Raw genomic sequence first — 72,089 nt, 5'->3', positions numbered from 1 at the left:
CTTAGATTAAAGTGAAAATCCTCCTAGCATATCCAAAGGGTGGCAAACTGGGTGCAGATGGCACAAGGGAAGCTGAGGACAGTGACCTCCAGGGAAGTCTCTCTTTGTCTGTTCATCCATCTCTCTCTCTCTCTCTTTGTGTTGGTACAGAAATTTCCAACACAAAGGAAATTTGTGTTGGAGTACCGAGTATGCCAGGAGGTGGGCACACATACACACACACGCACTCACGCACAAACACACACAGAAACACACTTTGTAGAAAAGAAGCCACAAATAGACACTCTCATACTTTCTGAGAATGTCCCACATTCTTTTCAGATGAAATTAGTCATACAATATAAAAACCAGCACTATTCCTTTACTGTTGCAACTAAAGCTTCATTATTAATAAAAAACAAACAAACAAAAAAACAAAAAAAACAAATGTTCCTTTATTTCCTCTCAAAGCACATTCACGCAAAGTACTCTGTACCATGGAAAAATGTCATCATTTACAAAACGGCAAACTCATAATAAATATGTACAATACTTCATAAATTCATCTCAAATAATTTAGAAACCCAACTCTACATTAAAGTCCTAATGAACGCAGACAGGTACAGTGTGCGTTCATTCTGTGGTCTGTTACTCAGTCTGTGAGAGGGAACCATGTGTTCTGTTGTGGGGTTTGGCAGAGGTCTCTCTACACTGGACAATGGAGCACTGGGAGCTTCAACTATGCATTCCCTTGGCTGGGACTAGGGCGAGAGTTACTGCTCCCAGTGCCCCTTGCCGTCACTTAAAAAATGCATCGTCACTCCATTTGTGATACTTTCTCAAACTTGACATCCATGCATATTGGATTAACCCATTTTCCCGTTTTTTGTTTTTTTTTTGCTGTCTTGTTCTCATGTTCCCTAGGGCCCTCTCCATGGATATAGACACAGACTATGAGCGGCCCAATGTGGAAACCATTAAATGTGTGGTGGTGGGGGACAATGCAGTAGGCAAGACCAGGCTAATCTGTGCCCGGGCCTGCAATGCCACACTCACACAGTATCAGCTGCTTGCCACCCACGTGCCAACCGTCTGGGCCATCGACCAGTACCGAGTATGCCAGGAGGTAGGCACACATACACACACACGCACTCATGCACAAACACACACAGAAACACACTTTGTAGAAAAGAAGCCACAAATAGATAAACCCTTCTAGCATTTTCCTGCAACTAATTCTCTTTCTTTCTATTTTTTATTTATATTTTTTTTGCTACATAAAACATTTAACTTTAAATGCCACTGTACGTCATGTAGTTTAATCCTGGGGTTATTCCTTTTAAAGCCAGATAACTAATTGTTCCTTTAATCCCACGAAAACACAAATTTTGCAAATAAACGTGAAACGTTTGATCTGATGACAATGACATGTCTACATTGTAGGTGCTGGAGAGATCTCGGGACGTGGTGGATGAGGTCAGTGTGTCCCTGAGGCTTTGGGACACATTTGGGGATCATCACAAAGACAGGCGATTTGCCTACGGCAGGTGAGAGTGCACATGAACGCCAAGCCTTAAGCTGTCCACCAGCCTGAACGTACTGACCTAATAACACATCTGATGCTGGACAACAAGGTTAATTACCTGGAAATATTTTCATGTAGCCAAGAGATATATAAGATAGAAATGTCTCGTTTGTTTTTTTAAAATATTGTTTTATATATTTATACATTCACTGCCGGATGGATCTAATAAAACGTATTTGACTAGATCTGGAAGTTAGAAACTTCTGATTAGAATTGAACAGACTTTTCATAATCAAAAATTGATGTACAAGCATGCAAGTAAATCTCAAAACAGAACATCACCAAATAGCTGTTTTATTTTAGTATAGAAATTAACATTCTGTGTTCTCATATGCATCAAGAATGTGCATATTTCTATTTATTTGATTATGACATGCAATTTGTGTAGACAAAAAAATAGAACATAGCAGAGGTTCGGTCAGAAAAGGATGTTAAATGGAAAACACAATTGTGGTAATCTTGCATTTGAGTTCTGGGAATTTAATCATTTTTCATTTTCAGTAATATTCAAATTTATTGAAAAAACTGCTTACATATTTGTTGTGTAATCCGACAGTTTTTTCTCTTTTGCATTGGACATCCCTTTCAAGTTGTTACATCCTTCCTCCACAGGAAACGATCGGATGATCCCTGTATCCTCTTGTTAGTCGTTCTCTCGTCAAAGCTGCTTTATTGGCATGAAATGCAGAAGGATTTATTGCTAAAATACAATCAGGAAATGGCACATATCACAGCAAAGTCGCCATGTTTTAACCACAAAACCTCCAAACATTAAAAAAAACTTAATAATACACATTATATAACTATTAACTTTTTTTAGTGAGTACACTGTAGAGAAAAGATTTGACCTTTTTCCAGAAAGCAACTTGGTTTTATTTAAGATATTTGTTCTTGCAAACAGTTTCATATAATAGGTTCTTTCACCAATCAACACAAAGACCCCATCATTTTCCCATAAATTTAAGTAGGACGTGTCAAGGTTGTTTGGAGGGTCCTTGCATAAGGTGTCACCTTGTTTCCTTTTATATAAAGGGTTTGTACGTGACGCACTTCATTTATGCTTTTGTCAGCCGCATGGAGGTTAGTTTAAGGTTCAAATTTTTACCCCTTTGTTGTGTTTACCCACTGTTTAAATGTCTGTACATTCGCCTGGGGATCTGCTACTGTTTGTGTGTGTATGCTTGTTTGCGCGTGCTTGTGTGTGTGCACATCTATCCACACTGTGAGTCTGGAGTCAGCTGATTAGAAACACAGTGCCAGCTCAGCTGGTTTTACCCAGCATTAAAACAACATCAAGCATTCTTCCTTAACCATTGTCCTTTTTTGTTCCCAACTCTGTTTGTCCCCCTGTTTATCTGAGCCAACCTTGTAACTCCCTTTCCTGTGTGCTTACCACCCGTACTCCTTCATTAATAAGTCTAACCTCTCCATACGGTTGGCATGTAGCTGCTCTTTGACCCTCCTCACACCTGGCTAGGTTTTTGTTGACAGAAAACTTAGAACATCACACCGTCACATGTCTTGTTACAAGGAGTTCAGGAAAACGGGTAGCTACTGGAAAATAGATTAAGCCCAATGTAACTTGAGTCAGCCTTCCCCCTACCCCCTTTTTTTTTTTTTTTTGCAATTTATCATTACAACTAATTGTCTTACAATAAGGAGATCAATATAGATCATTTCAAGCAAACCTGTTATAAATTTCCGCATTTAATCTTCTTAAAAACACACCTGATTTAGGTTTTTCATTTACAGAGAAAGTGATGAACAATAAATAAAGTTCAGTTGTTCTCGTTTATTTTTGTGGCATTTTTTGACTTAAACAATTCACCTAAAGCTACAATTGGCAGGGAGGCCACAAAGAATCAAAGAAATCTTATCATATAAAGTTATTTGTCAATAAAAAGATGCAAAAACAAACAAAAGAACATAATAGAATTGGAAATATATCATGATAAAAAAAATATGAAACATGTGAAGCATTACTAAAACTGGATATTTCTCCATAATTGATAGAAAAATAAGACCTAAACTGGTCAGAGAGACAACAAAGAGCCTTGTTGCAACAATACAATCTGAAATCTACATTTTATAAGCTAAGACCTTGTGGAAGAATGTTTTATGGTCTGATGGAGCCACACTTAAATGTGGTGGTGGCAGGATCATGTCCTAGGCTTAGTTTTCATCCCACTGAGTTTACATGAAGCTGCATCAAATCATGAATAGTTACAAGTCTGTTTAGGCTGAAAACCCCCAGGTCTCTATAAAATGACAAATTTTAGTTTTCAGCATAATTTTCAGTCTAAGAATATGTCTTAAGACAAGAATAACTTGAGCATTGTTTCACCAGAGTTCAAGGGGCTGCGGATGAGGGAATTCCTTCAAGTCTTGAAGATGGAGCAGGCAAATATTATTAAGCCAGACAAAGTAGACTGTATTCTGAGACATAAATCTATACATGTACAATTGTGTGAGCTGCATCGTGTGCACCTGGCTAAGATGTAGTAATAATCCTTTGAAAAAGTGCTAATGGGAGCTTGCTTGACTGTGTGTGCGCGCATTGTGATTTAATTGCCTGCTGTGTTATATTATGTCCTTGGGAGCTTTTCCGAGATTATCTGACAAATAAAGAGGACTGTGGAATCAGAACAGCAAAAAATATCCCAGCTGATTACTTCCTAAGTCTACAGGGGCCATGTGAGCTTAGCAGTGGGACATCAGGTTCCTTTCATCTATGTGGTCAATCAGATTAATCTGTAAACGCTCTTCAAGAATTTTCCAAAATAGTTAAACAACAGTAAAACCACATTTCTTCAACAGCACATCCTTTGTTGTCTCATTAAACACTCCATAACTCCTGGCATGTAGGTATTTTGCCCAAGGAAATGAGGCATATTTTACTGTTTTATAATGTTGCTTTCAAGTTCAGTTGATGATTTACCTCACTTCCTCTGATAAGTACTGGATTCCTGGCAAATGTCAAAAACTGCAATATAGTCATATAATTTAATTGTCCCCGAGCCACAAATGATGATGAATGTAGCACAAGTTACATAAGTCTGAGTATTCTTTTGCTGCTGAGGCTAAGTCTTGTCCTATGCATTGTTGCAGAGGGTGAGGAGTTACAAATAGTTTTTTTTTTTTGTTTTTTTTTGCCTTTTCACCAAGAGTTAATGATCCACCCTTGACATTACCTGGAAGTAGGCAGACATGCACCATCTTGTGAGGATTAGCGATCTCCTGCTAAATGCGGTGATCTGCTTGCTCAGACAAATCTGGTGGATCTGTGAGAGTTTAAATCCAGAACTATTTTTAGACTCCTTTTTCTTGTTGCTTTCAAGGCCTTTTGGAGATTTACACAACAGAAAGAAAGAAAGAGGCTCAAGCCACACAAATAGTTGCGAGGTCTACACTCCTCTTGTGAACCTCTCCACCATCTGCCAGACACCACCTAGCTCTCGCATATGCTTCCTGCTCCCTTGATGCCTTGCAGAAGGAAGCTGAACAAGCTTCCTCCTTATGCACTTTGCATAAGTTTTAATGCAAGCTGACATCATGTTGCATGAGTCAGCAGTAGCTCTTTTTTTTATTTCTTCCTTTTCTGTTCCCATATATCCAAGACAGGGCCCAAATGCCCTGTCTTGACTGACATTCCCTGACAGAGCACCTCAGCCCACCTTTGCCTCTGACGTCTGTTATTTTGTTCGTACATAAAATGAAGTGTTTTCTCTCTCATCCTTTCCTGTAGGTCGGATGTAGTGGTACTCTGCTTCTCTCTGGCTAATCCCAACTCCCTGCGCCATGTTCGCACCATGTGGTTTCCGGAGATCAAGCACTTTTGTCCCCGAACACCCATCATCCTGGTCGGCTGCCAGCTGGATCTGCGCTACGCTGACCTGGATGCAGTTAACCGTGCGAGACGGCCGTTAGCAAAGTGAGATTCATTCCTCATTAAGCATTAACATTCTTTCTGAGACACAACCTGCAAGAATGTTGCTTTACTACCTTGCTCGCAAATTGCAAGGTATGTCTTATGGTGCAAAAAACTGGCTTGAGGGATTTAAGTGGGGCCTTTTTCAAGTAACAAACCTGTTGAAAATGATACTTCTCCTTAAGTTTGAGATAATATACATTTGATGTACCTTTGATGATGTATATTTTACAGGATAAATGTCACATTGTACGTTAAAATTCATTTATCGATGAATGCAATTGATAAATTATATTAATTCATCAATTGTATCACAAAAACATTTAAATCAGAATGTGAACACTTTTGAGACCCAGTGTAACACAAACACAACAGGCAAGAAGCCAAATCATATGCAAAGAATTGCCAGTTTAGGACCAATAGAGCTTAGTTGACATGATAAGAGAAGAATATCAACAGTCCAAAAGTTGTTGGAATACAGCCACCCATAAAAACTGCTGTTACATCACTGTATTGACGTCACTCAGTGGTTTTGTTTCAGAAGTGAGGCATACGCTCCATGTAGGTACATAAGCTTGCTTATCTTTGCATGAATGGTTGTTGTTGTTAATATATAATCTTGCCCTACCTGTTGATTGAACGTTTTCCTGTTTCACTCACAGACCCATCAAACCAACAGACATCCTCCCTCCAGAGAGAGGCCACGAGGTGGCAAAAGAACTTGGGGTTCCTTACTATGAGACGAGCATTGTTGCCCAGTTTGGAGTCAAAGATGTGTTTGACAACGCCATCCGTGCAGCCCTCATTTCCCGTCGGCACCTGCAGTTCTGGAAGTCCCACCTGAAAAAGGTCCAGAGACCGCTTCTCCAAGCACCCTTCCTACCTCCTCGACCACCACGCCCTATAGTGGGCATCCCCGACCCACCGGCCACAGACGGCGAAGGCCCTGACTCCCTTTTCTGTCATCCTCTTTGCGCAGATGTTCTTTTCCTTTTGCAAGGGGGCTCCACTCATGTCTTTGCGCACAAAGTTTACCTGGCTACGTCCTGCTCCAAGTTCTACGACCTTTTCACGCTTGATCTTGGTGGGTCGAGTTTTGGGGCAATGGGAGAGGAACAGGAGGGCAAGGAAAACACAGAGAGTGGGGAGGAAGATGAGCAGAGCAGGAGAGGAGCCAAAGAGCAAGCTGGGCGCACTAAGAGCCTGGACATTGATAAAGATGGAATAGATGGAGGAGTGCGGGGCCTGAACCGACCTCAGCTGCTCCAGCAGGGGTCTTTGAGGACTTCCCAGAGTGATAATGCACTCCCCTCTCGAGCCCAGTACTCAATGGGAGCAATGGGGACAGGTCGAGCCCTCTCTGGATGGGGAAGGGGGTTTCTCAGCGTGTGCCTGGAGCATGTTGATGATCCCATGACTGGACGACCTCGTCTGATGACTGTGGTTGCCATGGATGCACTTATTCAGGAGGAACCATTTAAGGTTATTCTAAATTGTTTACATTACTAGTGGTTAATAAAGGTTAATGCATGTTTTAGCTAAAAGAAGTACATTTTCACATAGGGTTAGTTTGATAGCTTTCCCCTCCCTTTGTCATGAAATGAAATGAAATGAAATCATTATTTGATTTAATTTCATCACAATTTTTTTTTTACTGGGAACACCTAGCGAGCACAAAACTAGCAAAAACAGAAGAAATGTATGTTTGTTTATTTTAAAACAAGACTTTCTCTGAATGCTCTGCACTGTGCATTAAATGCTCTTTAAGTTTTCGGTGTGTTTGACCTCTGGGTTTGCTGCATTTCCAGGCAGTTCTTCAGTACCTCTACACAGGCAGCCTGGACGAGAGTCGAGGCGATCTGATGCAGGTGGCCACCATTGCAGAGCTGCTTGAGGTGTTTGACCTTCGGATGATGGTGGCCAACGTTTTGAACAGAGAGAGTTTCATGAACCAGGAGATCACAAAGGCCTTCCACGTCCGCAGAGCCAATCGAATCAAAGAGTGCCTCAATAAAGGGACTTTTGCTGGTAAACCACGTCAGCCACTCAATGCTGCAATTTTTTTTTGTGTAGCATTTGTGATTCTAAATGTGATGCCCCCCATGTTGCATCTGTCTCTTTGACTGATTCCTTCATAGTCATCATTTGACTTGATGACTGAGTGTTGTGTCAGTCTGCCTCTCTTGTGTTCGCTCTACCCCATACACTGTCTTATTTGTTTTGCGTTGTGTCTCCTTTTAGTGTCGTCTTTGCCTTTTCTGAACAAAACTTGACTTTCGTCTCTCTGTGCTGTCATTGTTCCGTTTCTGATCATAGTGATGATTGTTCCCATAGAACTCATATGAATTTTGATTGATTAAATTAAGAAGAATGTAACTGATTTTTCGGGACAACACAGCCCTCTCTTTACCAGACTTCTTAATTGTTCTGCTTAACCCACCACCCTGCGTTTGCTTTCCTTCCCATACAATGAGTGGAGAGCTGCTGCGTCTCCCTGTCAATTTATCTTTCTGTCTGTCTACCTGTGTCCATGTCTCTCTCTGTGTCTGTCTGGTCCTCTTGCTGCCTGTGTGTGCGTGTCTGGACGTCCGCCTCGTCTGTCTTTTCCTTTCTGTAGTTTGGGCTTCTGTGGCATTCCACGAGATGAACGCTCTTTTCCCACCCCGGTTTCAGATGTTGTGTTCCGGCTGGATGATGGCTGCCTCCCGGCTCACAAGCCCCTGCTCATATCCAGCTGTGACTGGATGGCCGCCATGTTCCGTGGCTCCTTCATGGAAAGCTACATCGAGGAGGTGAGATTGCCCAGCCAATACAGACCTTGGAGATATGGGTACTTTCAGTTTTGGAATGGAATGTGACTATATGTCTCCAATCCTAAATCCTGAAAAATTGACAAAACAGGAATGGAAGAATGGCCTTTATAAAGAAAAGGTCCTATTGACATTATGTTACCCTGAAGAACCAATAAAAAATTGAAATCAATTAAACTTATCTAAAACATAAACCTTAGACCTATTCAGCCAATAGGGAATAATTAGCACCCTCTATGTAGCTTCAGTCAATAACAAGGTAAATCAAAATATAACTCCCTGTGAGGGCCTTTTAAAACCTATTCTGGTAATTTTTTTATTACCAGGTTATTGTTACAGATTGATAAAGAAGAGCCTCAGAAAACCTCTTTCACTCATGGAAAAGGTTGCTGCAGTTGAAACATGCCTTAGCTCACACAGAGGTATAGTACACAGCTTGTTACATCTGATAACATGTGGTAAAGGTTAAGGAGTTATTGGGGTTAGGTTAATATTTTTGATCACCTAAACCACACAGATGGTTCTCTATCAGATTGACCTACTAATCTTTGTTTCACTCCTGGGTGGTGTTAAAGGTCTGCAAATAACCATATCTCTCGATGACTTAGACAAGTAATGTCCAGAGATAAGAACTTATGAGTAAATGCATTTACACACAATTGACTGCTTTGGTTAGTCTTTATTTGACAAAAGACTTCAGATGCTGTTTTTTTTTCTACCTTAAATTAAACTGAGGCGCATGCCTCTGTGAAAATCTGTTTTACCAGGGTGAGAAAACATGCATAGCAGTATTTCCGACTTCCTGTTTCTATTCTCAGAAGATATCTTAACTCAATAAAAACCACAGACAAATTGAGGTCATGGGCTTTGTTTTTATGTAATGGTCTGAGAGCTTAATGTTGTTTATGTTTGCTGTTTTCTGTGTGAAGTGTCCATATTGTCGAGTTGTCATAGGTTAGCTGTATTTAGAAACATTGAGAAAATTACACAAAGGCTACAGAACAATGATAGCTTAAATAGGCTGTTTCTCTTAATACGTCTTCATTGAAGAAGAGTACCTTCACTGACACCAATATTTCTCAGGATTTGTTACCTTATGTGTAACATAAGATGCAGCTTCTGGTAAGGCATGTGTGCCTCACCTGACCTCAAAGGAAGTTGAGGTCTGTCTTTAAGTTGAACTTTCAACTGTGTTATGCAACAAGATCTCACAGTCTCTTTTCAAAGACTGCCAGTTCAGGTTACAAGGACTCATGTTCAGAATAACTGCAAATAAATGTCAAACACTTTTGAATAATTTTGTTAAAGTTTAAAATGATAATGGAAACTATATATACAATAAAAATCTGCTTAATAATAAGTAAATTGTATATTTTTAGTTATGTGTTTTACTTTCTGGAGTCATGGACTTTACTGTTAAGCAAATTATGATTTAATGTTAAAATGATTGTTAATAATAATATTAGTAATACTAATGTTTTAGAGGGGCCCTGTCAGAGTCTTGTCTTGAGTCTGATAGAGAATCTGCAGAGGAAGTTAAGCTTATTGTGATCGGAAGGAAGCCTTGAAACATCACAGACTTGCAGACCAAAGATAAATATGCAAAATATCAATGGAAACATGCAAACAGCTGGTCAGGAATTAAAACAAATGCCAGAATGCCATAAATCATTTTCCATTTGTAGAATATTTGTTGACATGCAAGCATGTAAACAAGTATGAAGACAAAAACAGACAATTTTTTTAGTGGACCTTCTTAGTAAAATTAAATTCCTTTTAAATGTAAACTTATCAGGAGCATAAATAATTACTTCAGAGCTTAATATTATAGACTATTTGCCGTAATGTATGTTGTGACGCTGAAAACATAATGTTTGAAATCAGAACGAGGCTGCCCACAAAACTTTATACATCAGTATCAGGCAAAAGTTAGCAATTAGAATGCATCCTGTTTGAGTCTGCTTTGTTGAAGCTTTAAACCACACACAAAAATAAATAAAATAAATAGAAGCAGAAGTTTAAGACATGGTTACACAGTGCAGTTTCTCAACCCAGACACTCAAAATAACTCTGTTTTCAGTGCTGAACTGAAAGGGGGTCAATGTGTTGCGAATATGTTATGTCATATGAGTAACTAGAAATGGTGAAAGCTTCATGAACTGAACCCTTCATAGTCATCCTCAAAACTCCAAATTAAAACAATCTTCTTTTAAATGACAAATCAGCTGTTCGTCTCTTTGCTTAAACTACGAACTAATAAATGTGCTTTTCATTGGAAAGTGCGTGCCGTTCATATTATTTGGTCGACACATTTAAACTTACAAATACGGATGTATGTCACAGTTTTAGCAAGTTAATTTAGGTCAGTAGCTGAAGCTGTAAAAACACTGCAGTCTTTACAGTCAAAACAAGCCTGTAACATCTACTTTGACTCATCAGTCCACTTCCTTAAAGTCTTAACAACATACTGAGGTTTTTCAGTTTTTGCCTGTAGATTACAATGAGATGAAGTAGATAGTGATCGGAGAATCCTAAAGCTGTGTGAGGAACTGCACAGTTTGCAGCTTTGAAGACTTTGTAGCAGTGGTTCAGTGTGTTTGTCTCTCTTGGGTAGTTCATTTGAGAGGTTTGTGCTATTAAAAAATCCCCAAGAACAATAATGAGAGTCAGCCAAGTACCAAGGCAGCCATCTGTAGAGTCATCGTGCCGGTTATTATCACATTTATTTCTTTGTTCGTTCGCATCATTTGACCTGAATTTTTTAGTTGTTGCTTTGTTACTTTGCATCTCTAGGTCTCTGCGTATTAACATGTAATACATCTGCGCGTTAGTCTTGCCATGAATAGTTTTAAATTTAGCATGCAGTAAACTAATAATGGTGGAATTCTGAGAACAAAACACCGTTTGTATAGATTACAGCTCGTATTCGTATATGTCACTACGTCTGAGTCCATTCATTAATGCCTCCGATTGCTTAGCTAGAGCTTTAAACTATAGACACTACCTTTCTCTGGGACGAGAGACCGCACCATGCTGGCATTTTCTTAATTGTTTATGAGAGTGGAGTCTGTAAAGTGACAGAGTGGTAGACTCAAAGACCTCTTGGGGAGGTCATTCTATCATATTGGTTCACTTTCCTTTCGTTTTCTGGGGCTATTGCTTCATTAGCTGCTGATGAATTGGTTACATGTAATGTAATGAAACTGTGACAATAGATCCTTTTCAGAGGAGCGTATAGCATATAATGAACAAACATGCACCACAAGGACTGAGAACCATTGTGACCTTCTTTTTGCAGCACTTCATTGCGTTGCATTTGCATTGCATGGAATTGCATTAATGTACAAAATTTTACAGCTGACCCCCATCTTCTCTTGCTGCTATTGCATTATAGGTATCGATTCCTAACACCAGTACAGCATGTATGCATGGAGTGCTTGAGTTCCTGTACTGTGGTCTCCTGACACCGTGTCCTGGATTGGAGCCCATGGAACTAATAGTTCTGGCCAACCGTCTGTGTTTGCCACGACTCGTTGCCCTCACTGGTAAGTATTACTGTGTGGGGTGCTGTAAACACAGCAGGGTCTAAACTTCACTCTCTTCTTTGTTCCCTACCAACTGCATGCAACTGAGCATTGTTTTATTGTTAAGATTCACATTTGTAGACCTTAATTTTCTAACTTTTAAGAATAATGAAAACCTTTACCTCTATGTAGTTTAAAACGGAGGATTACAGAATTACGTGTCAGTGGTGCATGCAACTAGAAAATACTTTATTCTCTTTAATTTTTTGCCTATTCAGAGCAGCATGCTGTGGATGAGCTACTGCAACTGGCAGTGAAAGGAGTGGACATTGATGGACAGGTGCTAGCTTACCTTGAAGTTTCACAGGTGAGTTTTGACATAAAATTGCATTTACGTAGACAATAGTTCGCGGTCCTGTATGGTGAACCAGTTTGTGTTCATTTCATACAGACATACATTAGTTTTTTATTTCTTTTGAGCAGTAATACTTTCTCTTTTTTTTTCTTCTCATAGTTCCACAATGCCAAACAGCTTTCTGCTTGGTGTCTTCATCACATCTGCACCAATTATAATAGCATCTGCCGCAAGTTTCCCAAAGACATGAAGGCTATGTCTCCAGGTACGCTGCAGTCAACTTGCCCTCCTGTGCCTTGTTGCCTTCCTCTCTAAAGTCCATTTCATTACTTTTCTGTCATTCTGCAATTTTAGTTTCAACCAAAATGTAGAATTCAATTTCTCTACATTCGGGAATTTTATTAGCCTGGTACCTTAAACCAGTCACAAATGATATTTGCACCAACGGCATTTTTTGAGGACAAATTTGCATTCTGTCTCGCAGAAAACCAGAGGCACTTTGAGAAACAGCGTTGGCCTCCCGTGTGGTTCTTGAAGGAGGAAGACCGCTACCTGCGTTCTCAAAAGGAGCGTGAACTCGAGGAAGAGATCCTGCGCAAGCAGCACACCAAACGGGGCTGGTGCTTCTGGAGACACCCGTCTTCCTCTCCACACGTCTCCTAAGGGGTTTTCTACGTCTAGCTCTTGGATCTTCCCCTCGGTGGACGCTAACCCGCGGATTAGCAAAGACAGAGGAGAATGGTTGTGATCCCTCTATCGGTGGAGAAATTACTCTCAGTGCTAATATTCCTGAATGTCTGCATGCTCGGGAGGAGTGTATGTGCCTCTTGGTGGGAGTGGGTCGCCACACGACTGTGTTTTGGTGGTGGGACGGATCGGGACTCAACAGAAAGGGGTATTTGCATGAATGTGTGAGTGTATGGAATATAGTGATGCTTACACGTTGAGATGCAGTGGTCTCTAAAAGGACAATGGCGGTGCAGAGCAACCCTTCCTCCTGTACGTAAATGCTTTTTCTCCCTCAACCAGCACCCGATTGCCTTGGAGTGTTGGGAACTGGAAGCAAGGGCTCTCTTTTCTCTCCGTTTTCTCAGTCTTCAACCTTCACATCGACCTTAATAACTTTTACACATTTGACACTGCAGCTCCCTTTGGCGAGTGGGGGAGTCTACGTTTGCCTTCACCTCTTATACAGACTGTTTGCTAGCACATGCAGATGCATCTCCACATTTCACCCTTGTGAAACCAGCAGTAGATACAGGAACTAACTCAGACAATTAGCTCATTATTACTTGTCTTTTAATCACTTAATGTGCATTTTGGGGCAATTTGGGAGGCTATTATTAGTAGGGTAAAAAAGCAAAAACCTCTGACAAAGTCAGAAATCACCACTGCAACCACAAATGCAATCGTTCTATTGTAATCTCAACTAGATAGAGAGTTGAGAAAATAGACATAAATTATCTACCAGTCAGTCCTCATATCTCTTTTGTCATGTAACTCTGCACACCATCTTTCTGCACTCAACACTTATTTTCAAAATGTTCATGGAGACTGACATGGAGCCACTCTATAGCACTGATATATTTTTTGTTTGTTTTTTTTAAAGGGCTAGCCTTACTTAATACCTCTGTCGTGAAGGGGAAATTTAATACAGCATTAAATGTCCTTGGCCACTAAGGTGCATTGAACCATTGGAGCAAGCCTTTACACCCGTACACCACCAGGGGTCGCACTGCTCAGGGTCCTATCACTTCCGTAGTAGGAGTTTTATTGTATTTATCAACTATATTAATTTTTCCTTGCAGAGTGTTACAAAAGTACACACACTAGTTTGCTAGTGGATTTAAAATAATGGATACTTAAAAGGGTTTTCAGCTGATTCTGAATACCAAAGGTGTAGTTCTTCCCTTTATTTTTGTTTATTTACATTTTCTAACTTGGGAGGGGCTGTATTAGAAACTAGAACAAGTTTTAGAAGCAGAAGGCAGTATTAGATGCTTGTTACAAGTAGAGCCGGCCCAAGGGGTAAGCAAACTAACCCGCTTAAAACTTCTTATTTATAATGACTTTTGAAATTGGGAGGTCAGATCTCAAAAAAAAACAAAAAAAGTTTAAATTACCCAGAAAAAAACTTGATATGTGCAACTCTAGTTATATTAACAATCCTAATTTAACTTCAGTATTCTCTACTTATTTACATTTAATATTTTTGCAGATAAATCTGGATAATTAACTGCCATTATTCAGCGACTACTTGTGAGAACAACCTTTAAAGGGTTATGCAGAAACACCCGCCCTACCCAATGGGCTGGCTCTGGTTGTAAGGACTAATGATGGTCCATTTAAAACATTGCCTTCCGTTCTCTGCTAGGATTAAACATTGGTGCTGAAAACAGTGTCCACATGAACACAGAGACACACATAGTTTAGGAGACTGTCTGATGGTTTATTTATTTGTGCAGAACTTACAGAAACTTTAGAATAATTTTTAAATTTTATGAACTTGATTTTGTTTTTTCTATTCACAGAGTCTGTAAAAAACTGATAAAAGATTTTAGAGGTTGAGGTTTTCTCTAAATCCTGGGATGTCTTTTGCTGCTTTTTTATTCTAAACCAATGTGACGTATTCCTTCTTTCTTCTTTCTTGCTAACACATTTCTTTAGATTCATTTTTGTTGTTGTTTCACCAGTTTGAGCAAATAGGGTTTTCTCATTTAGGGTGCTAATTCTTTGGGCTTTCATTTGAATGTGGAAAGACAAAAAAAAAAAAAAAAAAAAAAAAGTTGCAGCTGTGAGTTTTTATTAGCACGTTTTCTATTTGTGGGTTTGCGCCCCACAGCTTTAGCCAGGCAAACTCTCTGCCTGTGAGTTGTGTGAGGCATGTGGTACATTATGCTGTTGTTCCACAGGAGGTGTGCAAAGCAATTTTCAACTACCAGAATAGAAGTCGCATAGGTTCTCACTTGGCCCGAGTGAGAATTGAGCTGATTTAGTGTGAGAACGAGGAAACTGAGTAAAAGTGAGCAAGCCTCAGTCAGCGTCAGTCGCTTTCCACACGCCGTGGAATGATTCCGTCAACATTTGAAGTTGCACCACTGCAGTGCTGTAGGAAATTTAAAAAAAAGGAATTTGGCTTCCCCACAGATTCGCTAAACAGATCTTGTGTCCTTGTGCCTTATGATTCAATCTGCAGACTGGTTCTGCAGTAACCGGCATGGTAGTGGTAGGATTCAATGATAATGTCAGAAATGTAAAATGTTGTTTTTTTGTTGTTTTTTTTTTGGTGTTTTTATGGGCTCTCTGCCACTGTCTTTTTGAAATTTGAGGGAGAGAAATTTTAAGCCAGCCTGAGCCTTGCAAATCTGTGGGTATGATATTTATGCAGATAAATGATCCTTTTTATTTCTCCAAACAGCAATTTGAGACAAGGTTGTTCTAATGAAATGGCTTAACACTAGATATACAGCGTCCTCCACAATTATTGGCACCCCTGGTAAAGATCTGTTCAAGATCCTTTTACAGACCCTCAGAAAAACTTAGAAAGTAGGATTTACAAAAAAAAAAAAAAGATTGTTTTCAAATTTCTTATATATGTATTCACACTGTGGTATTTTTTTGTCCTTATTAATTCAGTTTACTTATATTCACTATTTTGTAGTGAGAGATTATGTTACATCAATTAATGAAAAGGCTTTTTGATGCAGAGGTACCAAAACTTGAGTAGGATGCTGTTCCATTACAGTTATTATGTTTCTTTATAAACCAAGTGATTAAAAGGTAGCCAGTTAACATGGATGCTTAACTCCTGCAGTATAACTTCTAAACCACTGACTGTGAGAAGCTAAAGCTTTGTGAAATGCACCGGCGGGCCTGTGCACTGGGTGGGTGCAACATCTTGTGGAGTGCAATGAACTTGCATGACGTCCAGACTTTGTTGCTGTGACTTTAAAATGCAATTTGTGTTCTATGTGTTTCTGTAGTTGGCATGAATTTCTCTCTTAAATAAGATAGTTTCTTAGCCATCTTATTTGACTGTAGCATGAAATTTCCACTTAAGTTATTAACATTTTATTTAAAGGTTGCGCTCCGAGAAGCTGAATAACATTTAGTGTCTTGAAGGTCTTTTTTGGCATTGGAACCTATCAAGGTTCTTGTCTTTGTAAGTGACTTTATTCACATGTCTTTGACAACTCAATGTAGCATTAAAGCATTTAGCATTTGCATTTTTAGGGTATAATGTGAGGAGATCAAAAGACATGAGCTTGAAATCTAATTTAGAAGATCTGTTTGATGCCACAGACGTCCCCTTGTTATGCTGTTACTATTAACATAATGAAATAAGGTTAATCTTGTGATTTAAATTTTTTTTTTTGATGGTTTGGGTATTAAAGTGAATAAGTATACGCAAAGCATTTCATGTTTCTAAACAGCTTGCATGTATAGGTGAATGAAATGTGCAAAGTAAAAGCTTCCTAGGTGACAGATATGTAGACGTTTGATTTTCTGGAACTTTTGTTATTGGGGCTTTAATTGCAGTTACTAAACACCTTGATGAAGATGTGGGAGTTTTTATTGTATACAAAAAAAGAAAAAAGCACGTGATGCCAACAAGCCAAAGTTACATGTTCTCACATTTTGATATTGGATGTATTTTCTTCATATTGTTTTTTTTTATTTTTTTATTATTATTCTCCCTCTGTGTCTCATCCTTGGGGCACTTCTTCCTACTTTTCTGGCTGGTATCCCTGCTTCATTGTGAGGCCTGGTGACGGAGAGAGCACCTCACAATAATTTGCTTGCTTTGGTGTCTCCTCTCTTGTGCCTTCAGTGAAACCTCACTTTCAGTTCTATACAGAATGACAGCAATGCACCGATGGCCATCTGAGCTCATGTGTTTGTCTGTGAAGCCAAGAAACATACAACACATTAACGTAAAAGAGAGTAGCTTTTTTTTAAGATTAAGCGTCTTGGATAATAAATGAGTTGGCTTCCTGTTATGTTAAGTAATTTAATAACTTTAATCAATAACCTGAAGAGCTTAACATGTTTAATGTGTATTGTCATCTATGCTAAAGCTGCACCACAGGTGACTTGAGTGCTGAAACAAGTAGGAAACTAGCAGTTTCTGCTGCACTCTTCCAGGTGCCTGCTCCTTCTCTTGTGTAGCCTAACAATAACTTTTGTATTCTCTCTATATACTCATCTCGATCAACGTTAAGATACCGTGTTCTGTTTTTCGCTCTCTCCAAGTCAAATCCAATTATTGCTTCCACTGTTTATCTGCCATTTTATATTGCAATCACACATAGTATCCTTTCAGTTGAAGCCTAACAATAGGCTGGATTAAAAGCAAAACTATTGGCTGTGATAGCTATATGTGTGCTTTTATGAAGATGGGGATTATCCAAAGTACAGCAAAACGTTGTAAATTTGATCAATTCCAGCTGCAAGTAACTTCTCACCTTTTTAAGTGCACAGCACATTGTATTAACTGAGTTAGACTGTAAGTAGGAATGTATGCAGTCAGTTATATTGACAGACTTGCTGTAATTTACTCCCGGTCGATACTGTAATTGTAAGTGGATTGTATCTATGGTATAGTATTGTTATGCACTTTTGTTTCCATGAACTCTTATGGGTGTTATTTACAGTCAGTGTTTATGTTATGTTATAAAAGTTAAAAAGAAAAGAGCACACCACACTCTCATGTTATTAAGGGCTTTGACATAAAAAAGAAAAAAAAAGAACTGAATGTTTTTGCTGCTGTTGCAAAAAAGTTTTGAGACTAAAAATTTTGTAACATTTTTAAACCACTGTGATTTGTACAAAATTTAAAAAAAAAAAGAAATACAGAAAAACATTTTTTTCTGCCATTTCAGTATTTTGATGTTTGACTTGAATTTTATTAAATCTGTTAATCTTTTAAAAAATGTCTTGAGTGTCGTAATTGTGTGATTTTCTTTTAATTTTTTATCAGCGTCCATTTTAGTTTTAAAAATGGAAATATATATATATATATAATATGTATAACAAGTTATACTTGAACCAGTTTTGAAATGGTTCACAATCTTCTGACAGAATGAGTTGAATTAATTTAAACTTGTTGGTTTACCGCAAACTTTCATTTGCAGTAAACTCTCAGAAGCTTAACAATGGGCTGTTTTAGCCATTCATAAACCTGTCTAAATGTGTATTTGAGGTTCTTAGGCTATTGGAAACATCAAATTTGTACTGGTTTTAACCACGAGATGCAAATTGCCACCATTTTAGCAGGACGACCACACAAAACATACAGCAAGAACTAGAATAAAATGGTTTGGATCAAATGTTGGAATGGTCTCAGTCCAAATTTAACTAAGAACCTGTGGCAGTATCCAACACTCGTTGGAGTAACTGCTTCTATCTCCAGCAAAGTACCTCCTGCTGTGAAGAGCACGTGGGAAGAGAAAGAGCTGAAGAAGTGTGAACCAAATTTTCAGCTGACTTTCTTTAAATCTAGTTAAGGTCTGTGTGTTGGTACGAGGGAACTAGAAAGGTTTAGCTATAATTGTGGTGGTTTCTCTGCTGAGGTATAAATGTGTGCGGTTCCACTAAAGCACATGGCATAAACTAGTGTTAATAAAAAGTCAAAATAAAAGGCAAACGAAATACTTTTTTTTAAAACCACAATTATTCTGTTTTTTGTTTTTTTTTCCCCTCCAGTTTATCACTACCCTAAAGCATTAAGCTTCACACTCAGGAACACTAAGGTTGATGCAGCTTTGCCACCTTGTGGCGAAAAAGGAGCCATGCAGCCGCCGTGTGCAACGTCGAAAGAAAAATAACAGAACTCGAACTACTAATTTAAAACGACATCTTGTCCTGTTACATATTATCAAAGGAAAAGAGAGAGAGAGTGAGAGAGAGAGAGAGAGAGAGACAGACGCGTGTATCCAAAAGATCAACACACTGGGAGCTGTAGGTTTTAATTACGCAGATAAAAGGATCACACACACACACACACACACACACACACCCACAGCAACATGGGGGATGAAGTTGCAATGACGACATTTAGTGATGTGGCTGATAATTGATACTTTCAAAGGGTCATTGGGGAAGGTAGCGCCACAGAGCAGAAGAATATTTGAGTGTAGGTGCTATTTTTACATGTGTCCGTTACAGCCACGCCAGTTTTCCTAGGAAAATGCACTGGTCCGAAGTTAACAAGCTGACTTTTACTAGACGGTGACGTGCATCAGTTTCCCTTTGATTCCCCTGTTAAATAGGCAATCAAATATCCCCGTTGTAGCCAGCGCCGTGGTCGCCGCCATCAGTTCAGCGCTGATTACAGACCTCTCGGCAGAGCAAGTCCGAGTCGCGGACTGTGTTCAAAATTCCCACAAAACCTTGCCCCTGCTCGCAGCGCGCAGCTTTGGGAGTCACCGAGAAGAGCTGACATCACCACATCTGGATGTCATTTCCTTTGCTTCTCCTTAGAAGCAGATAAAGTAGAGTCGACGTAAATGTACGAGCGCTCGTTCACTGTCGGGATTTGTCGATCAGCGGAAAAATTTGGCTCTGAAGGAGCTGACGGAGGATTCGTCGCAATCTTGACATCTTAGAGCGAGGATCTACATGAATCCATCACCGTTACATTTTTTAAATTTTTGTCCACATTAAGAAGCTAAAAATGTTCATGTCTTTGGAGGTTTACAGTCTAAAATGGTCAAACACACCAATATGGCAGCAGGCTACTAAATGAAAGAGCCACACTGCATAATGTGCAGCATGTTGAAGCAAACATCACTCCTCTAACCATACATAATGTCTTTTATTAAGATTTTACATTATATACCAACACAATCTGGCACATTTCGTGCAGTGGGAAGAAACTGATACATGCTTTTAAAGATTTTTTACAAATAACAAACTAGAAATTTATTCCTTTATATCCAGCCCAATTTCCTAAGTCACACCTAAATAAAAAATAGTGAAACCATCTTCCTTCAGAAGTCACCTTCCAAAATGTTATGCATGGCAAAAAGCAGTAGAAACACGGTGAAACACTTTGTGAAACACGGTGGTGGCAGCACCATGCTGTGAGGATTCTTTTCTTCAGTCGGGACGGTGGAGATAGTTGAAGGCGAAGGGAAGATGGATGAAGCTAAATATGGGACAATCCTGGAAGAAAAACACACAGACCTTAACAGTTGGGAGGGGGTGGGGGGTTCCGAAAGGTCAGTGGTTTACAGCTAGATGATGTTCATCTTCACTGGGTTTTTTTCTGAAAAACAGTCGTTAAATTTGTCAACCTCCAGCTGACCTGAGTGGCAAGGTTCAGATTTTTATTTGATTAAAAAAAAAAAAACACACACACACACACACACAATTTTCTTTCCACTTTCACCTAAAAGTCCTGTAAAAGACAATAAAGTGTGTAACTAAACGTGAAAAAGATCAAGAATTACATGCAAAAGACGCCACACGAGGGAGGGCAACAGATGCAGTAACAGCACATTCCTCCATGTTGTCAGGTCTCCTTATAATTAATTTGCTTGATGTTGATCCAGACCTCCCTTTGTTTTCCATAAACAAACCCTGGACACACGTCTTCAAATCTGAGCCTTTCAAATCTAAATATTTGTAGCTGTGACACCGCAGTATAAAGAAATTGTAAGTAAAGAACTGTTTTGTTTTAATAGTCTGAAAGTTGCATAGGCTTTTAGTTGTTTAGGCCTGTCATATTTCATGTAAAAGAAACTTTGTGGAAGCCAAATGGCTTTGTTCACAAAAGCTTCATTGATTCCCAAAAGAAAGTTAAAAATGGGGGCGGGGGGGATCCAATTTAGAAAATCCTATTTTGCTGAATGTACTTTTAAATGTAACATAGCACATTTACACTAACACTCGTGTGGCTGACTATAGTGCACATGCAGAGAGATATCTCAAAGTTGCTGTGAAGCTGCATAGCTGAGCACTGACCTCACCTGGAAGACTGATGAGAAGACTTCCAGATTCACAGAATGTGTGCAGATCAGAGCCAAAAGATAAGCGTGACGTCGCTTTACGTTTTTGTTTCTGGCCTGGCTGTGCGTTCGCCATGTTCCCTTCCTGTTATCAGCTCTGTCTGTCTGTCTCTGACTTGACCCTAATTGTCTTTCAAGGTGACATCCTTGTGGTATTTGCCTCTTTCTGACAGCTTTGTGATTTCCTGTGTAACAGATTAATATGTGTTATAGGTAATTCAACTCACTTCTTTTTAAGTCTTTCCCACATACTCCTCTTCTATATGTATGCCTAAAATTAAATGATGCAATGACAAATTGTGACCACAGATCTAAATGTAATTTGTCTACATGATTTACAGTGACCCAGTCACAGACCTAAAGCAACTTGTAAAAAAAACCAAATGTATATTAATAATCCGGATTCAATCTGATTTGTTTTTTGCTATTCAGCAAAAAAGCCTACAGATGTGGAAACCTGGTTGACTTGTGACTCAGAGGAGCAGACTAAAAAAAAAATAAAAAAAGTTTTTTTCAAACCATGTCTAATTTTTTGTTCCCCTTGAAGATTATATTGTACTTTGTGTTGGTTAATCATATGTTCTTTCAGTAAAATACACCAAAGTAAGTGATTTTAACAAGATTTCACTTGTGTATGAAAGCCTTTGCAAGGCACTGACACTGTCTGGTAAAATAAATTAAAACACCTGGAAAATACTGGGATATGTAATGAGATAGTACAAAGTTTGAGGTGGCCTTAAGTCAGGGTGGGGGTGGGGGGGGATAAAATCATTGTGTAGTTTAAAGTTAGTTCAAACGTCAGCTCTGCTAAAGTGTCTCCTGGAAAACAAGTGAGTTCACGAGATAATTTGGACACTGAGCTGCCTTACTTTTGATAAATGCCTAGTTTGAGGTCGATGTGCCAAACAACTACACAGTTTCCTTCTTCTGCTTCTGCTTCTGCTTCTGCTTCTGCTTCTGCTCACCCGTCAATGACCTGTGCAGAAACATTTATTCAGTTAGGTGTTGTTGTTTGAAAAGCAGCCACTTGGAACAATACCCAATATCGATGTTAAAACATGAGCTATAGTCAAACCCCGTCATGCTAGAATCCGAGGAATGTGTTGCAGTTACCAGTTTTGATAAGCGGAAGAATGTTCTCCAGCGTGATCTGGCACAAAGATTTATTTCAGTTGAACTGCATAGTTTCCCCGCTAATTACCTCTCTTGTCATTGCACAATAAATAAACGGGATCGAATCTAGACAAGTGGATAAAATCATGCATGTCGAGGTCAGACGGTGTGAAATTCATTGGCGCAAAAGTCAACATGTTTGAATATCTTGCAGTGAAGTGTGGTCCTAAGGACAACTTGAACACAAATACTCATGAAGGGTCAACAGTTTTTCTTGCCAATTGAAGGATCTCACACAGGCATTTTGGCAAACATATTGCCGGTGCGGCGCAACAAATCAGCAGTGCAGAGCTCAAGGTGTGACTCAGATACTCCAAACACATGCCTGACCTTTCAACACCACACTCTAGTCCTGAATTCATGAAAACCTTGTTATACCCCAATAAAGATCTGCAATTTGACAAACCTCCAAAGAAGGAGCTTAGTTGAAGACGAAGATGTTTCATGTAACACCTTAAGCTCATAGGTCACTCATATGAACTACAGTTGTTTTCCAAGACGTCTGTGTGAGGTAAAGAGCTTAGTGGGAACAAAAGGGACCCTTGGAGGACGTGTCTGACTGGACCACTCAGCACCCTGTCACCCACACTCAGACCACTGGTTTAGACTGTGCCAGGAAGACAGGAAACTGAACAATCAGACTCCCACCACTGGAAAAGAAAACTCACTAAATGGGGGGGTTGGGGAAAGAAATCCCCCATTAGCTCACATTAACACATATGTACAGACAGACACAGACACAGACACACACACAGACGCACGTACGCACACAAATCCCCACCGGACTTACAAAACTCCCACATTTATACCCCATCCTCAACAACAGCTGCCACCGCACCCCAGCAGAGGAAATGCCAAAGTCCTCTGAAGTGGAGCATAGCAGCACTGCAGTTCTCATCCACCATGAAGGGCTGGGAGGCTGGAAAGGCAGGAGAGCTCCTAATAGCAGGAAGTTGTAAGAATAATGCCGGCGCGAGGATGTCACGCTCCTTGTCCTGCCAACTCCAGCCAAATCAGCAGAGTCACAGAACTCTGAGAGGAAATGGATTAAAAGTGTGTGTGGGGTAAGAGCGCACTCAGCACTAAACAAGTCCTGCCTGAAGGCATTAAATTTGCTAAGTGTCATATGGGCTTTTGTTGAACTAGCTATTGAAATGAACATATCATATGTATCACCATATATAGTCTAGATATTTCTTCAATAGGTGAAATTCATAATGTTGAACTCCATTTTTGCCTGTAGATTACATTAAGTGTTGTAAAACCTCAAAGTAACAGGAGAAAACCCTGAGAACAAAACCTACATTTTTGTTAGAGGTGTGAATACTTTTTTTCTAATTTTATCTCATATTGGCCACCAAATTAAATGTATTTTAGTTAGTTAGTTTTTTTTTTTTTATCCACCAACACATAGTAGTGCATAATTGTGAAATTATATGAATCTGGGACAGATTCTGATCTGAAAGCACGTCATTGTATGTTGCCTTGGAGTGAAACTCCTCTCCAGTCTCATGTTTTCCAGCCTTTTTTCAGTTTTTCTTTCCAGATTGCTCTGTTTTTAGCTATAAGTTGTCCCGTTAACTCTTAACCATTTCCTTTTCTTGCTGAAGAAAACCATCCCTGCAGCATGAGGCTGTCACCACCTTGATCAATGGTCTGCTCAAGGTGTTAGCTTCTCCACAACTTTGCCCCAGACCTGCCCGCCTTGTTGCTTGATCATCACGCCGTTTATCCTCTGAAGCCTTCACAGAAAAGCTGTGTCATTTTTTTTAAAAAACATCTTGAAAATTATATATTATTGTCTTGTTGTATGAATACTTTTGCGAGACACTCTAAAAGAAAATTTTTAGGCTTTTCTTTCACTGGGGGCTGTATGTGTCTGTGTCAATGTTCTTCAGAGAGCTTCTCTGAAGAACATAAATCAAAAGATCTGTATCATGGAAAAATAAGCAAACAAAACAATTCTTGTGAATAACACAGGCATGAGACTTCAGGGTGTAAAAACCTGTGACTTTTATCCTCTGCATCTTTCCTGGATTATCTAAGAATGGCAGCTAAGCAAATTAAAGAGCTCAGGGACATTCACATAATCCACAATCCTAAAACCCTTGTGCTAGTGACCCACTGCACGAGTATGCACAGTGTGTGTGTGACTGTAGTGCAAATGCAGTCTAAGAGTCTGTTGTCAGCTTGTATGAGTGTGTGTGACTGAAGAGACCCCCAGTTGCTCTTTAAAGCTGAGACTGCTTTTTATTTTTTTATTTTCTGGAATAATCAGACCCAGTTCCCATGAAATCGGTCCTCTCTGCGGCTTGTTGAGAGATAGCCTGTTCTGTAGCTGGTTTTCCTGCAGTCCGCCAAGGCCCATTGGGGGCCATTTTAAAGACAAGAAAGGATTTAGAAAGCCCGTCAGAAGAACCACAACCGCACTGGACTTTAACCACTGCAGCTTCTATCAACAGCATATTTGATCTAACAAAGCTCTTTTATTAATGCAATTACCACCAAATGAATAAAATGACTCATTTATTCTGCATGCTGAAAGAGTGTAATTTACTGCAATGTGACATCAAAACATATTAGAATATTATTGAAAGGTTTGATATCTCATAGATTTATTGAATATGACCTACAGCTTAATTTTTTATTTTTTTTTGAAATTTTGAATATAACATAAAACCAACACAGATAGCTGCTTGTACCCGTTCTTCTGGTGGCTTCTTCTTGTTGAAGGGAAGTTTTTCCTCTCCTTTTGAATAATTAACTGAGCTTCCTGCACTTTTTGATAACTAGGATCAACTGGATGTGTGTATGATTGAATACAATTTTTTTTGCTTTTTTTTTGTAAAGTGACTCAAGACGACATTTGTTGTGAAGTGGTGCTATATAAATAAAACTGTATTGAACTGAATTGAAGTTATGTTATGGTCATGTGAAGACCTAAACAATCATGTTGTTGTTCTGCAAACACCAGGAACACAATAGTTTTGTGTTTGCACACATGTATCATGGATACGTGTGTCCGCGCGCGGTGGCTCTTGAAAAGCTGACTATAACAGAAGCAATAACACAATAACTGTTTAAACTTTTTTTTTTTGAAATACTATGAGTTTCAATTGTGTTTAATTTTCCTTTAGCATCAATAAAGTGTTTTATTTTTTAATTTGAACTGAATTTGAAAGGCAGCAGCTCCTCCAAACTTAAACTGACTTTGCAATCCTCTCCAGGTTTCCTTGGTACTTGTTAAAGGTTTTCCTACCACATTTGTTTGGTCCACCAAATATGCCATTGATATCGTTTGTTAAAAGCACTGAATATGTCCATTTTCTTTAGTGATGACCTTTTGTGAGTTGTGGAGGGTGTCATTGACCATCTGCTGAGCGACTGTTTTTTTATTTATTAAATCTGTATAAGATATAATATTGCATGTAATATTCTAGTTTTAAATATCTGTAAACCATAAACAGTCGGTATTAACAGTGATAAATTATTTAGTGTCTGAGTGCAATGAGTATTACACTGGTTTCAGCTTTGGAACTGAATTACTAAAATAATAATAATAATAATAATAATAATAATAATAATAATAATAATAATAATAATAATAATAATAACATTTCCGAGATATTCAAATTTTCTGCTGCATAACAGCCGATGTGCAATAGATAGGCTTTTACACACTTCATGAACGGCTAATGTTGCCATTTGACTTGCAGTGGAGCACCTTTCCTCCCAACGACCCAGTGAGTGAAGTCATTATGCTTTCCACTCTCTCAACAGGAGGTGGGGCTTTGGGCGAAAACTTATTCCACCCAGCCTCACAAAGACCAGCGTGCAGTCACAGCCTCTCCTCCAAGCTGTGAGTGCGCACACATCGCCCGCTCTGGTTTGGAACTACATCGCCTTGAATCTGCAACACTTTTTCTGAGCGTCTTTTCGTGGCCGATCGTTAACTACTGTGTGGCCGATTCCATAAGATTGCCCCCTTCTCTCTCTCTCTCTCCCCACCCTTCAAAAAAAAAAAAGCCCCCCCACCAGGACCCGTGAACACTTGAAGCTGTGCGGGAGTGGTCCGGGAACTTTTTCGTTTTGTTTTGTTTTGTTGCCATAATGAGCAGGCAAACGGTCAACCTTGACACCTACAGCCTGTCGCTGCTCACGGCCAAAGAGGACATTCTCAACCCCCGCTCCTCCACCAACTGGTAAAACTTTTTATTAACGCGTTTAGTCTGAAAGTGATACTTTCATGCTTTTGTTGGAACTTCCTTGCTCTTCACGTTGTTTCAGTGTCACAGTTGTGCACAACGAGAGTGCGCACACAGTTGCGTAAGGGGAGGTTTGATTTGAATTAATCCAGTCAGAGATGTAGAAGTGGCCAACTTAGGAAGCTGCACGCAACTTCTGCTATATTTACCAGCTCAGCGGTAGCAGATGTGTGCAACTGTGGTTTATCGCGATGGGGTGATGCACTGACGCTGGGGAGAGCAGCACCTGGCCTGCAGCCTGCTGCTGGCCTCACCCTGGCCCTGCGATCCGGGACTGCTGCCTCTCTGATGGGAGCTCTCCTGGGATCGTGTTTCTGCTGGTGTGCTGATCTCTGACAGGGCTCGTTTTTCAGAGAGAGAGAGAGACTGTTTAATTTTGACGGATAACACTGCATTCATAAGAAACACTTGACGCTGTACACATATTAGATGTCTGCAATAAATGGTGTCTGTTGAGTTCAAAAATATTTGTAGAATTATAGTGTTTTCCTTTTTCTTTTTCTTTTTTTCTTGCTGGCATATTAAAGCATGTCATGTTGTAACTTGACTACCTGACTCTTTGCTTTAGCTTTTCTCTCTGTCTCTTTGTCCCAAAGATTGGTCAGTCTGTCACTGTGGCAATGGATCCATCTTTTCAAACAAAAGCTGCCTATTTTTCTTTGCATTTCCTTCTTGTTTACACTTCAATTATTAGGGGCGGGGTTCTCTTTAGGCACAAATGTGTCACCTCTAACATATTTCTCATTAGGCATACTTTGGTAGTACTGGGTAAGATCTCCTTTGGGCTTCAACACTGCCCAAATTGCTTTTATTTTGTGTTGAACAACAAATGGAAAATACAGACCAAAATCTGACGTATTGACAAAAGACTTCAAAAAGACTTTTCATCCACGGTGTGACTCTCTTGTGATTGGGTTGAGCGCTTGAAACTTTGAGACAGTTGGAGTACAATGAAGTCATTGCCACCTTCAAGAACCCAGTTTGAGGTGATTTGGACTTTGGTAATTGGTGCATTATGCATTATCCTTCCAGTGTTATCCATTTGAAGATGGGTTCACTGTGGTCATACGGGAATGGACATCTGGTAGTCTGTGGCATTTAAACGATTCACAACGAAGATGCCTCTGTGCCGAGTGTCTCTATGGTTCCTTCGTAGCAAACAGAAGGGGCAGCTGGCATGGTCTTCAGCTGCAGATGGTTGTCTGATTCATGGTACGATTTGTTGTTTGTTCAGCATACCTTGGTTGCAATGAGTAGTTATTCAAGCTACTTTTGCCTTGACATATTCTCAATCTAACCTGCCTATTCTCCTCTAGACTCACATCAGTGAGGCATTTTCTTACACACACCTACCGCTCACTGGATATTTTGCTTTTCAGAACTTTCCTTGTTAACCTGCAAGATGGTCTTTTCTTTCTGACTTTGCTATTGAGTTTGCTTTATTAAGCATTCACTGAGCAGGTCTTGATTGGAAATAGCAAGAACTTTACACTGGTTAATTATCATTTTCTTAAAGCCTTGGTGTCTGAAAATAGGAAAAAAAAAGAGAAAAAAAACAGAGAGAATCACTTAACAAGCTGAGTAAGTGAAGTGGGAAAGGAATTTGGCAATGTTTAAGCTCCACCCAGTCTTTCAGTGCGATTTGGAAGGATTTAAGGATTGAGGAGTTGTCCATCCAAGCTAATATGTATGTTTTTAATGTAGACATGAACATGTGCGTCTCAAGGCACTGGAGAGTTTGTTTAGAATGGGGTGAGAGGCTTGGTTCACTGAAGGATCCCGCCCCCCACTGTGTGACCTTGGGGTCCGTGTGTGCATTATCTAATGACCTTGTCTTCTGAATGGGAAGCAGGGCTTTTGTCAGCAAGGCTACCAAAAAAAAAAAAAGAGGAGCGTTTTCAATGCGTCCTTCATTCGGACCTCCGTGCTCTGTGTAGGGCTTTGAAAGCCTCCGCCTATTCTCTTTGAACACCAAGAAGTTTGTTCCTTCTGGGCTGGAAACGTGCACTGTGTGCATGTGTTATGTGTTTGTTCATGTAATAAGAGAACTGAAGAAAAATAAACTGAAAAACGTCAGGTTTTATGTGATTGTGTAATCCTCTGTTCAGGAAACCACCACAGTTGCCTGGAAAAGAAATTCAGATTTTGATTTTACATCAAGGGTGAATTTAAATGCAACAATGAAAGCATACATTTCCTGGAGAGGCCCAAAATCAAGACCTGCAGCTGCTGAGCTAAACATGTAATAGCAAAGGAGTGCATGCTCACACATTACAGTTTAGTTTGAGTCATGCTAAGCTTCTCAGATGGGAGATCAATGCTTGTGAATGGCTAATTAGGGTAACACTTTATTTGAAGGGGGGTGAATAAGACTGTCATGACACTTTCATTAACATGACATAACACCTGTCATGAACCTGTCTTTGTTCTGACAACTTGACATTAACCAATAAATCATTACTGATATAAATTTGTTATAAAAGTATTACTGATTGCACTTTAAAAATGAGGTAACTTTATATTATTAAAGGTAAAGTTTAAACAGTAATGATTTCTTTGTTAATGTCAAGTTGTCATAACAAAGGCATTTTGAATAATGTCAAAATTGTATTAAAAGTGTCATAATTTACCAAATGACACTTTATGACAACAGTCATAAATATTCATGAAGGCTTATTCATGTTCATGACAGGTTTTATGTCATGTTTATGACAGTGTCATGACAGTCTTATTCACCCCCCTTCAAATAAAGTGTTACCCTAATTAGCATATTGAGATCTTGTGGACTGTGACAGAGTCCTTCAAATGCATCTTTTCTGCAGGACATTGAAACTGTGTGTGAAGCTTTTGGAAAGGCCCATAATTTTATTTTTATGTCAATATTTTTTTAAACATGCATTCACAATCCACTCTTTGAGTCATCTGTTTTCATAAGCTGTTTATTTTTTATGTTTAAGTAGGTTGTATTATTTACTATGCTGTACTTGGTTGAGTCTCAAGTCCAAAACATTGTGAGAATTTTGACTTGGAAAGTTAGACATTGTCAAGAATAATATCTAATATGACTGTGTGTATAAAAAGTTTATTTGCACCTCAGATAGTCTGTGTCACACTGAATCAGCGGCACTAAAGGTTTTGTGTAATCCCTAAAAATGAACATATTTCTTTAGTGTCTTTTAATGGAAACAGATTGTTATTGGCCTGTGATGCCAATACAAGTTAGCTTGGCTGCTGACCTTATAAATGCACATCCTGCTGGAAGGTGCACAGTTTGAATGTGATGTTTTACCCAATCAGAGACCTGGCTTCAGGTCTGAAAGCGGCTATAAGTCTGATTGTCAATCAGTCAGGATTAAAAGGAAACAAACTATTTCAGACATAAGTGATGAAGTCAGTGTTATGTCTAACTTAAAAGAGACGACTTGGCAAAAGATCAATTTGTAGTTTTGTCTCTAGGCACTTTGCTAGAGGCAGCCTTTTAAGGAAACAAACAGTACCCTGTAAAATAAGCATAACATAAAAAAAAAATATGTGGTTTTAAAACCTCAACAGCAAATTAGCAAAATATGTCCGTAAGAAGCAGAAATATATAAATCTAGGACCTGACACATACCTGGCAAGTGTCATCTTATTTTCAAGACAAAATGCTATGTCTGTCCAAGCATCCTTGCTTGATATATTGTCTTTGATGTATCTAAAAAAAAAGAGGGTTTTCTAACCAGTTAGGCATAGCACCTGTAGGTGCAGATTAAAATGTAACCATCTCGCCTGTGTGTAGGTTGTATTTGGCGATCATTTTATGCAAATGATTCTGAAAATAGTCAAGTACAATGACTGAAATAAGTATTTTTCAGAAAACAACCTCTCTCTGAAATGTAAGGTTGATTTTTCAATCTGAAACAAAAAAACAACAACAAACTAGGTGTTTGGCCCTTTTGTCCATTTCTTTAGCTCTTGTCGGTGGGAAAATATTTCCAATTTACCCAGAGCAATGAAACAAAATTTATTGAGGTGGTTTTACTGGAATAGACATTGACACTTAATAATTGCTTAATGTTTACCAATGATCAGAAAGGATCTAACACTTCACAGGGAAAGTCTTTCAATGTGAACATTTTTGGGGGTTGAAATCTTGTGCAATCTGTCATCACATAGTAATAGATAGTTGCATTCACTCCCATTCTACCTCAAGCAACTCTGGCAACTTTTAAGACCTTAACTTTGCTTCAGTAAGTGTACAGATCATAAAAATCGCCTTCATATATTGAAACACAACACACCATCCCAATTTTAGATACAAATCTACATTAAAGAACTATTTGAGCGTTAGGGCTACCTTAGAGTTGGCTTAATGTATACTGATGACTAACACATTTTAATTTGTGACATTATTTTCTCCTCCAGCACCATGAACACAAGTAAATTACCAGTTTAAATAAGTGTTAGCTCCTCCATTTCAGCACAGGCCTGGGGTGTGTGTGCTGCTGCTACTTGCCAGAAATTTCCACTGGCTCATGCATGATTAATTGATACCTTAAGAGTCACTAAGTTTAAGGTTACTTACTTTTAAAATACACCTGTGGGCATAAAGAGAGCATAGTAGGAAGAGATACAAAATGTGTGTGTGTGTGTGTGTGTGTGTGTGTGTGTGTGTGTGTGTGTGTGTGTGTGTGTGTATGATCATATAGTAGGAAACTATATCAAAAAGCTTCCCATAGTTTGAACTTCTTCTCCCAGGTTCTGCTTTTTTGCTCTGTTCCCTAGTTATCGACAAAGATTAACCTGTTGATAAAAGTCAAATTAACACCATCTTTTGATATACAGGCTCTTATGTAATCCCTATCTGAAGCTGTGTAAGACACTACAGATAACCTCGCTGCAGACGGGCGAGACAGCATTAGTTTTCACCATTGAGTCAAAACAAGGCCTCTGAAGTTGAGCACACGACCATGACGATGGAACCAGACTGATTGAGCTTTCACACAAATAACAGCATAGCGTAAAAGCAGCTTACTGAAAACGGGAAGTCAAGGAGTGTGCACTTTGAACCAATGCCCAGTCCCCTCTCTGATTTAGTCTCTCTCTGTGTTTGCTTCTTGCACAACACCTGGCACTGGCTACTCACGTGACATTGATCACTACTGATTTCCAAAGAAATGCTTGTGTTTTTGCTCTTGTTTATTTTTTCATTTTTTATTTTATTTACAGTGGAGCAATCGCAAAACCATTTTAATATATCTTGTTTGCATTCGGTCATACTCGTTCCCGGTTTAGGCTTGTAAAACTGGAATTCTAAGTAATCAGGCCACATATCTCCAGTTTGAAAGACTGAAAGATATTGTACCATACCATGTGGGTTGTAACCTTTAACCAACCCGCTGCTGCCTGTGGGTGGCCTCTTTCACAATGATGATAGCTTTGCTATACTGGCTATTATACTGTGTTTCTCAACTTAGCAAAAACTTGGAGTCAGATTTCATAACGTATCACTTAACAACTGCTTTCTACCTTCCTAAATATTGTTTAGATTAATTTAGGCACTCACAATGAAGCTGCAGAGTAATGGCAGCCTTTAGACCTGATGAGACACGACTCCACATGGTAATACTGACTTAGTGCTGTGTGTGTGTACGTGTCTACTGTTTATGTTTGGGTACCCAGTTGGGTTGAAGACCACTAACTGACAAAAGTGGGACTGCCACGCAGAGCCTTTTAAAGGGTGCAATTAAAGTTTCATGACTTTATGGCACTCCCGTGCTGTTATTTGTCTTGGTGTCAAATGTCTTTTGGGAGCAAAATGACGATTTGCTCACTTAACAATTGAAACTTTGAGACTGTATCCAGCAGATATAATATAGCAGATATAATATTTGTGTTTTTACTCTCATTAAAAGTTTTTTTTTTTTTTTCTCCCAAATTTATGGAGCCTAGACCTGGTTTGTGGGCTCATGGTATAACAATGTTTAAAAAATTTACTGAGCGAAAACATCAAAGTAACTTGTAATATTGTTTCGTTGACATACATTATTTTGAAGAGATGCGAGAGAAAGTGCCAGATTTATCTGAGGTGTCTCTCTGGTTGTATGTAACATGCATGGACAGCCGGAGGAAGGTTATTAAACTTTTCTCACAAAAAATGCTGTTGTGGAAATTAAAATAAATGAACGTCATTCTTAACTTGACAAGGCCATTTTGAAGCTACAACTGGCAAGCTGGAGATGTCGTATCTGTAAAGCCGATGATTGGAGGCTAGCTTGTCAAGCACTTGTTTTACTTTTTAGAACTTTTTTAGGAGAACAATCAAAATATGTAATATTCTTTTACAGGGGTGTCTCACTTCAACTTCAACATGTTTCCTGCATGTTTTAAATGTGTTCCTATTCCAACATGGTTGATTGAAATGGGCATGATTAGTTCATCAGGTATGAAGAAATAGAAAAAAAAAAAATTGTAAATATACAAGCCTCACTTTAGATGCTGCAAAGTCATCTAAACCAATGGCATACTGAATTCTCAAAATCACTCAACCCTAAAGGCATTCTGTTTATTACAGTACCAAAAGGAATTGTCTCATTTTTAGGCCAACAGTGGTAGACACAACAAAATGTGTTATTGCTTCACTTAGAAAAGGATATGCGGGAAGACTCTTTGTTTGTGGAGCTTGTATTTATTTATTTTTCCTAATGCGCAAAAATTCCAGTTTGGTACGCAGTAAATGGTAGAACCAAGTAATATCGGTACTCCAGTTAAAACAGGTCTGTCTTAAAATAAATGCATTAAATCAATGTTAATCACAAGAGGAAGATATTCAGCATTATCATCAGTAGAGAGAGCGTCAGAAGAAGCTTTGGATAAAAAACGGAGAACAGTTTGCCCTGCCTTATATGAAGCTGGCATCATTTGGTGTCTAGAATGCCGATTAGATGGATTTTCTTGTACTAATTCAAAGAAAGCCTCCAGTCAAATTGAGGAATGTGACATTTCCCCAATATCAGGCTTATGAAATTAGTTTAATAAGGTTCTGATTTGTGGAGGTTTTCTTTAAAAAACAGTAAAAGTAAAAAAAAGTATTTGTGTGAAATGAACCAAAGGACCCATATTCCTACATTTTTGAAACAAAAATTACACTAACATTTTTTTTCCCCCAAGTTGTTGCTATCTAACACAGAAACTTCAGAAATGATCTGTTTATTGTAATTCATCAACGCCAGGCTGTAGCTCAGAGTGGTTTTAACTTATCATCCTTTGAAAAGTTTCTGTAAGAGTTCCTGTGTACAAAAAAAAAAAAAAACTCTGGACATTAAGTACATTAAAACTGATTTTCTAATCATGCAGATTTGTCGTGCGTGAATCTTTAGAGTAACAGAGGAACCAGTTCTTTTAGCCAAGATACTGGTTCTATTTCACTGAAAAGTCTGAACTCTGAGCTGTAAATGACGCCACATCCGTGTCGGTCACCATCTATCCTGAGGTCAGCAAATAGGAACTTAGAAATTCTTCACTTATGAACTTAGGTAGCCTGTAGGTTTTGCACGTCCACACACGACAGCGTCATGAGTCCTGCTTTGATACGACTGGAATGTGATTCTTCCTTAACAAGGATTGACAGTGTTAATCTTTTTTAAGTGAAAATGCCTGGAAGGTTGCTGACTAAATGCAAATCTCAGTTAAAAAAAACCCCCACATATTTTTGTTTCTTTTGTCAGTTTTTACCTTCATCTATAACTTGTAATCAGTTTGAATTTGACCCAAATCAGTGACGGGAACTGTTTGTTGCTTAGTTGGTGGAGTAACAAGGATATAGTTCAACTGCAGTACAATAGAAAGGCTTGAAAATAAAGAGAATGTTGTGCAAGTAACCATGTGCATGCTGAAACATTTTGTCATACTGTCAGGCTGTGCCAAGTATAACACAGCTATCATTCAGTGTTATTTTGCTTGTAATTGCACAATTATGAAATCACCACACACACAACCAACAGACAGAGCACACACCATAAAAAGGACATACACACTGCCTCATTCTTATTGCTGTTCTGACAACAGTAATCTGCGTCGCCATGGTTATTGCCCTGCTCCCCGGCTGTAGCTGTGGACTCTTATGGGTTAATTCGCACTTTGCAGGAAAGTTGCATTGAATGTGTTGTCTAGCCTGAGAACTTTAGCTGCCTTTCTCCTGTCATGTTTATTCGCCTGGCTGTTGGGATTGATCAGTGGGTGCTGGTTGAGAGCTGAAGGGGTCCTGTTGTCCTGACGACCCCAATGGGAAAGCTGGGTTGTTTGCCAGGAGAAAAGCGAATGAATTGAGTGAGACGAGTGGAAAGGGACATGAAAGGCTGAGGTTGGGCAAAAGGGGACATTTCTTTGAGAAGACAGAGGAATAACTTGTCAAGAAGTGGCAAGAAAGAGAGAGAATTGTAGACGAATGGAGAGGTTGCAAAGACGAGAAAATGAGACACATTAAGGAAGCGATTGGAGATAAGATGTCTTTCTGCTTTTTACTGGGCCCATAATAACTATGATAAGGTGCAAGGGGGCAGGGGGGTATTCTTGTGTTTATACAAGTCAGCATGAACAGGAAATGCCACATAGATCCCAGCAGACCATGATTTTAGGGGAATTATCTTTTTTTTTTTCTCTTCTTTCTTCCCATTGCCTGTAATGTGTACAACAGCAAATTCAGACACTCAATTTACCAACAATTTACTACACAGAGTTACCTAACATCTGCTCTGTGCTATTTTAATAAAATCATCTGCTCTTGTTTATGACATATTCCTCTGCCCTCTTTTGATTCCTCCAATATACGGTGATTGTTTCTCATTGAGATTCTATTGCCAGAGGTGCTCCTCCATTCATACCTGTCTACATCCCCTGGCACTTTTCATCCTTTTTTCTCAGTGGGAACTCTTGAATGGGTTTCCTTCTCTTCACTTGTTTTATCATATAACTTTTTAAAGTCAGGCTCTAATGGCAGTAAACCTCTTCCACGATTTTAAGTAGAAATTTCTTATATTTTTAACTGTATTTTATCAACAGGTGATCAGCTGATAAAAAAACTTCAATTAAACTCTGACTTGTGCATCTCTATGTCTTTTTGTGGAAGTCCCTATGGTTTAAAACATTTTGGCCACTTTGCATGCAAGATGAGATTAAAAAAAGGGGGGAAGGATACAGGTTTGCCAGTTAATATTAAACTTGTTTGGCTAATCTTTTATAATTTCTCATAATTCAATGTTTTCCATGTGTGTTCAAGGCTGTGTCTTAGATATACAAAACATACACACCTACTCTACAATAACACACCCTTATCTTTTGTGAAGGTTGTAATTATATCAGAGATACAGGAATGCTAATGCTCGGTGTGCAGTCGAAACGTGAGCTGCTCTGTTTGCACTGTGACCGCTCCATGTTATCTGTGGATTGTTTCAAGGCCGTAACATGAAGCTGTCGGAACCACCGTTTGTCTACACTTTGGCTCCTCATCTGATAACGCAGTGCTTGCTTCTGGGTCATTACTCTTGCTGTCGATGGCGTGTTTTGTCTGCGTTTCTTCCGAAATTGTTGTGTGGATCGACATCCGCAAAGCAGTAGCTTACTTTTTGTCTCTCTTGCCCCTCTCGGACCCCCGCCCACCCTGCCATTTGTTTCCATCTGCCTCAGCAAAGGGAGGGCTGTTTTCTCTCACTGGTCCTTGGCAGTGATTTAATTACTTATTTGTTTACTTTGTCATATTCCAAACTTCTCTGGCTCCGTGTTCTGCTGAGAACAGAGATTTTCCTCCCTCCCCTCATCCTTCAGCATTCCAACCAGTCCGTTCTGGCCTTTAGCTCCTCACCCCCACTGCCTGATATTGTATGCAATCTATTGTTTACATTTTAACCAAGTTTTCCTTCAATTAACTGACTGTCACTTTTTTGTTCTTTCATCCCCCCTCGACCCCCATCATGTCTGTCATATTGCTGTCTATTTACTATTCTCTCGGGGCCAAATAGTTTCAGTGGTCTGTAATGGTCTCCAGAGGGAGTCTGATTTGTCCTCCACCCTGTCAACTATTATACAGATCACTCAGTGTTTCTCACTGGGTGGATCTGAGCAAATGGTCAGATCCATTTGCTCAGATGGATCTGACCATCTGAGCAAACATAAAGTATACTGGGAGATGATTTTTATCTGCGAAAATGTTACTTCACCTGAAAATCTCTTCAGAAACTCTTAATTGTGCTGATATGCTGTTTCTTTTGTTCTTTGAACAATATTATATATGATATATTTATGTATTTGAAGTCATTGTAGCTTTGTAAATGTTCCAATAACGTCTTTGCTGCTCTCACTTTCTGAGTTTAGAAGCCTAACCTTTTTAGTAGATAAAAAATACAAATATATTTTTGCTTAAAAATTACCGGTATGTAATATAAAATGCACTTCAGAAGTGAGAACAGTGCCTCAGTTCATAAGCTATTCATATTTATTCAGGCTTCTCTATTTTATAGATAGAAATGGAGAAGTCTGTTGCTGTTGCCATGTTAGCAAGACCCGTGTGACAAGATGAGTCACAAATTAAAGATTACTTATTTGTATCACAATTTCTTTGTGAAACTACTTGTGCACGGTTGATTTAAATGTATGCTTTCAAAATGAAAATGAGACGAACATACATCTTTTGATAGAGCAATATTTGACAATCATAATGTTTGGATTTATTGGACATTTACTTATTTTTGACTTGAAGGCACTCTTTACTACATCATTAAACTTTACAAAACCCATTTTAGAGCCTTGCCATCGTGTTTTGTAGAGCCAATTTGTAAAAGGGAATGCACTGGTTCATGTGCAGTGCTTGGTGGATTGCATCATAGGATGTTCTTATTATTTTGTTGACCCAACAAATCTTTTCCTTAAGCTGTTTTCCAAGGATTGTCTTCTCTAGAAAGTACAGCAGCAGGATATTATTCTTAGATTAATGGACCACATCAGTGCTTAAAGGCATCTTACTTGTGTTTTCTTTTTTTCCGTTATATCTCCTAAAATATGCCAAAGACTCACAAGCAGAATTAAAACCAACTTGGTTGCAGTTCCTCTTGCCCTCTGTACCACAATCATTGGTATTTTAATCACCAGTAGATTTCAATCTAATGCCTGTGATGGGTATTGATAACAGTGGAAGCTACATTTGAACCAATGAAGCTCCAGTGGCAGTATTTTGAAGGAGCCCTGACTGAACTCTTAATATCATGTCTTACTGACATAATGAGCCCTGAGAAGTTTTTACATAAACATCATTTTGACATCCAAGTTTAACCACTTAAAACGTGACCAAAAAAAAAAAAAAAAAAAAAAAAAAAAAAGGGAACCAAAAAAAAAAAAAAAGAAACTGCACTCTTTCAGCAGTTTGAAGTGCTGGATAGGACAACATTAAAACCTAGTTTTAAAAGTAACTAGTGCATGCTTTTGCCCTGTGTCAATGCTTTATAGAAACATATCTTATTGCAATTTAAGCCAAATGTTGTTGACACTGAAATTGTTGCCCGTTCTTCATTGTAAATTAGCCGAAAGCTCAGGAAAATCAGATCGTATGCATCTGTGAATAGCAATATTCATTCTTTGCTACCGATCCTCAAGTGGATTGAAGTCTATTCCACTAACCAACCAAAAAATGGCGGGTTGGTTCATTGTAAGAGAGTCACTCTTGTGATGCAACTCGGGTGACCAAGCCCCAGCCAATCGGAGACCGACAATCTTCTGATGCTTTCAGTCTGACTCCACGTGCGGTTAGGTTCTAAGGAGGCTGGTACCATGACACTGTTAGCAGTTCCATGGTACCATTAGATGCCTCTCTGCTCCATCACACCTGAATCAAATTAATAGTTCATTTCCAGGCCTCTGCAGAGCTGAAGACATTTAGCCATCTGGCTTAGGTGTGTTGAAAAGGGATGCAACTAAGTGATGCAGAATAACTAAATTTGAGTACCTCTGCACTTGAGCCACATTCACCAAATAACTTTCACAGACACAGTCGCAGACACGCTCATTCAATAATAAGTAGATCAACAGGCGATGTGGGGTTAAGTGTGTTGCCCAGGGACACATCGACATGCAGGAGGAACCTTGGATCAAACCCAAAACTTTACTTTTGTAAGACCAATATTCTTCCCACTGAGTCACAGCAGCCACCAATGAGTCTATAGAGATGGGTCCGCTTTCCGTACCACCGTAGTTAGAAAAGGGAAGAAGGACAAAAAGAAAAAAAAAAAAGAAAACAGGTAGTATAAATATTACCTGTGATGCTTCACTCCACAGAATACACATGTACAGAATATTTCTGTATAAATATGTACACATATGTACACTCTTTCTCTTTTTCCACTCTCCTTCTCTTTGTAATATCCACCAAGTCATTTATTTTATTACTTCCTTCTTAGTCACAACCCCTCCTGATAAGTCTCCATATGTCTCTGACTGTTGTAGGAATGTGTGAAGCTCTGGGGCCGCTCTATAGAGACTGTATGAGTAACAAGCTCAGTGGCAAGAAAAAAAAAATAGGAAAAGAGGAAAAATGACTTTTTAAGCAGTCAGCTCTTGCTAGACTTATTTTGCCCATGTTTGGACAGAGGAAATGAGTGAGTTGTGCTACAGGGACGTCTCCGGGCTCCCCAACGCAACATAGACGGAGAGGTAGACTAAGAGACGAGTTAAAAATAGAAACAGGAGACAGGTCAGCTTTGAGCAGAAAATGAGGATTTGGGGAGCTGAAAGGGGGTAAAGGGAACAAAAACGCATTCATCCCTATTGCATGCAAGAATGAAATTAATAGATAATCTTTGGGCTAAAGAGAGAGTTTTATGAACAAAATAGAAAACTTTCTTGGAGGAAAAGGTGACTAGCTGTATTCCTTGAAAGTCTACAGAACTGAGATGATTCAGAGAAGGAGAAAAATAATAACATTTTGGTAAAGATCAGTCTGATATCTAAATATGGAATTCAAGTTGGGGGGGATCAAAAACAAAACAACACAATTTTGTCTCTGGTCCAAGGATTTATCCTTATCTGTTATTAAAGTGGTAGGATGAAAAAAAAAAAAAAATCTTCTGAAATTACATAACAAGAGAAGCATGCCCTGTGTTTTACCACACTCAAAGTGAATGCAGCCTTGGTGTAGGGGAATGTTTGCATTGGTGACGACAAGGTCTGCTTCTGCTAACCTTAAAATGATAGATCATAACATGTTTGTTGTTGGGGGGTTGGGGGGGGGCATGAAGGGTCTGAAAACCCCAAACAAACCACTGCAATTGCAACCGACTCAAAATTCCAGCAGATTTCCCTTTGTGTGGGAGCATGTCTGTGTTTATAAACTGCATGGATGCCTTTTAGTGCTTTTTTCTTTTTCATGGCTGTGTCGGGTTTCTAACTGTGGTAACAATGTCGAGATCTTATCTGTAGAACACACTATTTTGAAAACTTTATGTTTTAGATTATTATATTGCTTTGCCTCCACCTCCCCCCCCCCATCCTCCTCTTTTCACATCCCTTAATGGTGGCCTCTTTCTCTACTTTTCAAATCTCTCCTCTTCTCCTCCCTCTGAAGTCATAGCTGGCTGCATTTGGAGGTGGGCTGGAGTAGAGTGAGAAAGAGAGTCTGTTTTTCCCATCTGTTGCTCGCTCCATGTGTGTGGAGGGGCCTATCTGGTCTATTAGCTTAGGAGACTTTACAATTTCTGAAGCTGCTTATGCTACCATGGCACTGCAGTGATAAAAGTGGCACACAATGCAAACACCAGAGCTTCCTTTGGTTTATTGCACACTGTAGTTCATCTAGCAGACAATGCCATAATACAGCTGTGTCAGCAGCAATGGGGCGGTCAAGAGGGTGTAACTACAAAAACATCCTGTATTTGAGTCTGATTGACATGGAGTGTCATCAGTTTGAGTTAAACCACTAAAAGACAAAATGAATCAACAACATGATGCATTTTGGTGCAGATAACAAGCATACTAACCTATCAATACATACAGAGCCTTGTCTCCAGAAGCTAACCGAAAGAGTAGAAAGCAAACCGTTCTATGAAAAGCGGGTCATACAGTCATCGACTGTATCCTAATGTAAATATAAATGATGTCATGTAAAACTAGTTATTAAGTGCAAAACCGAGTTTGGCATGTTTCTTTCTACTGTCTTCTGCACACAAGCTTACTGAGTTGTGAAGGTAATTGTCATGTTGTTGTTTTTCTTTTTTTTTTCATGTTGCATGTAGGGCCAAAAGGTAGATAGAAACTTAGGATGAACATGGTAGAGGTTTAATCATTTAATCAGAACACGTACATAACTTACTCAACAATACCAGGAAGTGGTATATTTGAGCATGACCTAGACGTAGATATGTTATTCACGTTTACCATCATAACTGAAGATTTTAGGCATTGAAAACAGTTCACATTTAAACGTTTGATAACTGTTTGTTAAAAGACTAAAACAATTCAACTGTTGCCCTTTGATGCTTTCAATGCAAAGATTATTGTATTTGCAAAATCCGGCTGGTAGAACAAAGTGTGTGTGTCCCCCCCCCCACACACACACACACTCATTGTGTTGTCAAATGCATGCCTGCGCCCTGTGGGTGGAGAATTAGCTCATGGAGCTGGACTCAGAGGGACAGTGACATTTCCTTGTAGACACTGACCTTTAGGAACACTGGAGAACCAAGGATCCATAAACTTAGGCCAGTGCCTTGGTTTCGAATGAATGGAGCAATTGTACAGTTTTAAAATAAATGTTTTTCTAATTTAATTTTTATTTGATCATTTTCTTTTCCTCCAGCTTTCTACTTTTGCCCTTCTATGGCATCTTGTAGAGAAAATTTGCTATCATATACAGCTCTGGAAAAAAAATAAATAAGAGACCACTTTGAATGATCAGTTTCTCTGATTTTACATCTTGTAGGTACATTTTTGAGTAAAATGAATGCTGTTTTATTCTATGAACTATTGACAACATGTCTATGAAATTCCAAGCAAAAATTTATTATTTGCAGAAAATGAGAAATGGTCAAAATAACGAAAAAGATGCAGCGCTTTCAGAACTCAAATAATGCAAAAGAAAACAAGTTCATAATCATTTAGAAACAACAATACTGATGTTTTAACTCAGGAGGAGTTCAGAAATCAATATTTGGTGGAATAACCAGGAGGTTTTCAGTGGGGTTCTTGGTGTTTTCAGTGGTCTCTTAATTAAGGGTTAGGCTAATCCTAACCCCCCCTCTGTCATACTTTTCCTGTGTTACACTGGCACTTTAAATTAAACCCAAAGGAAACAAAGAGTTCATCAGCCTCATGAGAGAGAGAGAGACAGTGAGCTTTTTTAGGGACAAATTTGCAAAGTTTTTACTAAACAGACTTCAGAGAAGGTTTGCACTTTGCCGTGGTGACGTGATAGAAATCTTGTAAACATTTCCATTACAAGGACAATAAATAATAAATGAACACTGTTGTCCTGCCCACTCATGCAGTTGACCAGGATGCGACATGATGAATAGGGTGCACAATATGGTTAGTGTGTCCTCAGCGCACTAACATCACTAACCTGTTGTGTGCTTTGTTCAATGGAAAGAGAGAACAAAGGCAGGTTTGTTGTGAAAAAGACATAACCGAGTGATTTATAGATGGAGATAATGGGCGTGCTAACAACTTGTACGCTAGACTTCTGCTGTTTTGTCCAGTTTGTCAGTAGCTAACCAACACATTTTTAAATGCTGTCTCCTCCTACTGCATACACACATCCCACATACTCACACAAGCATCTTTCACCTCTGACCTGCTGTAATGGCTGCTTATGGCCCCTCTCTACCCTGCTCCAGATGTTATTGACAAGGCGGAAGATTTACACACATTCAAATTCTTGTACTCTCATGCTAGATGAGTCACTTCGTCTCACTTTTAGACCATCCAGTCAAAGTTGTACTTGTCTTCTTCAAAGGACTCATGTAAATCAAGTTGATGTTCAAGACAAAGCTATCAATGAGTAGATAGTTGATTTAAATGCTGAACTTGTAATTTCTTTACCTCTTTTTCACTCTGTCTTCTTTATCACTCGAATCTGCCTTGGAGCATCAGCTACAAAACAAATTAATTATAGTGCTCTTAACTAAGCAATAGAGTTGTGTCTCAATGGTCTCATGAAAACACATCTTAAGTTGAGTTGCCACAGTGACAGTAGACTGACTGAAGGGTGTGGTAGGACAGGTTTTCACCTGCAAAATGCCTAAAACCTCAGAGCTCTAAGTAGCGCTGGTTGTGTTTGCTTCACACCGAGGAGCCATCCAAGTTTGAAGAAAGCTCTGTGAATGTTGGTCATTGTGTTTCAGTGTAGCTTCATGTCTTTGATATTTACTAAAAAAAATAAAAAGCACAGAAATTTCTACCGTGTCAGTGTCGCATCTTTGCTGTTGAAGAAAGTTCATGTTTCCAGTTTTATATACATATAAAAAATATATATATATATATATATATATATATAATATATATATAGAGTTATTGTGTGCACCACTACAATGGATTGCTTGAACAGTCACCCTTTGAACTTTTGCACATTTTGTCAAATTACAACTGCACAAAGTTTTTTGTGTTTTACTGGGATTTTTTGTTATAGACCAATATAAGTTAGTATAGAATTGTGAATTTAAAGGAAAATATATCAATACGAATATAAATATAATATAAACTTATTTTATGCATGCAAATTTGCAAGTTATGTACCGTAATGTGTTTATTTTATAGTATTTTTTGCATCCTATGTTAAATAATTATCATGGTTAGCATTACTAAGTGTGTGACTAAACTCTATGTGTTTGCCCTGGATAATGTAAAGGTTTCCTCACTCACTCACCACTATTTTGACTCCAGCATGTTAAATGACAGAGATGGAAATTTCAAAAGAATAAAACACAGGAACTTTGAAAATGATACATTATTATTATTATTAGCTTTGTATAACCTCTTTTTAATGCAATTGCATTTAAGCCGTATGTCTCTACCAGTTTTGAACATCCAGAGGCTAAAGTTGATGTCAATTCTCATTTGCATAATAGCTGCAGCTCTTTCACTCTTGAAGAGGATCCAACTGCAGTTTTTATATCTAGCCACAGATTTTTAATTGGCTATAGATCTAAACTTTGAGCCTTTCTGACAGATAAATAGGTATCGATTTAAGTCCTTACATTGAGGCTTTGCTTGTTTATTAAGGGTTATTGTCCTGTATAAAGGGTAAGCCAGTCACAAGCAGCCAATATCATTTGTTCTTCCAATATTCCTCTCTATCTAGCACCAGCAATCTTTCCATCAACTCTGATCAGCTTCCCTGTCTTTACTGAAGAAAAGCCTGTGCACAGCATGGTTCTAGCACCACCGTGGGGATGGGGGTTTCCAGCCTGACCATAGGAGATGAGTTGATAGAAAGACTGATGCCATGCGGGTCAAATAGCTCAATTTAAGTCTCAGGAGAACAGAGCACTATCTTCTACATATTTGCTGTGTCATGTGTATTGGTTGTGGTGAACTTTGAATAGGACTTTCCAAGTCCACAGAATCTCTGTAGGTCCACCACGGCGTGGGATTTTGTGTAATAACCTAACCCTGTTATATAGACTTCTCCACAACATTAACCATGATATCCATGATGATGTTTTTTTGCAAACCTCATGTTTTCCCTGAAATTCAAATTATGTACAGCTTTTTGTTGCTTTACACTTTGTGGATGTAATTTGACAATATGAAAAAAAATGTTGTTGTTTTTTTGTTTTTTTGCGACTAACTTTTTGCTTGTGCATACTGCAATGAACAATGTTAAGCTTTAAAGTTTTAAGTCTCCTCACAAACACATAGGAAGAAGCTTTTGACTCTGGATAAATCTACTGTGGCTTTGTGGCTTTGTGTCATATTTCTTTGTAGCTAACCTTCATTTGTTCTCCTTATGCTCACAGGGCATTATTTACATATGAAGGGGTTACCAACAAGCTCAAACTGGCCGACTCAGGAGGTAGAGTGAACTGTTCATTTGTAAAGTAATTAAAAAAATAATAATTTTGTGTTGTAAAACATTTTAATGCACCACCCTGTTTCCCACAAGTGGTGTACTTTAAAAGTAAATGTGAATAATATTGCTTTTCCTTCTTTTAAACCTTTCCCTTTCCAGCGGGCGGTGTGGCAGAACTGGCAGAAAAGTTTCACATCTCTAAGCCTCAATATGGACTGTGTAAAGTGGGAGGAATGGATGGAGGAGCTCTTCGGATTGCTTTGATAAGCTGGGTGAGTTGCATCAGTTATCATAAAACATACACTAAGACGAGTGAAAGACTCACAAATGACTTGCCCAAGAATTAACTTAGACTAATTTCCTTTAGTTTAATGCATGAACTGTACACAAAAGAAAACCTATCAGGCTGCGATAAATTCTTGTAGAGAGAACATTTAGAGCTACATTGTGAAATTTACCTGCCACTCTTATAATTACCCTTTAATATTAAAACTCTGAACTTGTCGATACCGATTTAAACTGATTCCTCTTTCACAATTGTCAAAATATTTCTTTCTCGCCTTCCAGCTATGAGCTGTCATCAGCGATTAATTTGTTTAGCAAGCAAAGGTGACATCACATCAAGTGTGTGACAGAGCATGTGGAGTTTTACATATTAAAACAAAGACAAAATGATCTAAAGCGTTCATTTTAAAGAATGTTTAGTATTCTCTGTTAGCGATTAGCTGAATTAATTTGGTTAGTATTTCTTACATTGTCATTAACCTCTGTGTGTTTGCTCCCTGTAAAATGTAGAGTGTACCAAAATGTAATTGTATGTAAGTTTTTTTGGCATTGTGGTGATTATTTATCACATATAAATTAATCAAAACACTTGACAGGAGAAAAAAACTCTTATATTCAACAGCTTAGGTCAGTGGATATGCAAAACCTGACTAGGAAAACCCAAAACGTGAACAGATTGGTACAAAGTGGGTGTATGAAATGTGAAAAGAGGAAATTGACTTTTGGGCCAGATCTGATTGTTTCACTTTTCCGCAACACATTAGTCTTTGCCCTTAATACATATTTATAAACCATTTCTTATTTTAACTTCTAGTGTTTTTTTATTTTTTTTATATATAGTCAGTTCATTTTCCTGGTACTTCTTACTATTTGCATTTAAATACTGGTTGTAGGCATGTCCACATTTATGGTGCAAGACTAACCTTTCAAACACCAAATGAACAAAGCATAATGGATGCTAATGTACTGTATAGCTAAACACATAATGTCTTTTGACATTGTTATGAACCCTCCTGTTCCCCAGCCTGTTTCCCTCGTCTTTTTTTTTTTTTGTCTCCTAAGAGGCTTATGACATGAATGCAATTATGCGTATACATCCTGTGTTTGTTTCCAGGTCGGCCAAAATGTGGATGACTACAGGAAAAATGAGTGTGCCAGCCACATTCCAGCCATCAAACACTTCTTTAAGGTATTCAGTCTCAAGTTAAGATACTTAAAATTCACCACTGACATTCTAAACTTATTTTTGCCGTGATTTCACTTTGCAAAAACTTCCTACACCACAGACAAATATTCAAATTCTGCTTTCCCCTTGGGCTCCGCATTTCACTCTCAAAACACTATATTTATACTCAGTAGTTTACTTAGCATTGTTTTGAGAGCTTCCTGTTCTCAGTCCACTTCCTGCTCTGTTGGTGTCCTGGTGTTGTCTGTGTTCCTCCACAACCGGAAGGAGTGTGTTAAGTCTGGAGCAAAAAGCTCGTGTTTTTTTTTTTTTTGTGATGGAGCCTGAGCAAATTTATGATCCGACCTGATTCTAAAGGGATGAACTCTGCTCTTTGTTGTCTTTTGGTTTCAGTCTAAGAGATTTTTAACTGTTGCCTGGATTTTTCTGGTTTCCATATGAAGGCATCTCCCCATCAACAGCAGAGGCATCTGTGGAATGTTTGTTGTCGTTTTTTTTAAAGAACAAGGGAAATATCTGGGATTTTGTGATCCACAAAACTCTCCAAGCCCATAGTGAAAGAGCGCATGTGTGCAATTTTAAGCTGTACATTTTAATTTTGGATTTTTTTTATTACTCTAAGAAAATTACTGCATAGTTAACCTGGAAAAGACTGAACAAGGTCAACCCTGCTTTTGTGAGCTGTGAGAAAAATTTGACCTCTGACCTCAGCAAATACTCACACTTGTAACAGCTGGACTTAGGTCACAACACCGAAACGTGTGCTCACAGCTTCAACTGCTTTAGCTGTTCTTATTGAACTCCATGTAAAGAGATTTTGTATATAAAATAAAAGAAAAATCAGATTTTTTTCAGTAGATATATAAACTGAAACTGATTAAATTTTTTAAATCAAACCTGAATCAGATTTACAGAAAATATGCTTACAGTCAACTTCATAGCCATGCATATGGGTTCCATTTGCAAAATTATCTTGACCTGCACACTGCAGATGAATATCTGAAGAATCCAACTTTTTTTCTTCTTCTCTGATCTAATTTGGCATTTTTCACGCTGGGGAACGCTGAATCAGCTTTCCTGTTTTTCTCAAGTGAATTACTCATGAACAGAATGACATAATACACTGATGAAAAATCCTTTACACACAATGGAAGCATGTCTATAAACAGATGAGACTCCATCAGAATTGTTTCTGCTAACTTCCTGTAGTTGGTGTGTGATTGGAGCCTTCAGTTCTTTGTTTCTATCAGTCGATTGGAGCAAAACTGCACTGATATCATAGCAACACGTGAAAGTGAAATGAACACCTACTGATCTGATCCTAACCCTTACCTGATTTTCACTTAACTTAAAACAGTTTGTTGATTTACAAGAAGTGCAATTTTTCAGTTTTGATACATTTAATGAGCAATAAAAAGCAAGGTCTTTAATTGTTTGACAAATTCTAGATAAAGTTGATGTACACTAAACTGGTGTAACATTTTGCCAACTGACACTTAAAACTTCTAAAAAATTAAGTTATAAAGAGATTTATCATTTTACCTGTTAGTGGGCAGAATATATTAAATATCAAGACTACATTTTGTCCTCACAGTGTTAGAACCATAAAAACTCATCAAGAATAGTGATTTTAAAGAGTTCAAAAAGAATCAGGTTCCTGGTCTGGGGTGGCCAGCATCCATCAAATGGGGTACGAGGAGAAAATGGTGTTAAACCTGCAGCACCCAATGCACTTAAACAAAAGCCGCACCATGTGGTGCAATGCAAACGTCAAGTTGCTGTTGCTCTTACCTGCAGACCAGTCAGGGAGCCCATGCTGACTTATTTTTGCTGTTGAAGGTTCCAAAACAAGGTCAGCCTGGTCAAATACATCATGTTTTCTTTTAGAACACAGTGACGGCTGAGTGTGTGTTGCTTACCTGGGAACACGTAGCATGTGTCCAGTACAAAGAAGGCAAACCGTTAGAGGCAGTGCGAGGTGTTGAGGGAAAGTTCAAGTAGATGGTAGTTTAACACACACCACAGTACCTGAGCACTGTTGCGGACAATGTACACAGTTTTAGGTGAAGTTTATTTCCTGATGGCTGTGGCTTCTTCCTGCAGCATAATACCACAAGGCAATGAAGCAAAAGTGTTTTAGGAATGCTCTGAATTCAAATCTATCTGCATATCTTGTATATTCTGTGTAAACAATGCCCCACCTCATAGCTTACACTAATTACATAAAATGCTGCTTTGGTGCCAGCATCCCTTCATGGGTCTAATGGAGTCCATGCCCCAATGTGCCAACACAGTGGGCAGGTGGTCATAATGTTACCCCTGATCAGCATTCAATGAAATGTAACTAAGAGAAAGAAGAGGAGGCTAGAGTCAGTGAGTGGTTTGAAATACTTAAAGAGCAGCGGCGTGGAATAATGACTCTTTAGTTTGGATTTCAGACTCTGTAAGTCTGCAGACATTTAACACAAATATAATACACACTAAAAGAGCCATGCTGCCTCTTTAATGGATCAACACCACTGATTGTAAACATAGTAAATGCTACATACATGAACACGCATTAAACATTTATGGAGTACATACGTGTCATGGAGATTTTCACAGATCTAACAAGAAAGAGATTATGTGAATACTGCACACAGCTTCTACAGATATTGTCTCTTTAAACTGATCTGCTGCAAGGCTAAACTCTCTTCTGGCCTTGCAGTGACATGCAAACTAAACCTAGCACAAAAGTTTCATAACACACACACACACACACACACTGATTAATGGTATAATTGAAAGCTCAGCTAATATTTCTCAGAATCTTGTCTGTCACTGTGGGAGATTTTCCTATATTTTCTTTGTGATTACTTTAATATTTTCCTCCATTCTCTTTCCTCTTTTTCTCTTTACTTAGTTTTTTCGGCTATCTGTGCTGCATGTCTCGGCTGGCAGTGAATAGGTTCTGTCGAGGCGAGTCTGCAGCTGCTGATTTGGTTCTGTTACAGATTGAAGTCTACAGTTGCATTGGCTTATGAAAGCTAAAGCTGAATAGCGGGCAAGGATTCACATTGTCATGGATATTAGCTAAGAAAACTTGGATCAGTAAGGTTTTGCGTTTGAGTCCGTATGAAATATATGAAGATGAGTCTGTAAGAAAACAGGGATGGAAAGTTGGATTTGAAGAAAAGACTGTCTAGATGCTGTAAACAAAATATGAAGAAAGATGTTCATGTCAAATCAGTGAACCCTGAAACGCTGCAGCTTTTTTTTTTTTTAATCTGTTATATAAGGCAGAGTTCAAACCATTTTGGTTTCAACTCTTCTTAATTTTGTATGTAGTTCATCTTTAGATTCAGTGCGTAAATTCATCATAGATGTTAATTTCTGTTATTGTCTTTGAAATGGCAATGAGAGACTCTGAAGGAGAACAGCGCAAATGAAAATATATTCATTAAGTTTGTCACTGGCTCTTAACGTTTTGTTTATTGCTGTAGTTTTGTAAACCTCGTATATAACATAGTTTTTATTTATTGGGATTTTTACACGAGGTAGCAAATACACAAATGAATAGATCCACAGTGTGGTGTGTGTTTATATTCAGTCTCTTTTACTCTGATATGTGGAAATAAATTTCACCTGTGTCAAATAATCTCAGTACAGCTCATCTGTAAAGAACTTTAGTCAACAATTGGAATCATCCACCTACTGACAGCTCTCTGGCAAGGAGAGCGTTAATCAGCAAAGCAGCGTTAAAGATCCATGTCTTAAGTAGGGCAATCTGTTGAGAGAAAAACTATTACTTGTGCAACACACTGCAGAATTTAGAGAGGGTAACAAGAAGAAAGCCAAAACATATCTGAGAAAAAAGTTGACTTTTACGTCTTACATGTAAAATGCCGTTTTGAGGAAGATCAACACTTTTTTCCTCTGTGCAACATGGTGCTGGGAGCATCATGCTATTTGGATGCTTTTTCTTAATAGGAACACAGAATTAGTCAGGATTGATGAATATGATGGAGATGGACAAAATAAAGAGCAGTCTAGGAAGACAACCTGGGTTCACCATAGCAGGTTAACAACCCAAAACATACAGAGCAAAAAAATGTAATCTTTAATAAAAGAACATTCATGTATAAGAATGTCCAATTGTAACTGAAACTGTGGTTTTAAAACTCGAAGACATGAAAATTGACGTCATGAAAGCTTTCTTCCAACCTGACCTGATCTTGAGGTGTTTTGCTAACAAACATTTCAGTATCAAGATGTACAATGCCTGGAGAAACCAGCCCAAATAGAACTACAGCTGTAACTGCAGGGTAAAGCTGTTCTGTAAAGTTTACCCTGGTGAAACTTTGGTGAAAGTGGATTCATATGCTGATGACACTCTTCTGATTCTAAAGGGTAAATGGCCTGCATAGTAATTTATTAACTCTAAAGGACCCCACAGCGCTTCGCTCTACATTCAGTCATCCGCTTGCAGATGGTGATGACCTACTTTGTAGCCACAGCTGACCTGGGACAGTCTGACAGAAACAAGACTGCGGTGCAGCTGTGGCACCAGGCCTTCTGACCAGCAAGGCTGGTCAGGTGTCTTGCCCAAACACACGACGACTGAGACAAGACCGAGGATTTGAACTCCTACCGCCGTCACCACCAGTGACTCTTGTTCCAAATGAAAACGGTGAAAGCGTTGCATCAAGTTTTCTTCCAAATCAGATGTTATGCACAACTTTGTGTCTGTCACTTTGAATTCCAGTAAAATATACAGAAGTGTGTGGTTGTAACATCGCAATGTCTGAAAAAAAGAACAAAAAAAGTCTATGGGTGTGAACACTTTCGTAAGACACTGTAGATAATGCTGTGGATGTGCCATATAATCAACTTTTGGAAGTCTATCAGTGACATTTCATAAGTCATCCATCTGCCGTCTGAGACAAACATTGACTGGGAAAAAAAATTGAATTTTCGCACGTCTGCTTACTTATGCTGCTTCTTCCACTGAGCTGAGTCGGGAAAATGCCGTGGAACAGTTTGGTTCCAGAGCAGAAAGACAGTTTGTGCGAAACTGAGTCCAATTATAGCAAAAATCTTGTCATATCACCTTGGACTCATTCCCCCTCCTCCCCCAGACAGGTTCCAGTCGCATACCAACAGTGACTTTTCATTGTCACAGGTCATCAGTGCCACAGACCCTTAAAGATTATTTCACATCCATCATACAGCGTCACCCCATTTCAGAATTATGCAGTGAAACTAACCATTGACCGACACACTCCTTTCTCCACCCTGAATCAATACTGAAGCATTTACTTTAGATGGTGATATCAAGATCTGTGCTTAGATCTTAAAAATAAAATGCAAAAAATCCTAATGATTCCTCATTTCCATAGGAAAGACACTTCACCTACCTTACCTGCTGCTTGTGGTCAGAGGCCACTGCTGCATGGCAGCTTTTTTTCTTTTACAATGAAACCACCATCTGCATTTAAATGTGTTTGTGACTGAAAGTTGTAGAAAAAATTTCTTTAATTGTTAAACAAGTAGACCATGATACAAACACACACTGAATTGGTTTAGGAATGGAGAAATCAGGGTGAGGCTACACTTCTGGAGTACCCTCAGCTCTGTTGAAAATATTTGGACTAAGATGAGTCGGTGCCAGAATTACGTCAAGATATTCTTGATGGTTTCAACAAATGTTTGGCCACTGAACCATGTTTGCTAAAAGACAATTTGTGATGGGTGTTTGTTTATTTTTAACCATATACTGTATGTCTAATTATGACTTTCTTTGGAATAAAAAATTCCTCAAAATGTGCAAGATAACTGGATTTTTGTTGTTGTTGTTGTTGCATCCTCATTCCATCTTGAAAAAGGAACAAGTTAAATCCATCGGTACGAGACTCTTGTTGACAAGTATGAGGTCATCATCTCATTATCTTCTCGTGTCAAAGGTTGTATCGATATAGTTAAGTGACGAATATGAAAACATCTTTCTTTTGTCTGAGTAATATGATAACATTTAACAGTTCTTTTACGTCCTGCTCTTACTGAATTACTGTAAAAAAAAAACATTTTTCTTCCCTGGCTCATATCAAAATTGATCCCTGCACATCTGCTTCGGGAGCCATTACTACATACGTTTTTTTTGACCGTCCTTTTCTGACTGTCAGCTCTGTGGACTCCTTGTCTGGTTCATGAGCCAAGTATGTGCAGTTGGCATTGACAGCAAGATTGATATGGATTGCACACTATAGTGATGCTTATTATAAGGCACACTGAAAGCTCTGTTCAGTGTCAGTGTTGTCACTCAGATATAAAGCTGTGCTTTCCTGTAGGAGGTTGACAGACACGGCCTTTGGGAACAAGCCTGGAATTATTCTCTCAGGGAAATTATTCTAAGGTCCTTGGCTGCGCTCAGATGCCTGCATCCAAACAAAGGCGTGGTGATAAAACATCTAAAGGCTCTCAGTTTCAGAATGTCAAGAGATTTTTTTTTTTTGATTTATAGTTTTTCTCTAAATATCCCCAGAGACTGAAGCGTTTCTTTGGGAGAGACTATTAGACACTTTACCTAATAATGGTGTTTGCTTAGTGTTTCAGGGTGGGAAAAAAAACAAAAAAAAAAACAACAACTTTAGGGAGATTTATTTTTTAAGGTGATAAGCTTCGAAAAAAAAAAAAAACTCAAAATACATTTCAAAAAGCTAAAACTGGCAGAAAAAACTGTATCAATCCTGTCTGCTTTTAGGTAATACTACCTTCACAATTTTCTGGATATCTTCTGGCCCCTACACTTCTCATTTCCCTTCTCCCTCTTTTGGCAATCCATAAACCAAGCATCACATTCTTGTTCTCATGCTTTGGCCTTTGCTGTTGTTTTTTTCCCCCCCTCTCTCTCGTTGTCTGTACAGCTGAAGGAGTTGCACAACTGTTTGGCTTCAAATTTTCATAACTCAAAGTTATAACTAATATGAGAGTGACAGAAAACCACAGGAAGTACTGTGTGTATTAACAGCATTGTGTCTATGAACAGAGCCACTGCATATGAGAATGGATTAAATTCATATCTGTCTTACGCCTGTCGTTTTTTTTGTTTTTTCATTCCTTGTCCTCTGTGTTTCAGGAAGCACATGCTTTCATTAGTGCAGAAAAGCCAGAGGATGTGACAGAGGACAGGGTAAGAGCTGAGCTGAGTAAGACTCAAACTCAGGCTCCCACACAGTGGGTGAGGAGGAGCTCCAGGTCTGCGGACAAGGAGGAACTTGTTGTGAGTCTCTTGCACTACTCTGTTTGTCCATCAGATGGAGACAGAGCATTTCATTTATCCATAAAACGTCTTTTAAGACAGAAAGTCCGTTTCTACAAAAACACTTTTGACTCCCAGCTTGCCCGTCAAATGAAACCATACCTTTTTGGTGTCACTCTCATTAATACTGTTCCATTTATATTTCTCTTTAGGGTACAAACTACAGAAAAACTAATGCCGCAATGGAGATGAGACTAATTAACAGAGACTCCTTCTGGGCACGTGCTGAAGTACGTCAAATGCATGCAAAGATGGACTTTTGATTAACATAATTTCAACAAATGCAAGACAAAGAATAAAAAAAACTGAATACATGAACTAAAGTACGTTATTTTGATGCCCTTCGTGTGTTTCAGCGTGAAGAGGAAGCGCGCAAAGATGAGGAAAAGAGAAGGGCGACGGAGGAGAGACGGCGGCTTGAAAGAGAGAGAATTCTGAAGGAGCGAAGGGATGCAGAGGAGAGAGACAGAAAAATGAACGAAAAACTTCAGATGATTGAGGAGCAGAGGTCTGAACACTGCACTGAACGTTATGCCAGTTCACCTCTGACTAATTTTTAATTCACTTCACAGATTAAAACTTATGTATAAAATATATTTGCATGAACATGTTTTCGATCATTCACTTTCTTTAGGCATTAAAGTTTTTAAAGATAAGGTTGTTTACATCTGATCAGATGTAATTCGGTCTCTTGTAAACTACTTGCAGATCCACACCTTAACTCACTTCTTGCCTTCAGCATTCTCCCACACAATTACAACAGAAAACATGTACAGAGACAGCTGGACATAATCTGAAGGTTTTGAGAATTAAGACACAAACCTTCAGTTTATATTGTGAAGTTTGAAGCACATAGACATGCAGCTAGGTGTGCATATTGCACAGCTGTCACCATCTCCTTGCCCTCGAGGGTAAATGTTAGAAATGTTATTTTTTTTTCTTTATTAGATAAATTCTCCATATACATATATATATATATATATATANTTTTTTCTCTTCAAAATGCAGAATTGCTTTCTAAAACACATCAATCTGTTTTACACAGGATTATATATATATATATATATATATACACATATATATATATACATATAAAGTAGTAATGCCAAGTTCAAAGTTCTTCCAAAAGTTCACCTCACTCATTGGCATCCTCATTTAAACATAATTTATTCTTATCAAAAGAAACAAAGTATAGTATAATCTGTTTAATTGCTAAAAGACTTTAAACTTTCACCTGTTTCATTGAAATTATTTTTTACAGACAAAAACAAAGAGCAGAAGAAGAAGAGCTACGCAAGAAGGAGAAGTTAAGATGGGTGAGGATAAAAACAAAAAACAAACTTTTGCTGAGCCTTTTCTCACATCACACGGTATTTCAGCGTTATGATTTGACGCTATGACTGCAGAGAAATTGTGTGAAAGTTAAAATGGGGTCATAGAGTTTCTACTAAATCAAAAAGAAACAAAAAGCATTACTTGAAGCATGCTTTCTGTAAATCACAGCTTAAGTGTTTGCAGATAAAACACCTAGATACATGTATTGTTTTTCTACCAGGAGCTGCAGCAAAGAGAGCATGAAGAGGATATGAGGGCTCGTCTTAGACGAAGTGAATCCATAGAGAAAGCAGCTGTAAGTTGTTCCTGCCAAATGACTGTTAAAATGACCCTTTTGTGACTGAGTGATGAAAAATCATGTTTATTCTTAGAAGATTTGGACTTTTTGCAGAACTGAAATTAGTCAGTTATTTCTATAAATAGTTGAAACAAGAGGTTTACATACACTAAATAATAATAAAAAAAAGCACCTTTTTTTTCTTCACTGTCTGAAGTTAAATTAGATCAAACTTCTCGTGTTTTGGGGAAGTTAGAATTACAAAATTATTTCTATTTGCTAAATACTAGAAATATATATCAAGAACAATATCTAGAGATATTTCCGTAACTTCCTTTGAATTCAGAAGTTTATATACACTTGCTTAGGATCACGGATAATTGTCTTTTATACTATATGAAGACATTTGCAAATAAATCACATACATATTTTTCTCTCAATATTGAAGAAAGAAAGCATTTTGGTAGTAATTATGTCCTAAAACAAGAGGAGTTTGATCTGAGTTAATGTCAGGCAGGGAGAAAAATATTAATTAGTATGTGTCTTGTGTTTGTAAACTTCTGGTTGTAGCTGTACTTATTTCTGCACATTCAATTTTTTTTTACTGCTGTATATTTGATGACCTGTAGGAGGCAGCAGCATTGGTGTCCCAGCGCTCCATGAACCCCAGAGAGTTTTTCAGACAACTGTCATCATCTTCATCACAGAGCCCCACCAGTCCTGGATCTTCCCGCAGTGGTAGGATTTGTTTTGTTTTTTTTTTCTCTTCAAAATGCAGAATTGCTTTCTAAAACACATCAATCTGTTTTACACAGGATTATATATATATATATATATATTTTTTTGCATGTCCAACCTGTGTTATTTTTAGAGCTGATAACTGCTTTGTTCCTCTGCAGGAAAACCATTTAGACGATACCAGCGCAGTCTGACAGATACAGCTTTCATCTTCTCAAAAGCAGAAGAAAGCGCAGCGTCTTCTCCGTACACTTCTCCGTTGGTCTCCCCCTTTTCGAGAGCTCCTCACTCTCCCGTTTTCCGGGCCGTGTCTCCCCCGAGGAGCCCAGAGTTTTACCCCGTCGCCTCCCCGGAGAAGCCCAGAGCCCCCATGTCTCCGCCCACCTCACCCATCCGGCCTGCCCCCCCAGTTTCAGCTCTGCCCATTATTCCACAGAGTACCAACCGGTTTCAGGCCGCGGCCGAGCCCGAGGCTTCAGAACCGACAGAACCGTCTGCTCCTCCTGCCTCACCGAGTCTCTTAGATTCTTTGCCTCCGACTGTGATAGATGAAAACATCGCTCAGCTGCTTTCAGAGGCAGAGCAGCAACCTTTGAACTTTGAGCCTTCGCAGTTTTTAACAAACCGTCCTGATCCGAACACAGGTAAGGCTGAATGGCAAGCCAAGAATATATTGAACAAATTTATGGAAAGATTATATACTTATCAACTTTCAGATGCTTCAGAGCTTTTAAGTATTTTAGACATGAGTGTAAGTAAAAACTATGCACTTTTCCCCACATTGCCACATCATGAGCGCCAATTTTGACCAGCTTCTCCATCCATGCTGAAGGAAAACCTTCCCACAGCATTGTTTTGCTACTGTCGTGATTCACAGTGTTTTCAGGACAGATGTGTTTATGACAAACTTTATTTGGGGTAATTGTGACTTTCTTTCAACATTTGCTTTCTTCTTCTCCTTCTACCTTCTAATTAAAATTGTCCTGGCTCAGTCTGTCTGCCATTCTGGTAGGTTTGCTCTTCTACCACACGCTTTCCATTTTTCCTAACTCTGCTTTAAATGTCTTCACCTCATTCCGATCCGGTCTGGTATTTTTCTGGTCTTCATGATACTCTTTATTTATTAATCCTCTCTAACGACGATCAAAAGCCTTCACAGTGCATCTGAATTTATGCTGAAATTAAAGTGCACACAGGTGGACTCTATTTAAAAATTAGGTGACTTTTAAAGGCAGTTGGCCGGAGTGCATGGAGTGGGCATCGGATTTAAAGGGGCTGAATTCAGTTTTCAGCCATGCATTAATTTCCTCTTATATAAATTATTCATGGCTTAGTGTTACTTTCTTACCTAAAACAGTGATAAAATACATTTAAGTTTGCGGTCGCAATGAAATGTGTAAAATATATGTTTGCAAGGCACTGCAATGCCATCAACAAATACTTGTGATTTTTGTATTTGAATTTTAATTGTATAATTGTTCCAATTGGCAGAATTCAACACACCAGGCCTCGGCAACACCAAGCTGGTCTTAGACACTGGCTTCAAAGTGCAAGCTGTGCTGGTGGAAGCAGATGAGGAAGAGGAACTACAGGAGGAGCAGGAGGGAGATGAAGCTGAAACACAACCAGAGGTGGATTCTGTCACCGCTGAACCAGACCGGATCGAGACAAAGGAGGTAGATAAAGAAGAGATGCAAGAGGTGAAGGAAGACGAGAAGGAGGAGCAAAACGAGTTGGACAAGGAGGAGGAGCATGAAGAAGAGGGTAAAGGTAGAGGACCTGAGGAAGAGGAGAAGGAAGAGAAGTATGAGGAGGAGGATATGGAAGAGCAGCATGAGGAGGATAACGAGAAGGAGCTGGAGGAGGACGAAGAGGTGGCATCAAAACAGGAAACTGACCCTTCATCACCGGCAGAACCAGCAGAGATGCCACAGGTTGAAGAGGAGGCAGAGGAAGCCGAAGAAGAGAGCAATTATTCAGGATACAGCCAGACTCTTGCTGAGCCTGCTGAGTTTTCTGAGGAAGAGGAGGAGTCAGTATGCACAGGTAGTTCTTGTCACTCCTACTGTCACAGATCATAAATGTGCTGAAACCTTCAAAAATAATTGAAATCAACTCCAATTCTATTCAGATTTTTCCTATGTCGCTATCAAAGATCCTGAACCAGCTCGTCAAGATATCAAGCACGAGACTCTACTTCCATCAACCAATGGGATGACAAATGGTGGCGGCACAGAGGAACAAAATGGCACAGGTTTAAAACTATATACTTTTTTCAATGACCACATATTTTTACAGTTTCAGCTCAGATTGAATTGTTCTAAATTAGTTTCCTCTGTATTTTCAGTGAGGTCCTTGAGTCCAACAGACACAGACGGCAGCACCTCTGAGTCTCCTGTCTGCTACAGAGTTCACACAACCACAGAAGATGGAGACATCACTGAGGATAGAGAGCAGCAGATCTCTGAAAATGGACAAGAGGTGTTTTTTTTTCTTCCCCCAGACCTAAATATAATGTTTTAAGGCATATAGCAACGTTTACACATTTTCTTCAGAGAATTATTCTTCCAAACCAATTGAGAGTAAAATAAAGATGGATTTCCATGATGTATTTCTTAATGGTGGCACAACAATGTGGCATAAAATCATTAAGAACAATAGAAGCTTGACATGCAGTGAGGGAAATGGTTATATCATCTGACCACGTCATAGGCTCCCAAACCTTCAATCAAACATCAGATTGATCAATGACAAGTGGCGTTATATCTTGTACTTTGTTTTGCGAAACATCCCAACAGCCATTTCCTCTTGTCCAAAGTGGTCAAGAGGCATGAAAGGATGACAATGATTTGAAGTCATTTGTCTTTCAGAAAAAGCAGTTGAGTACTTTCTTAAAGTGACAGGGCATCTTTGTTCGCCTCTTGGGCACATTACCGGTCTGTACACGTCAGAATTCCTGTTGGTTGGTAGACACCCAAATATTCATTTCACTCCAACAAAGGTAAATCAATTACAGAAACATTCTCACAAATTCAGCTTGGTATCATATATTTATTTTCCTCACCAATGCTCAGGACTGTCCTAATGATGAATGATGTATATCATGATTTGACTCCAGAAATTTCAACAGAAAAAAAGTTACTTGAACATTTTACTGGAACATCTGTCAGTGTTCCTGGAAGTGATGTAATTTTTCTCAAACTTATCATGCTAGTTGAACAAGAAATTCAGCATTTCATGATTATAGCCTGTTCTCTTTTTTCCCCCCATTGAATTTTCCTTTCCACCGCAGGATTTAGCCGACCGACATATGTGCGTCCGAGCTCTGTATGACTACCAGGCAGGTAAGCTGCCATTTGGAGGATAATTACCACACATGTTCGCATAAAGTGCCTCCGTTTTGCAGTAATTACACTGTGATTATCTGGTCCTCACCATGTTATCTTGTGTTTCCCACAGAGGACGAATCCGAGATCTCCTTTGAACCCGGTGACATCATCAGGGACGTGGAGACAGTGGACAAAGCCTGGTGGAGGGGGTGGAGCAAAGACGGCCGTCAGGGTTTATTCCCCGCTAATTACGTGGAAACCATATAGGCAGACAGAGGCACGCTATACACCTACACACACACACACACTTTCACACACATGCACACATACACTCAGGGACACCTTCTCTTCTCTTGTTTCTGCATGTTTTTACCTTAATCCTCCCACTGAAACTTTATGCTCTCTTTTCTGTAGGAAGAATAAAGAAACACGAGACTCCTTGTGCTGAAGAAAGCATAAAGAAAAGTGTAACTCTTTTATTTTTGATTTTTTTTTTTTTTTGGAGAACAACATAGTATGCAGAAATTACCTAGCCTAATTTTGTATGGATAAAATAGTAAAGACCTTTCCCTGGACCAAAATAACTTATTTTCTTTTGAGAAGCAGTGGAAATGTAATTCAGGGGGAGAAATAAGGGGGCGCAGATGATGGGAAACTTGGTTTGCTTCTTAGTAACACAAACATGTTTTAACTGCAGTGCTCCTGTTTGATCCACGCATATAACAAGCATACCTCTGCTCACCATTCACATCCATATACCAGGTATCATCTTTGTCATCATTATCCTGTGTCTCTTCCATTATTTTGGAGCTCTGCATTTTCCTACTGATGTTCTCACATCACAGGTTAATTTACCAAACCAGAGCAAGAAACAAAGCAAATTATGAAAAATCAGCAGAAAATGATGTTGAACTTCACTCCTGATGATGAAAAACTATTTTTTTATATGTATATGGGTTGTATGTTGATGTATGTCTCATTTCCTAGTTTTTAACAATTGCTTGCATTTTTGGAACACGATCTGACTCAACAATTCAACAGACTGTATATAAGAATGTATATATATAAAAAAAAACAATGATTCTGTCCTTTTCAATTCGTAGGTCATATATTTCTAAGTTCTTATTTTAATGGTATCTCTTTATTATGTACTCCTAACTTTCAAATATACAGCCTTTATGCACTTAAACTACTTCAAAATGTTTCTGTTTGTTTTTATTCTTACATGTAATGCTTTAAAAAAAACACACAAAAAAACAAGCTACATCTGTCCTTGATCTCACCCTTTTACGTAAAGTCATTTCATTTTTAATATTTTATATTCCATAATACTCATTTTAAGCATCAACACAGTCTGCACTTCTTTATAAGAAAAATAACATATTTTTTCTAGTGTTACAACAAAAGCCCTCTCTAGTATTTGGTATTTAGCATTAAGTTTAATAAAATCAACTGCAACATAGATAAATACGAGATACTTGGATAAATAAATTACTTTTGAATTTAATATGAACTGAATTAGAAACTTCACCAAACCAAAGAAGCATCAAAGCAAAGTCTAGAAACAAGATGAATAAAAATGCCTTTATAACATTGTATAGCTAATACATATCTAATTTAGTCTTTATTTAGCTTTTATAATTTACTGCAGACATTTGATATTTTTCTTCAAGTGTTATATTGCAGAAATACTGTATGTAATGTTTACCATTAAATATGAACACATGAATTAAGCTTCTGTCACACTGTTTCCTACTTTGTATGGATATCTATTAAAAATGTGTCATTCTGATCAAAAAGTGAGAAAAGTAAGTGTATTTTGTGAATTTTCACTCTCAGTAAATGTATATTGGGATCAAAGATGTGGGATTCAGCATTAAACTACGACACCACGAGTTACAACGTATTGATTTTGCCATGACACCATCTTGTTCAGGTATTTTTATTTTCTTTTTACTATTTAAGGATCAACTAATACTAAATTAAAATTATATTTACATGTTATACAATTGTCTCCAAGTATTTCAGGAAATAGCTCATGCTATGAACTTCGCTTTCAGTTTTAAGCATCTGCCATCCTGATCTTCATCGGCACAGACAGAGATATGAATATTGTCTCTTGAGGATGTCTGTTATTACTAGGCCATTGCAGCAACATTTGTTTAACAGTTGTGTAAATAACATAGTAGAAGTGCACACGCGACACACATGATGTATGACAGGTGTGCTTATACTAAGGATTTTTACATGTCCAGAAAAAAACAAAAAAAAACAAAAAAACTGACAGGCTGTCTTAGCTGAATGTCTAATTATGCAGTCTACAGTGTTTAATGCATAACAATGTGATGCTAGAGCATTATTTACTCCACGTAGCATGTCTTCCTACACCATTTGAACTCATTGCACAGTCAAAATTAAATCATTCTGCCAAAGAATAGAACATGTTTTCAATTGAAAATGTACATACAGTCAATCAACGTGCAATAACTGTCAAAGTTTTTGCAACTGCTGGCTTTAGAAAAAAAACAATCTTGCATTTATATATGATTTTTCAACAGTTATTGTTTGAGTGTTGAATGTCGGCACCTATTGTTTAGATTCTAAGCTGCTGAAAAACAAATGTTTTATTCCATAACTGTATATTATTATAAGAGAGATACAGTAAGGGGAAAAAAAAACAAAAAACAACAAAACAATTAATTTTGACAATTAACAAATTCATAAAAAGAGTGACAACTCCATACAGTCAGTTAATGGCACGGAAGAAATGTAGATCTCTAATCTTGTTGATCTTTAAAGTCGAAACTTATGCTTTTACCACTATGGTGTCTAAAGAAATAGAAATAATAATAATAATAATAAAAAAAACACTTGTAGTGTCAGATCCACCTGCAGCTGTCGTTAGCATTGAGCTCCCACATCATCAAATAGGAACATCTGGTCTTGCTGATGATGATCATAGACTTTCCACTACCTTTGAGAAGTCCCGCTTTTAAATGCGTCACTGTAAATAAACAATAATTAAAAAACTTCTTTAGTAGCCTTTCTGTTGGATTCAGAACAGAGCCAGCTGATATTTATTCAGCATAATCAGCTGTGTAACAGTTATTTACTAATTAGTGTTTTTATTTTACTGCTTTTCTGCTGTTTAAAGCTGATATAATTGCAGAAGTTTTTATTGTATACAGTATTCAAGGCTTAGAGTCTTTTGGGATTTAATGAACTCTTAGACAACATATTTTATTTTTAAAACATGAAATATGTTAATGATATGGACAAAACAGACCAATGCGTTGATAAGTTGTATTCAAAGTGTTTCACTGACGAGACAAACACATGTTGACGACAGAACAGAACCAAGTCACATTTGTTTCTTGCAGTGCTTAGCCCGATCTGATTCTCAGAGTAACAGCGCATACATGTAATACTCATCTCCTACCTGTAGGTGGAGACGTTGCCTTTTCCAATTTGCTGCTGACTTTATAGAGAGGAAGCTGCCTGATTTGAGCAGATTCCTCAGGACAAAAGGGAAAATATTTTGACAGGCGGAGAGGAGGCTCATTGTTAGACACATTTCAGGAGCAGGATATCCTGACATTCCCAAAGCTAAAAATTGCTAATGCTTCTACACCTTAAACAGGATTTTCCCCCGAGGTAATGATGATTGATTGGATATGACATTAATATTTCTTAACCGTGCACCTTTAATGCTTCCAGGGCGGCTAGGTTACGCTCTTGTAGTGCCAGTTCAATAATAGCGTTTGGCAGACACGACTCTGTTCAGGAATAGAGAGGTAATGTTTGACATGGGTCTCATCCTGCTTGAACTGATGCCTGTTGACAGATTGACTAAATCTATCCAGGAGACTATTCTGTCAAAGTTATCCCAGAAGGTTAATCATCAGTGATATGTGTGAAAAAGTGATGGGCCTCTTATGAAATTTTAATTGGTTAGCGTGGAGAAGTCTGGGAAAACCTCAAATGAGCAAGATTGATAGATTAAGAAAAAAACGTGATTGAAGCTTAAAAGTGGCGGTGTAAAGAGAAAGTTCACAACTGTTAAAACAACAGCGATGATAATTATTTATTTGCATTTGAAACTCAAAAAAACAAACAAAAAAAAAACAAACAGAGAGGCAAACATTCGTAACAATATTTTCCTCCTTTCTCGTACTTTGTCGGGTTCTTGTTCCCATGGTCATTGTCACAACTCAAGAGAGCCCTTGTCTCCTCTAATTAAGCAGACTGATAGAAAGGCACCAGCTAATGTGCCAGTCAACTTTCCCTTGCTTGTTCCTTTTGTCTTAAGGCTGTGTTTTCCTTCGATGACCCTCATCGGTAACAAAAACTCCTCAACTGGAGCATTAGACCAACAGAGGAGACCACCCCCCCTTGACTTTCCCCTTTATCTATTCTTTAACTGACAGACACTATCTGACCGGCGGATGGCTGACAAGTGTGGGCCGGCCGAGGTGACATGGCGGTAGGGAAGTGCCACTCATTGTGGTGTTATCAGCACAACGCCAACGACAGAGAGCTAATCTGACCTGGCTGCTGATGGCTTGTGGTTTATTGGCTGGGTTTCTGGCTCTAAAGCAGATTCTGGCATTCTGCCGAGACACTTACAGGGAGGGATCAGCTGAACACACGTGCATGCACGTGGGACACACACACATGCATGTGCACCGAACCGCCGATGCCAACCATTCTGAGACCTCTGTTTTAGGAAACTCCTTCCTGTCATAGTCGAGCTTATCTTGCAATATTTGCGATTAAGTATCTGTTTAGCGAAGGTGTTAACTTTACAAGGGACAAAAATGCTATGGCAAGCTTATGGTTACTTTCAGCATCTGTGAGAGTTGCCGTGTTAGAGTTTTATTGAAAGTCATATAATTTTGAGATTTTAATGATGGTTTTGAAACACTTTTTTCAAGATGTTATGACATCAAGAAACAAACAACTTCGAAGAATTATAAATATATGATTTTTTTTTTAAATCCAAGAAAGGGCAAAATGACATGAACAGACTCAAATGTGTGTACAGTTTCACTGGTTGTTCAAGTTTCCCTTGTCAAATTACTGAGAAGTCACACTTTTTGTAGCTGTAACAAAGGTTCTGGGATAATTCTGACTCTATATATGATGAATCTTATTTAAATAAACTGCAGTAAAACTAACTTAAATTGGTTGGTATCCTGTGAAGGACCCAGTTTTTATGCAAAATCATCAAACCTTTAAGGCAGTGGTTCTTAACCTTTTTTGAGGTACCGAACCCACCAGTTTCATATGCGCATTCACTGAACCCTTCTGTAGTGATAAATAAAATATGACTCCCCCCCCCCATATTCAAGACATAGGGGTGACCCAACTAGAGTCTAGTTGGGTCACCCCATGATCACTAAGTCTTCTTAAAAGGTAGAGTCTCTGAGAACAGTTCTTAAAAATATAGTCAGTGTTTTCAGCAAAGTTGAGCTGCCTGTCCAGGAACGACCCAAATTTGCCACAGTTTCAACAGGTTGGCCATCGAGAGAAACTGGAACCACTTTAAGGTCTCGTTTAGATCATTTAATTAGCTCTACATTCTTAAGATAATGAAAAATGTATAATAAATCATAAAGACTTTGTGGTATTCTGATTTAGTAATGTAATTATATTAGTTGTGTTACCACCCCCACGCCACTAGAGGCAGTAGCAACCCCGAAAAGATGCGACTAAGGAGCAGATTTAGAAGTACACCGAAAGCTACAGAATTTGGTAAAAACGGTGAGTTTTGCTGAAGTAATTAAAGAAACAAGTTCAAATCCATGCTGAGAGTGAAACTCCTTCAATCACTGCTCCTCCACAGCCCTGATTGGCTAAGCAATGTAACGTGATCCTCTGCAGCAAGTGATGGCAAAGCGGGGCGTCATCACGACTTTACACAAGTGTGTCTTTACCTGCGCGGCAGAGGCTCCGCCGAACCCCTGAGACCGACTCACCGAACCCCTGGGGTTCGATCGAATCCAGGTTAAGAACCACTGCTTTAAGGTAAGGGCTATTGAAGAGTCGTAATGCTAGCCTGTTTCATTATTTCCAAAACTAATGTTAATGTATATTTGGGATCATTATCATGTTGGAACACCGGATTATGTTCAGGCTTTAACCTCCTGGTACCTGGAGCAGTTGCACTGTGTGCACTCTGTGCATGGTGCTTCCACCACTGTGGTTGACAGTGTCCTTATGTTTGGAAGCCTTGCCTTAATTCCTCGAAACATATTTCTTTCCATTGTGGCCCACCAGCTCAATCTTTGTCTAATCTTATTATAAAACTTTTCTCAGGAAGGTTGGTGATGTGACCATGTGGGAAGGTGCAAATTCCTGTAAATTCCTTCCTTGGTAAGCGCTCTGCCCCCTTTATATTGATCCAGTGCTCACTCCATTGTTGATGGTGAGGTTTGTGTTCCAGAATATTCCAGTGTATGATGAGTTTAAGTCTTTGCGGTTCCCTGGTTTTCAATAAACATCCTGACCAATGTCCTTTCAACTGAGGTTACACTTTCGGTCAAAAATGGAAGTTTGGACACAACTGGGTGTTTCACAATCCTAAACGCAAAGCAAAACTGGTTTTGGAAGGAACAAAGTGGCCTAATATTAAGCTTCTGGAATGGCCTTAACCTCAGCGTTGTTGAAAATTAATGGACTATGCTTAAATGCCGGGCCAGGAAAACAACCAATTTAAATGAGCTTTAGCACTTCTGCCAAGAAGAGTGGTCAAATATCCAGTTAGGACTGATGGTAGGGCATTGATGATAACTACAAAAAATGTGCGGTTGCTCTGGAAGTAAGTGTGTGTACCTCGGCAACTTGCTTTGTGGGGTTTTGCGCACACACACACACGCACACAAACATGTTTGTCTTTCTATCTTCACAAAGACTTTGCATTGACTCCCAATCATTTTTCATTCATCTCTACCACCTAACCCTGACCCCTAGCCAAGAACAGCATTCCTTCCTATGGGGCCTGGGCTTTGTGCCCCATAAGGAGCAGCAGGTCCTACAATGCTGGATTTGGTGGGGGAAAAAAAAATAAATAAAAAATCCAACAATAAAAATCATATTTTTTCTGGCCTATTTTCATCACTTCTGTTTTCATTGTAGAGATTTTCTTTAAATTTTAGTGTGGTGTGTATATATTTGTGTTTCTAAAATACCAGTATTTTAGCGTTAGCCACGCAACGCTAAAACACAAACATCTATATCTCCATCTCCCTATGTGTCTATATCTTTATATGCATATATATTTAGATATAGATATAGCGATATACATAGATAGATATAGATATATATTGCACCCCCTTCTGTTTTTCTTTTTGAAATTGTGAAGTTACACACCTGATTTCCATCCTGAAAAAAATATTTCCAATGATACAAAAAGCTCCAAATTAACATAGTTTGGCTTGAAGTAAACTTTTGACCGCTGCTGCAGCCAGATTTCTTTTGCTGTGCTTTTCCTTTTAGATCCAGATAGAGACTTGAAGGGTGCAACTACCTTCTCTGCTTTAGGACTGCTGTTTAGAAAGTAAAACATGCTGCACTTGAAATAAATGCTTCCTTTTTTTTTTCCTGGCTCTTGCCCTCATAAGCCAAATGTTTAATGGTAGACAACACATTGTTCAGTAGACACGACTGCAGCCTATCAAAACTAAACCCAGTTCTGATGCTTGTGAGACTATTTCAAAGCAACAGTATTCATCTAGGAGGAATTTAGTTTAAAATGTTATCCAGCATAAATCAGCTTAAGCTCAGAGATAATTCCATCTGGTTTTAAGTGTTGATAAAAACCTTTGCATTTAAGCATCCCTTTTGTTCTTGACATTGTCATTTTCCTTTTAAAGATAATCTTCGAAACTGCAGAAGCAGATAACGCTTCGGAAGCTATGGATGGCTCTCGGCTAGATTTTACTGTCAGCATAGAAACTGGCCCATTAACTTCTGAAGCCCTCTTTGGCAAAGCTCCATATCCTTTTCCATTGCCATCAAAGGGCTATTTTTCCTCGGCCAGTCCCACACAACCCTAACAATGAATGGAGGATTAGAACATCTTACTGTCTTGAAGCAAAATAATGCAAAAAGGGATTTTAAAAAGTCTCTCTCTCTCTCTCTTTCTCTCTCTCTCTCTCTCTTTCTCTCTCCCTCTTTTTTCACCAGTTTCAAGTGAGGGGTAGCTGGCAGCATTTTTTTTTTTCTGGATTTTTCTTGACATCATTCCCAAGAGGTGGTTCTTGTGTCTACAATACCAGTTCAACACTTGCAATCAGCCAACATGTGTCATTGTGATCCAATCACAGAAACCTTCTTTTCTCCTTCAGTTTGTAAATGGTAAAGTCTGCCAGTCTATTGTGAAGGAATCTTCAAAGTGCTTGGAAACCACTTGGGAACATGGGTAGCTGTTAATTAATACAATAGAATCTGCGAATGCTTTATTTTCCTGTTTCTAAAGATGAAAAAAGGGGGGTGGGGAGGGGACGCATGTCTAAATCCCTTACTTAATGTTCAAGATGTTATCTTAGACAAAGGAAAGCTGTTGGTGCACTGGAAATTATTATTTTTTTATTAGGTCTTATGAGACAGAAAAAGAATTTTCTCTTCTCTTGGTTTACATTTATTGTACGTTGGCTCATAAAGATCATTTATGTGTCCATTCAGGAGAAGTATATTAAAAAAAAGTAAAAAAAAAAAAAAAAAAAAAAAAAAAATAAAAAAAAAAAAACCCAAAAAAAGGCAACAAAATTGGCAAAGGTAAGGGAAAATTTTTAAAAACGAAAAAGCTAAATTAGGTTATGAATGTTTGATGTGTCTCTCTAGGTTCTCCTGAAAGATTATAAGCGGCTGATATCTCCAGTAGATGACTGTTTTAGCATCTTCATTTAGCATGAATCCAGATTAGTTAGACTAAGAGGCCAAAACAAATGTCAAAAAAGAATCACTGTGATCAAATTGGACTGCTACTGTCTTAAAACAACTCCAATTTTAAAAACATTATAGTGCATTTAATGTTTTTTTTTGTTTCATTTTATTTCATGAACATATTTAATGCAGGGTTGTCGTGGGGGGGTTATGTACACATAGATCAGACTATTTACATAGGAAATGAAAGGTGACATTTAGTCCCTTAATGAGAGGTCTTAGCTACCACGAGACACAGCTACGACAGATAAGAAATTAACCACTAACAACCATTAAACAGAGCTCCAATTAAAAAAAAATCCAGAACTATTCCTTTAAGATCATAAAAACTGTCGCTATTCAGTTGGGTAAGAATTTGTTATTTAGATTTTGATTACACATATTTTAATAAACCAGGGTGAAAATAATGTGTAGCCTTTTAACTTGGAAAATGTTCTTTCGTAGGTTTATAACTTCTGAATAAGTCGCCACCCAACGTCATGTAAATATGATAACAATCCCGGACCTCAGTAATGGGCTAAGCTGCCTTATACCCTAAAGCCTAACATGGCTGAACCCCCTTGTCCCCTTGGTGACAAACACACACTCATACAAACACAAGCTCTGTGCTTGCAGAAACTTTGCCTAGGGCACCGCAATCACTGCCAGATGCCGTGACTTTCTGTCAGACAATACATTTAGAAAGTATCTTTGAAGGAGTGATGCCGACAGTAGTATTTGAGGGAGACAAATGTCCATGAGCGAATGTGTGCACGTATGTGAAGAGGGAGAGATATGCCAGTGGCAGTGTGAGAAAAGGACACATATGAGATCAGATAGAGTTGAGACTAATTCACAGCCTGACTGGAGGGCACTAAGCGGAATAATGTGAGACTTCTTTTCTCATGTCATTTAGGCTAAGCCCGTGGGGACGGAGTGTTTATTTATTTTTTTGGCCGGACAATGTGATTCAGGCTCACAGAATGCAGTTGTGAGAAAAAAAGATTACTTTCGCTATTGTTTCAAAGACTGGGATGCTAATCATGCAGATTTATAGAGGGAAAGACATGCAGTGCCAGCCCCTGGCAGCCCAGCCACCTTGGCTGCCCCAGGGGACGTAGATGATGGTGAGCAAACAGCTAATAATTAATGCCGTGATTACACAGGCTGGAACAACAGTGGCAGATAAGAGCACCCAGCCACCACCAGAGCATCAAAGTACATGTTAGAACAGGGGAAATAAGCTTCGAAAGTGTTCTATGTCCTTGAACAAATATATTTCGATTGTGCCTGTTGACATGAAATCCACGTCAAATACACATAACAATCAAAGTAATCCACACATACAATGAAAAGACAATTGGTGTATAAATAAATCAATTGCCCCGGTTGTTACCGATATCAGTTGTGAATTCTAAACCAACAGGTCAATTGGAAATATACAGCACTTAATGTTCAATACTTTGCTCAAACTTTCAAAAATGAGCATGGAAACTGAGAAGCACCCCTAATATTTTCATTTTTCAATATCTTACAAATGTAGTTAAATAAAGAACAGGTAAAATACGTGACTAAATACATTGTACCAATGGAGCAAATAAAGTCATTTATTCACTGTGTGGTGAAAGGAACACCAGCTCCCATAGATCAGCTTGGCTCCTCTGAAACATTTAAAGTAAATAAATCCAGCTTGCTAACCAACTACTAAACCCCATCTGCCATGTGTACAACTGATACTATAATTCTAAGGCTAAAATGACCATAAAATGTGTTTAGGGTGTAACAATACGGCCTGGAAGTACCCCTGAGAGTGTGGATGAAACCTAGCATCCCTTAGCCATTAGCTAAGCCACACAGTAGGATAACACTATAAAAACGTCACGGTCACCCTCATTAGCAGGTGGAATGGAGTTCTTCTGATTTGTGTGGGTGTGCGATTGCTTCCATATGGGCACTCCTTCATTTTTTTTTTTAATATAGCAGGCTTTGTGTTACTCCAAGATGAAGTGATTGCACTTTCTCCAAAGACCACAAATATTTTTTTTTTTGTAAATGCCCTCGACATGACCAGGATTTCATACCCTTCGGAGGGATCACGTGTGGGTTCACTGCAGTGTTTGCCTGTATGTCTCACGTATGTGTATGTTAAATCCTAAAGTGGAAGAGAAATGCGGTGTGAATGAAGTGTGCATGTTTAAACAACTGTGTCCATGTCTATGTATAAAGAGAGACAAGCATGGAAGGGGCCACTGAGCCCTTGAGGCCTGCAGATATTGGATACCACTTCCTAACCACCCGTGCCACACTGACTCTTGTTTCCATTTCCATGGTGGAAGGAACAGTAAAGGCCTGATGTGGTGGATGTATGGTGTGCTAACAAAGCAGAGAGCAAGACAATCTAAGGCAGTCAGGATTCAGATAGGGAAAACAGTGTGGACTCACTCTTTTGGGTATTTTCTGGCATAAACAAGCAAATCTCACAGAAATTCATGAATTCAGCACAAACTTCCCATTAGCACCTCATTATGTGATGTAACCGAGTGTGGTGTAAAACTTGTACTACCGTCACGGAAGTCAACAAGCTTCCTCCCCATTTCCATTCTAGAGTGAAGAGTACCAGCCCAGGCGCTGGTGGTGACACTGAAGCCTCTGAGGAAATGTTAGAGGTTAATTTATTTAAAGGCAAGCAGAAATCTGCACAATCAGGTATGATGACATAGTCTGCTCTTACCAAGCAGTGGAGTGTTAATCTCCACTGACTATTCTGAACAGCGCTAACCAGGTAGAGGGAAAAAAGGTGAATTTTCAAGGTAACATTTTCAAAACTTCACAAATAAAGGAGGTGCAGAGATCTTCTAATTAAGTTTTTAAAACTAAGGTGGTGCCTTGGAGAAGACTCCATATTTAATGCATTTTTGAAGAGAACCTGTCAAAAATGAAGATCAGGATCAAAAGAGCAATCGAGAGTTCGCTAGAGCTATTGTGTTTATTTTTTACATGTATACAAATGTAATGTGAGATCTTAGACAAATTAAATGGATACGCCTGGAGCAAATGCATGAATGCAACAGAATTATTTGGAAAACATGATTTTTTTTTTCTTTTCTTACAAAAGACATGGCTGTTAGAACATATTTCCAACGCCCAACACCAGCGCAGTGTTTCTTAACAACAGATGGTGGAATCCTGAGGATGTTAGTGTGAAGGAGCGCCTATGCAACCAGGGCACTGAACTGTTAGCTGTGAGTTTCTGTGCATGTTGTCTTAAGAGACAATTCACCAGCATTAGTTGCCAACGCTTCACGTGACACCATCAGCTCGGTTGTTGCCAGGCTACAAACGCAACACCCTGATGCATTTATGGTCTCTAGAGATTTCAGCCTCACCTCTCTCAGTGCTGCACTTCCGACTTTACATTTTTGTGTGCGTTTTAATAAGGAAATTTGCTCTTCAGAATATCACAACTAAATTGGTTAAACCAGAACGCGTTACTTCACTTTAGGTCACTTCAAATGCGGATTTGACGTCGGCGACAAAAATTAGCTTATGCTGCAAAAGAAGAAGAGTTTCTCCCATCCTTTTGTTTCTTTGTTTGAGGAGATGACGACACATTTGATCCTGTCTCCCAACGTCACATGTCAACCTCCTCATGCCCTGTCACACTGACAGCTCACAGCCTGCGAGGCAAAGGATCATGGGCGCAGTGTCAGACGCAGTGGGGAGGTCGGGGGAAGGCAAAGCTTAATGCACGGTGTGTGTCTCCGTGCGCCCGAGTCGTGCATGTGTGTGATATGTGTCTGTGTGACGAAAGTTGCATTTGAACGTGTGTCACGCTGAAGGGATGGATGCATGCCAAAGGCGAGAGTAACACCATGTCAGAGTGCTAGCAGACGATGCCTATTTCAGATACACTAATACAAACAGTCAGCTCAGCCATGAAACCATTTCTTCCACTTCCTTCCTCCCCGTTCCTCCGAGCATCAGCAAGGTAGAGAGTCGCTGCGAGGTTTAACGATGTTTTCAGCTCAAATTCAAATACGGAGAATTTTAGTGAAAAATATT

At 38.7% G+C, this 72,089-nt stretch overlaps 2 protein-coding genes across 3 annotated transcripts; both read left to right on the top strand.

The window, feature by feature from the left end:
* Positions 1 to 877: 877 nt before the first annotated feature.
* rhobtb4 (Rho related BTB domain containing 4) lies at positions 878 to 16,545 on the top strand. Its single transcript, XM_007562513.2, has 10 exons — positions 878 to 1,105; positions 1,423 to 1,526; positions 5,310 to 5,495; positions 6,155 to 6,974; positions 7,301 to 7,520; positions 8,166 to 8,284; positions 11,697 to 11,847; positions 12,105 to 12,193; positions 12,341 to 12,446; positions 12,666 to 16,545. The coding sequence occupies exons 1-10, from the start codon at positions 893 to 895 to the stop codon at positions 12,842 to 12,844; spliced, it is 2,187 nt and encodes a 728-aa protein (XP_007562575.1). The 5' UTR covers positions 878 to 892; the 3' UTR covers positions 12,845 to 16,545.
* Positions 16,546 to 26,187: 9,642 nt separating this feature from the next.
* LOC103145185 (drebrin-like protein A) lies at positions 26,188 to 60,835 on the top strand. Of its 2 annotated transcripts, none has more exons than XM_007562537.2 (16): positions 26,188 to 26,567; positions 44,603 to 44,658; positions 44,815 to 44,927; positions 46,055 to 46,129; positions 53,241 to 53,384; positions 53,576 to 53,653; positions 53,780 to 53,931; positions 54,685 to 54,739; positions 54,979 to 55,053; positions 55,665 to 55,773; positions 55,935 to 56,417; positions 57,265 to 57,819; positions 57,929 to 58,027; positions 58,121 to 58,254; positions 59,066 to 59,117; positions 59,233 to 60,835. In XM_007562537.2, the coding sequence occupies exons 1-16, from the start codon at positions 26,476 to 26,478 to the stop codon at positions 59,367 to 59,369; spliced, it is 2,409 nt and encodes an 802-aa protein (XP_007562599.1). In that variant the 5' UTR covers positions 26,188 to 26,475; the 3' UTR covers positions 59,370 to 60,835. The 2 variants fall into 2 exon arrangements, with proteins under 2 accessions (XP_007562599.1, XP_007562583.1); XM_007562521.2 differs by having other exon boundaries at positions 57,905 to 58,027.
* The last annotated feature ends 11,254 nt before the right edge of the window (positions 60,836 to 72,089 follow it).

The sequence above is a fragment of the Poecilia formosa genome, unplaced genomic scaffold, assembly GCF_000485575.1.
Source record: "Poecilia formosa unplaced genomic scaffold, Poecilia_formosa-5.1.2 Scaffold5, whole genome shotgun sequence".
NCBI classification, from domain to species: domain Eukaryota; kingdom Metazoa; phylum Chordata; class Actinopteri; order Cyprinodontiformes; family Poeciliidae; genus Poecilia; species Poecilia formosa.
The sequence above is the reverse complement of the archived record's forward strand: the minus strand, read 5'-3'. Positions and strand labels throughout refer to the sequence as shown.

Bases quoted from the DNA above. Each gene is read 5' to 3' on its own strand.
- rhobtb4 (XM_007562513.2), top strand. From the start codon at position 893: ATGTTCCCTAGGGCCCTCTCCATGGATATAGACACAGACTATGAGCGG. The intron at 5,496-6,154 runs GTGAGATTCATT...TTTCACTCACAG, and splicing joins GCGAGACGGCCGTTAGCAAA to ACCCATCAAACCAACAGACA. The intron at 11,848-12,104 runs GTAAGTATTACT...TTGCCTATTCAG, and splicing joins ACGACTCGTTGCCCTCACTG to AGCAGCATGCTGTGGATGAG.
- LOC103145185 (XM_007562521.2), top strand. From the start codon at position 26,476: ATGAGCAGGCAAACGGTCAACCTTGACACCTACAGCCTGTCGCTGCTC. The intron at 44,928-46,054 runs GTGAGTTGCATC...GTTTGTTTCCAG, and splicing joins GGATTGCTTTGATAAGCTGG to GTCGGCCAAAATGTGGATGA. The intron at 55,054-55,664 runs GTAAGTTGTTCC...GATGACCTGTAG, and splicing joins AATCCATAGAGAAAGCAGCT to GAGGCAGCAGCATTGGTGTC.